Consider the following 54,302-nt stretch of genomic DNA (forward strand, 5'->3'; position numbering starts at 1 on the left):
TGAACCAGAGGATGGGACGGACCGAGCGTCTGCTCCGTCTGCAGAGGGACCCCACCCCCACCCGACGGCCAAACCGATAAACTTTAGGAGTTTCCAAACCTGCACCTCATTATTTATAAAAGATAAAAACAGAAAAAATTTGGTTTAAAAACTGAGAGTTATAAATGATTTGGAGCTGCTTCAGTTTCTTCAGACTCGCTGCAGAACAGGCTGTAACCAAATCGACGTTTAAAGAGTGAGTGGTCATGACGCGCTGCCACTTTAAGACAGGAAATCATGCCAGGTGTTGTCTCTGAGATGCAGCTGTGACGAAGCGTTTTGGTTTTAAAAGGAGGGTTTTACTTGAACAACAGTCTGAAATAAACAGCAGCTCTACACCGCAAAAAAACTTAAATCTTATCAAGTGTTTTTGTCTGATTTTCAGTAGAAAATGTCTTTTTAGACTCAATCTGAGCCACATTCACCTGAGCAGTCCAGGAAAATGTCTTGTTTCAAGAAATTCAAGACATTTTTCTAGTTTCAGCAAAATTTCAAATTCTTTTTTTTGTTCCACTAGCAGATTTTTTTTACATGTTACAAACAATTCAGACCTCATTTTAGTCTTTAAATCACCTGAATTCAGACATTTTTCTTCTTAAAAACACTTCATAAGATTTCATTTTTTGCAGTGTAGTTATAAATGCAAGTTACTCCTGCTTGTGTTAGAGGATGTAAACACAGTTTATCTGCTCCAGGAAGATTTAAAACAAATACCTGACGGGCTTGTATCCAGGGTGTGCACTGCAAAAATTGAAATCTTATCAAGTGTTTTCGTTTTAAGTAAAAATTGACGTATTAAACTCGATATTATACACACTTAAATAATCAGGACAGCCCAGTCTTAAAATAAAAATAATAATAATGACTTTTAAAAAATTAAAAAAAAACTTGAAACAAAAAAATCAAACATTTAAATATTTTTTGAAAATTTTCAAATTTTTAAAAATTTGCCATGTTCAAAAAAAATGAAAAAAAATGAAAAATGAATAATTTGCAAAATTTCAAATAATTTTCAAAAGTTTGCAAAAGTAAAAAAAAAACATAAATTTGCAAGAATCTTTAACTTGTTACAAACAACTCACACCTCATTTAAGTCTTTAAACAAAACTTTTTTTTTTTTTTAACACTTCATAAGATTTCATTTTTTGCAGTGTAGCTATAAATGTTAGTTACTCCTTCTTGTGTTAAAGGATATAAACACAGTTTATCTGCTCCAGGTGGATTTAAAACAAATACTTGACGCTCTTATATCACAAGTCTGCACTGCAGAAAATTAAAATCTTATCAACTGTTTTTTTCTTATTTTTAGTAAAAACTGACGTATTAAACTTGATTTGATACACACTCAACTAATAAACTAAAATCTATCATTTAAAAAAAATTGCAAAAACTTGACAGAAAAAAAAACAAACATTCAAATTTTTTTTGATAAGTTTCAAATTTTAAAAACTTGCAATGTTCAAAAAAATGGAAAAAAATGAAAATTAAATAATTTGCAAAATTTCTAATAATTTCGAAAGTTTGCAAAAGTGAAAAAATAAATTTCATAAATTTGCAAAAATCTTTAACTTGTTACAAACAATTCACACCTCATTTTAGTCGTTAAACAAAACATTATTTTTAAAAACGCTGTATAAGATTTCATTTTTTGCAGTGTAGCTATAGGTGTAAGTAACTCCTGCTTGTGTTAGAGGATATAAACAGTTTATCTGCTCCAGGAAGATTCTTTTTTTTAAATTGATGCGCTTATATCACGAGTCTGCACTGCAAAAATTTAAATGTTATCAAGAGTTTTGTCTATTTTTAGTAAAAATTGACATATTACTCTTGATATGATACACACTCAACTAATCAGTCCAGAAAAATGTCTTATTTCAAGTTTTTTAATACAAAAATGAGGTCTGAAATTGCCTGAAATTAGAATAATGTCTTAATACAAGAAACTTTTGTATTTAAAAAACTTTAAATCAGACATTTTTCTGGACTGCTCAGGTCAATGTGGCTCAGATTGAGTACGAAAAGACAATTTTCTACTGAAAATCAGACAAAAAAACTTGATAAGATTTCAGTGTTGTGCAAAGAAATCCTGGAGTTTCTGGTTGTATTTCTTACTGAGAGCATCTTTTCTATCTGAAATCACGACAGCCCTTAATTACAGGACGCTCGTTACAGCCTGTTCTGCAGCAGCCAATCAGACGTCAGATCTAAGAATAGCTTTCCTCTCAGAGCGCGCGTCCTGCTCCTTTGCTCCTTTGTTTCAGGCAGCTCACACAGTTAACCCTTGCTTTCTTTCAGCTCCTTCACTGAGGTCAAATGTTCAACACTCCCTGACAGAGTGACTCTTCATCCACTCTTCATCCTCACCTCCTCAGAAATATAACCTAGCTCCTCTTCGTGCTGACTCCAGTAACCCTGCAGGTACCGTTACAGCTGATAAACCAAGTTTCTGTGGCTTCAAACTGACGTCAGATCTTGCCTTGACATCTAATGTAAGCAATAGCTGTTCCTGTCCTCTCTAAGTTACGTTTTTTATTTGTGTGTGATATGATCCTATTTAACGCCACAGCTGGTCTTGACACGGTGCACCGGTAGAGTTTTGGGTTGAATGTAGTGTTTTCTGTCACAGAAGCGTTTACTGAACTTATTTATAAGCCTGAACTTTGATACGAGGCCGTGGGGAGAGGAGATCCAGACTTTTTACGCCAGATTCTGCCTCCGTTTTGTGGAGCTCGTGGCACGCAGGATCGGTGGATTGCACTCGTTTGCTGCCTCACTACACGTTTTTATTGGAAGCGCATTAACCTGCTGTTTCTGAGTAGACTGAGTATTAACCTCACTGCAAACAAACTGTCTTGTGAAACTATTTAAACACCTAATGGGTCCTGTTTGTCCGGTGTGCGTGAGACTGTGCACCTTTAATCTGCAGCCTTCAGTAACAATGTGAAACGTAGTGAAATATTCAACTAAACACTGACACTCGTCCTGTAATTATTAAGGAACCGTTGTTTGATTTCATCTTTATTCATTGCTATGTAATGTTAACTATTTGTATCTATGTATAAAAGTAAAAAAAGACATGCACGTGTGGAAAAGCCTTTACACATCGTTTGTGAAACGTTTCCATTTGTTTCTTTGAAACTTTGAAGCACAAAGCGCAATGAAACCTTTGTTACCAGTCGACTTGATGATGGCTTTTGTAAATTATTCATAATGTGATGCTATGAAATAAAACTTACTCAACTTATTTGTCCAACTTGGTGGCTTTTGCTTCGAGAAGGAATGAAACCCTCCAGGACTTCCACAAAATCTTCTGTTTCTTCACAAGAAAGGTTAAAAGTGTATGAAAATGTTCACATCATTAAAATATGAAATAGAATTATAATCTAAACAAAAAGCTTTTTGCATTTATGTAATCAAACATGTAGTCTGTTTTTTTTATTTTCAAGTATCTACAAAAATTAAAAAAAAAAAAAATCAAAATTTTGCACAAAAAATATAAATTCAAAAATTTAAAAATGAAATAAAAAAGAAATTTCAAAAATCTGCAAATATTTTTGAAAAACAAAGTTTTATTAATTTGTCAAATTTTTCAAATTTCACATTTTGTTATAAAATTCAAAAAACTTGAAAAAATACTTTAAAATATTAACATTTGCAAAAATTAAAAAAATTTAAAAAAATCTGCAAAGATTCTTCAAAAAGAAAGTTTTATTAATTTGTGAAGTTTTTCAAATGTCATTTATAAAATTCAAAAACTTGAGGAAATATTTTCAAAAATTAAAAAAAAATGCAAAAATATATTTTTTAAATTTTAAAAACTTCCAAATATTTCAAAAATTTCCAAAGTTAACTAAATTAAGAGAAATTCAACAAACTTGGCAAAAAAATGTAAAAACATTTTCCAAGTTTCTTTTTTTCATTAAATTGAAAAGCTTGAAAACATATTTAAAAAAATTAAATTTGCAAAAAATAAAAAAATTGCAAAAATGTATTTTTTTTATTTCAAAAATTGGCAAATTTTTCAAACATTTTTGAAGTTAAATAAATTTACAAAAATTCAGCTATCTTAGAAAAAAAAAATCAAAATTTTTGCAAGAATACTTAGCCCAGCTAATCATTTTAGTTGTTTACAAGTGTCTTCCCACATATCAGTCATGTATATTAATCCGTCATGTTGTCAGTTAAATGAATCCATCCACACAGAATTAAAATCAGTATTTTCTTCCAGATGAGTCTTTCTGTAGATGTAGTTTTCTTCCCAGGGCTGTAAAACTTGAGGTTAGCCACAGGTGCATGGAAAGTTGGTGGGCTGTTGATGTTGTAGGAGGTGAAGTAGAGCGGTGGCAGGCTTTATTGACAGATGGGATGAAGATTTAGTTCAACTAAATGTTAACGCAGGATTTTGTTTAGTGTCTTTAATCATTAACACCCTCTGGAAGAAAAATGGGATTTCTCAGTGTGACAGGCGTAAACGTATGAAAATATATGTGGTTTGTCAGGTCCCTGACTACGTGTGGACATGGTCTCAAACAAATCAGCTCTTCTGTCTTGGTTTGTTCCCACTCATCATTCTTTATTGACACATTCAGATATAAAAAAGACACGATGCTGTACAGGGCAGGGTAAAAAGAGCGGTCACTTTATGGTGATGTTGATGATGCTGATGTCCTCGTACGGTTTGTCAGTTTTGGGGTTGACTTTGACGTTGGAGATCCTTTGGACGGCCTCCATGCCCTTCGCACATCTTCCAAACACCGTGTGCTTGTTATCGAGCCAGGGCTGGAGGAAAGAAAGGACGTGTTGGAAGATTAAAACACAGATTAACAGAGGGTGAAGACCTCAGGAGAGAGTAAACACTGTGAGGCTTCTCTTACAGTGGGAACGACGGTGATGAAGAACTGGGAGCCGTTGGTCCCCGGGCCGCCGTTCGCCATACTGAGGGTGTACGGGCGGTCGTGTCTCAGCGTGGCGTGGAACTCGTCCTCAAACTCTCCTCCCCAGATGCTTTCTCCTCCCATCCCTGTGCCCGTGGGGTCTCCTGTCTGGATCATAAAACCCTGAACACAAGAAACGTGAAACATTAGACGGTTTTAGCTCTGAAGGAGGAATCTGGACCCAGGTTTCAGACTTCCTGCGTGTTGAGTCTCGAAGGCCCACCTTGATGACTCTGTGGAAGATGTGGTTGTTGTAGTATCCGTTCCTGCTGTGCACGCAGAAGTTCTCCACCGTTTTGGGGCACCTGCAGAGCAGCACAGGTTTTTAACGCTGCTCTCGTGAAGAGGTCAGGGGACATTTGATCAGACGCGTTAAAGACTTACTCCACGGGGAACAGCTTGATGTGGATGTCTCCCATGGTGGTGTGGATGATGGCGCTGTCGGACACTCTCTTGGGTCCCTCGGCCTGCGTTGCGGCCATCACTTCCTCTTTGGATGGTTTCTCGTTGAAGATGTCTCTGTCTGAGTCCGCGCTCTTCGTGTCCTCTGGTTCTCTCTTGGAGAACTGGATTCAGAAACAGAAGGAGAAGAAAGACGATGATGGTTTGATATCTGAGCCGTCTCTTTGGATTTTAGAGGACAGGTGTGAATCTCTCACCATGTAGAAGCGGTTCTTCTTGAAGGCGGTGCAGAATATGGTCGGGTCAGGCTCCACGTTCTCCAACGCGGGGTTGTCCGAGGCCTTCATCTCCACCGTCGGCGCCACCTGCATCGCCTTGGCAACTCCCTGGAAGAGACTGAGCTGGACCACGCGGATATTCTCCAGCTTTCCAAGGATACGAACACACCTGGGGAGAGAAATCCAGAAACGTGTCAAACTCAAGTTTAAAAATTTGTCTTCTTAAGATAAAATGTTTGTTTTTAGCAAAACTTCATGTTTACAAAATCTCACAGGATGTTAGAGGTTAAAACCTAATCCAAAGTTTTCTCTTTATGTCCCCTTTTTCGTCTTCTTTGTATTTGGAGTGGATCATTTCTTTGTATGGCTCATTTGTTGGTCGTAGACACCAACATTTTTGTGTCTTCAGTGATATTTTTACTACTTTTCTCCTGTGTTTGTCTGGAGATCCTACATGTAACCATGGCTGCATTGTTTACATGTGGAATCAGCTGTTAGCAGCCTGTAGCATGTCAATGCTAACTGGTGCTAGGCCGGATGTTTCCCCGCAAGGTGAGGAGAAGGAGGTGAGGACGACGTGCTGGTTCGACCTGTCCTTCCATCCATCGTTATTGGGAACGTAAGATCTATCTCCAATAAGATGGACGAGCTAGCTGTGCTAACCCAGCAACAGAGGGAATACCAGAAGGTGAGGTAGCATCATGCTATTCACAGACATGGCTAACAGAGCCAACAGCAGACACCACGTTGGAGTCAAAGTATTTTCTATTCTACATTCAAACACAGGAGCTCATTCTCTTCCTTTAAGCTTCTGTTAACTTTTTAAAATCAGGTTTAAGACTTTTTGAGACCTGCTCAGGATCCTACTGGACTCGGTTGAGACGCGAACTGGTCTACCTGTTTGTTTCCACGTTGATGACCTTGATGCCTAGCATGGTGCCGTACAGCACAAAGTGTCCGGTCTCGTCAAAGATGATATTCGTGAGTCGGATCCCGTCCACCTTCTCCAGCTCGCGCTCCACCGCCATCCGTCTCCCGAACTCCATGTCAGGCAGCTGCTGCCTCATCTGCTGCAGCTCTGTGAACATCTGACAGGGACAGGAAGTCAAACACACACGTCTGAGTCCACATCATCAGCGGGGATGACATCCGAACAGCGTGTGGTAACTCACAGTTAAAGATTCATCAAACACTCTCATCAGCTTTCCCGTGAGGAAGCGGAAGATCCGGACTTTCCTGTCCGAGGCGATGGTGGCCATTTTCTTCCCGTCAGGAGAAAACGCCAGACTGGTGGGGTAGGTTTTGTGTTTAGCAAACTCATACAGGTCCGTGTCTGTTTTGTACTCCCAGCCCACATGTTTGGGGAACTTGAATTCATTAGGAAGGCCCGTCCAGTACTCCAACATCCCAGCTTTGTCAGCAGAGACGATGACTCTGAATTTGGGATTGAGGCGGATTTGGGAGAGCGGAGAGGAGTGCATCTTGTCGAAGATGTGGAGCGGCTGGTTGCTTCCTCTCCCGTCGTAGACAAAGATCTTCCCTGTGGACTTTTCTGAGCACGCCACGGTGGAGATGGCGTCGCCCGGGTTGTAGATCCACTCGCTCTGGCCTGGATGGAAGCTGCAGAGGATGGAGAAGGTTAAAAACCACAGATCACTGCAAACACTCTCCGTCCCTCACATGTTTATACACATGCAGACTCACCCCAGCTTCAGCATGTTGATCATGTCAAAGTTGACGACATCGAACACTTTCATGGCCTGATCGTCCCCCACAGAGCAGAGGAGAGCTCCTTCTGAGCTGACTGCTATGCTTTCAATCACACCTACAGAGACAGTCAGCGTCACTTCCTCTCGCTGTGTTTTATCATTTCATGCATCAAAAGCATAATTCACCAATACACAAATGTAATCAACAGATGAAATTAAATAAAATGAAAACAGGAGAAATTAAACACACACCGAGGTGACTTCGAAAGTGTTTGACGAACTCGATTCCCTCATCTTCTTTCTTCTTCCAGAACTTAACGTGGCCGTCCTGGCTAGCTGTGAGGATGAAGTCGGTCCTGAAAAAGGATGAGGATTTACTTTTATAAGGAAAACTCGGAGGGAAAAAACCTGAGATCTGTTGGTTGGTTCAGGGTCCAGAAGGAAGACAGCCTTTTTCTGTTAGACCACACTTTGTAACAGCTTGCCAGAAGAGACCAGACTTGAAAAGTTAAAGTGGACATATCATGCTTGTTTCTTCTTTTCACTAAGCCAGACTAGGATGCCTGTAAAGCATTTCTGCCCTCAGTACAAGTCATTTAGTTCCTTCATTGCCCCACAATAGCATTCTCAATATCCTCATTTTAGGTCATTCTCCATTTGGAGAATGACCTTCAGTAACCTCGCAACGTCACAGCCCTTTGTGCTCTGATTGGTCAGTTCTATCAGAGGGGCGGTTTTTGCAGCATGGCAGTATTTACAAAATCACCACATTGGATGGAGCAGACTGGGCGAGTTTGCTGTTTGCCAAAACTTCACCGTAAGGCATTGATAGCACTAATAAAATGGCAGAGTGTAGGATACGTCCTTTTGTATTGGACCCCGAGTCAGACCCGGACGGTTCTGCAGCTCAGGAGGAAGAAAATCCACCTGGACACAGATCATCTCAGGACGCTTCAGTGTGGTGAGTCAAAGAGGTACTGTAACATGTAGAGTTTATACGTTTATACTCGGCTCTTGGTGGGTGTATCCCTCGGTGGTGGTTTTGTGACTAACTGACATCACAGAGAAGGAGCTGCTTTATCAGATTACTCCAATAAAAAGAAAGGATCCTCGTGTCGTCACGAAGGTCAAAATCTCGCGGCCAAATGTCAATGACCTATTTTCAGAGGCATCAAATCTCATTCTAGGATATCAGAAAAAATGCAATATCTCATTTTTTTAAAATTCAGGGGGTGAAAGGTCTTGTTTTCAAATTTATTATATTATATGTAAGTATTAAATCAGGGATCAGCATGATATGTCCCCTTTAATTTTACCACTATCTCTTCCTCTGTTATTGCTGATCAATTGTTGATCAATAAAAGAATATTCTATGATTTTCTACATTTTCAGATATATAGTCTCTCTAAACTGCTTCTGATGACCTTTTATTTTAATCTACTTTAAACACTCTTTTACATATCTTAAAAAAATGCTATATCGTGATTACCATTAATATATTATTTACTTCACCATGTCACACACAGTTACTGGATCAGAGTAACTGACCCTGGTTAGCATTAATCGTCTCTTACTTGGAGCAGGCTATGTGTGTGATCACGTCTCTGTGCATGTAGCTCCGCTCATACATGGCAGCTGAAGGCAGGTTGTCCAGATAAACTCGTTCAAACTCGAGAACTGAGAGATCCAAAACAAAAACACACAGGAGTTAGCGGGAGTTAGGTTAGCATCGTTAGCACTCTGTAGCTGAAGCCATGACTCTGTGGAAATACCGCCAAGTGCACCAACAAATAACAAACCTTTCCTTTTCTTTGACTTTGTAGCTTCACTCGGCATGGGTCCGACCCACTCATCATCTTCCCCGGCTCCCTCTGCTTCTTCAGCATCTTCAGCTTTTCGTTTCAGGTCCACATTGTTTTCAGAGTCCGCCATAGCTGCTGATCGTCTGGTCCTTTCTCAACTACGGTACTTCCGTTCCCCGGCGGAAGCTCTGCTGACTCTTACCCGCCTCAAATGCTTTGGAGCTTACATTAATGTCCGCTGTTCTTAAATTAAATAAAACAAATGATTTTTGAAATATAAAAGTCTGTTTTAAACGTATGAATTGGCTTTTGAGCCGTTTATTTAAAATATTTCCGTCCTGTCCTTTTTGGCGCTCTAGTTTGTTTCCACGGATCCTCCATCCTGAAGCACTTGGGTTAAACCAAAAGAAGTTAAAATGGGGGAGTCCGTAATATTAGTTTGGCTCATTCTGCCCTCAGCACTCCTACTGGTTGTATATTAAAATTTAATTAACACTATCTGAATTCTTTAAACAGCTGAGAGAATCATTTAGCAGTTAATATAAGTAATTATATCAAAGAGTTGAGGACTAGTGCGAAGACCTCCCCCCCAGGCCCTGGGACGTAAACAACAAGCTCACATGTATGGTGTAGATGGCTGTTGACAGAAATCTGTATTAGTTTTCGTTAAAATCAAGCTGATTCGGGAAATATCATAAACTGTTTTGTGCCATTAGGTGCAAAACTGTGATAAGAGAAGTAAAATATTCTTACTGACGCTACAAACTCAGACTCAGCGACAGAATGAGCAATATTTACATCCAGGAGCCGCCATCAAATGGGAAGGTTAGCGCTACTTTTCGCCTTTTTACTTAATATACTTTATTTTTCAAAGAGATTAACATTTGGGACGAGCTGTTAAACGGTTTTAAATACCTGAAATTTGACACTTTATGTTTACTTTTACTTTCAGTCATAATAGTCGATGTTACTAACCTGCATTGTGTTAGTATAACTTATATTTTGTGTCAGCTGAGCATTAATACAGCATGTTAATGCCCTCAAAACTTTTCTGATCTCTTAGGTCCTGTTGAAAACCACAGCAGGTGAAATTGACATTGAGTTGTGGTCCAAGGAAGCTCCCAAAGCATGCAGGAACTTTGTGCAGCTGTGCATGGAAGGTAAACACTGTGTTTATTATCCTGCAGAATCTGCAGATATAACTGATTATTTTCAACAAATTTTAATACTGTTAAAGAATAATTGTGCATCAGTGTGGAAATTTGGAAATAAATGGTCAGTGTGGTAATACTCAAACAGCACTTATAACGGTCTTTAAATCATGAAGACGATTTTAAAATTATCGACTAAAAGAGTGTGACTCAGAGCCTATCGATGTTGCATAATAAAATAATATTTCTCCATCCTTCAGGCTACTACGATGGCACCGTGTTCCACCGAGTGGTGCGTGAATTCATCGTCCAGGGTGGAGATCCCACTGGAACAGGGACAGGTGGAGAGTCCATCTACGGTCGACCGTTCAAGGTCTGAATGCGTCTCCATCTTTTTATTCATCATCCTTTCCTTGACTAACGTGGGTATAGACTTAATATTTAAGCTTCTACAGGAAAAATCATCATCTACCTGTAAAGAAAAATGACTACAGAAGCTGATATTCATTGAACTTCTTGAAAACAGGTTTTCTCTTTTCTCTCACCATCAGGATGAGTTTCACTCTCGGCTGCGCTTTAACCGGAGAGGTTTGGTTGCCATGGCAAACGCTGGCCCACATGATAACGGCAGTCAGTTTTTCTTCACCCTGGGTCGAGCAGATGAGCTCAACAACAAACACACCATATTCGGAAAGGTGAATCTGAAGACCTTTGTAAAAGTCTCCAGCTCACATTTCTGCCTGTTTGTTGTTTTGTGGATGAATCAGATCTTAAAGTGAACATTTCTTCTTGTTTTCCAGGTGACAGGAGACACGGTTTATAACATGCTCAGATTAGCAGAAGTGGAATGCGACAGCGATGAACGACCGTTGAATCCACACAAGATTAAAACGGCTGAGGTCATTTTTCTTCTTCTACCTTTTTTAACTTCAGGGTCACTGCCTGAATCTTTCATCCCAGTGATGTCAATCCTGACTTTTTTGTTTCTTTCAGGTTCTTCATTCACCTTTTGATGACATCATTCCACGTGAGACGAAGAAATCCAAAAAGGACAAAGAGAAAGAGGAGGGGAAGAAGTCTCAGTCCAAGGCCACAAAGTGAGTCATCGCGTGTCCTTGTTTCTGTCAGACTGTAACGATGTCAGATATTTGAGCTGCAGCTCACACCTCCCTGTTGATTCAAACTTTAACAAGACTTTTCCTCTTTTGGCGGCTTAAGTTATTTTTTCATGCTTTTTCTATGCCTTTAATTTAAGAGGACAGGACAGTGGATAGAGCAGGAAACAAGGTGAGATGCAAATAACAGACTGGACTCGAACCAGAGCCATCTTTTTGGTATTAAATCATTGATTACGATAAACTGTAAATTTTCATAGATGTAGTTAGGGAACTTTTAAAGCTTTTTTAATAAATGTAAAGGACAAAGATTGAATTAAATGTACAGAAAAAAACATAAATAAATTAGACAACCAAAGAGAAGAGTTACATTTCTAAAAAGCCTAACCCTATCATTCGCGGAACAAAACAAACAAAAACAAGTTACACCACATACACAACGTCAACAGCTGATGGTGCTTGGTGGAAACAACACGTGTAAAAAACAACATCAATAACGTACATTTATACATTGCTGCCAGAGAAGGAAATGAGTGCGTTAAGTGTCCACAGCTGCGACGATCCGGGACGATTTGAGTACATCATCCTGGTACTTGTGCATACTCATTTTTTGCATACTTTGCATACTGTTTTTCATTTTGACGCAGTATACTCAAAATTTTGAGTATTCAAGTATGGAAGTATGCGATTTGGGACGCACTATTAGTCTGTCTTCTTCTGAGATGGGAAGCTTGAGCATGGAACTATGTGGCTGTTTACAGCCAAAAACAGAGCAGAGATGGCTCTTCAACTTTGGCATTGGAGAAATTTCCCTCCAGCAGCAGGGAGGGGGGTGCGGGGGTATGTGCTCCGGTGGACCAATCAGGTCAGACTTGCTCCTGATTGGTCAAAAAAGGGAATCGCTGACGTCGGCAAATCCCCAAAATCCAAACAGCTGGTTTTAGGTCAGGATTTTACATTAACAAGCTCTACTAAGAACAGGTTTGGTCATTAAATATCACATTTTGTGGGCAGGGAGGAAAGACACAGACCCACACATTTCACTAAAAGACTTAATAAAGTGATTTTTGCATCATATGGGACCTTTAAACGCTGTGGTGACTTTTTCAGGAACTTCAGTCTGTTGTCGTTTGGAGAGGAAGCTGAAGAAGAAGAGGAGATGGCAAATCAAGTCAGCCAGGTACTAAAACATTTCTTATTCTCAGTAAAACTGGACTCAGAGACTCAATATGGGCCACATTCACTTTAAAATAGCAAACTGAGGCTTGAGTTCTGTCATAACAGAGTAAAAAAACTGCTGATATAAAAAGAAGAATATGAAGATTCTTCAAATTATGATGCTGAAAGACTTCCTCACTGCTGTTTGTTTGTTTTCTGTCAGACGCTGAAGGGAAAAAGCAAAAGCAGCCACGACCTCCTGAAAGATGATCCCAGACTGAGCTCAGTTCCTGCAGTCGATAAGTACGTACAAAGATTAAATCATTCATGCTTATTAGAAATTCAAACCTTTCTATCTGTAAATTTTTCACCATGTTGTTTTGTCCTCACAAAGGAAAAAGAAGAAGGGAGCATCAGGAGGAGCTGCAGAGGTGAATAAACTGTGGAGATGAAAAAAAGAAATGTTTTTGCTCCTGAAGACAAACTTTCTCTCACTTAGTTTTTCTTTACAGATGAACGATGAGGACGATGATGATGATGAAGATGACAGTGAGAGTGATGTAGACAACGAGGAGAAAGAGAAGATGAGGGAAGCTATCAGAAAGAAGCTGCAGAAAGAAAAAGCTGCAGAGACGACGGAGCCGTCTGAAGACGACCGAGGGAAGAAAACGAGCCGGAGGTGAGACGCAGGTTTCACTTTCTTCTCTTTCGCTCTGTGAGGATGTAAACACCGCTCAGCAGGGGGCAGGTTCGTTACAAACAGAGTTTTTATTCTTGATTTTAGTCAGCAGACGGCTTCTGATGTGTACTACAGTGTAACAGCCTGCGGGGGGCGCTGTTGAACTGTGTTTCACAGAGAAACTCAGTTAAATCAAAGAGGGAACTTTTCCTTTAAATGATGTCAACAGATGGGACCTGGACTCAAAAAGTTACATTTCCTTTCTTATTGGGCTGATATTGACCCTGAAAGATTAATAATCTATTTTATAACGACAAAAAATTACATCTTAATTTGTTTTAATTTACTTTCACCTCTTTAAAGTTTTAAACTTTTATTAAAGTGTTGATTAAAGCAGGTCTCAGAGATTAAACAGAGTCACTCTCTGTGTGCAGAAACATCACAAACAGTTATGATCCTGTATCAGTCACAGCAGCTCAGATTATGACATTTATGAAGTCATTTGAGGTTTATTTTAATGAATGATGCCGTTAACTAACCCACTCATTAAGACTCAGTTAACTCTTAATGAAACAATCAGATCCAGAGGTAGAAAAGAGAGTTTCCTCACATTGTAGCAGCTGATCCTGTCGGAGCAGTTAAAGCTTAATCTTATGAGAAATAAAATAAGATCTGTCACATTAAATGATCTCCAGTGATCCAGAAGAGGAGAGATTTTCTCTTTATTTCTGCAGCACCTTAAAAACTAAGAGATCTCAAAGCGCTCTGACAAACCCTGACAGAAAACCCAGAACAAAGTGAAACCTGAACACGTCCTGACACCGTGAGACCGTGTGAGGGCCGAGCTTCAAGGAAATAAACCCTAAAGAAATAAAAGGTTGGAAAAAACATTGGAGAGTTAGAAGTTTGAGTTCAGTCTGCGTCTTCTTTGCTTCACGCCGCTTCACACTCTTACCCATTTCCTACGACTTGCTACGAATAAAAACGTCATTTTCAGTCATTTCTCTGAGCCTTTCGTTCTTCGCTAAGTGACAGACGAGAAACCAGCATCTGTGTTTATGAACTTGTGTTTCAGCTGTTGTTTATTTATCTATAATTTATCCTCAAAGTGTTGTTTTTATTGTTCTTTTGATGACCCTTATTGTACTTCTTTATTCATTTTGACGTGCGCTGCTGACCTCTTGGCCGGGTCAAACCTTACAAAACAGATCGAGGTCTCAATGGGTTTTATCTGGTTAAATAAAAGTTTAATAAATAAAAAATTACAAAAGTGAAAGAGATAACTTCAAAAAACAAAACTTTATTTATGTACCACCTTTAAAAAAATAATTATTTTCAAAACCTGGCAGAAAATCTGAGGATAACATATTAGGCTGAGGGAGGTTAAAGGTGAGTGAGAAACTAAACAGACAATAAATTAATATTAAAAAATAAATAAATAGATGAATAAATAAATAATGAATAATAGAGAAAAAAGAAAAACAATACCACCCAAAAAATTACAAATAATTTAATAAAAATAGATTTAAGAGTTAAAACTAAATATTAAAGAAAAAAATAAAAATATAAAAAAAATATAAAAGGAAAAAATAAGATAAAAAATGAGTTGACATAAAACTGATAAAAATCATCAAGAAACATTAAAATTAGATAAAGCTGGGAAAAAAAAAGAAAAAATCAGAGATAAAATACAACAAACAGAGTAACAAAAAGATCCGAAATTAGAAATACGGATGGAAAAAAAATTAAATAACTAAAATTAATTAAAAGCAATAAATTAAATGAAAGTGTTAAAAGTCATTTAAAAAAATAAAAGAAAAAAGACACATCAGATAAATTAAAAGAAATTAAAATAAACCAGAGAAAAAAGTGTTGAATAGCAACAAAATTTATTTCAAGGTAAAAATAAAATATTTAAAAAATGAAAAAAAAGCAATAAAAATCAGTTAAATGTTTTAAAATTAAATTAAAATGTGAGATAAAAACTTTTCCTCTTCTACATCTGTTTCTGTAATGAAACCTCGCTTTTGAACGAAACCCTGCGCGCTCATTTCGATCTGAACCCTTTGCTGTTTCCACACACACTCTGCTTTTATCTGCGTTCACACACACACACACACACACACACACACACACACACACACACACACACACACACACACCAACCTCGGCTGGAGCAGCTTCAGTGGACTTACTATTTGAGAAGAGGAATGTTGGCACTCACACCAAATTACTTACTGTGCTAGAAGCAAACAGTGCGTGTGTGTGAGCCAACAGTGTGTGTGAAACGAAGGTGAGAGTGTGAGAGTGTGTGTGTGAGAGTGTGTGAGAGCGCAGAGGAAGGAGGGAGGGTTTATCTTTCATCTCTCCCTGATGCTCATTGGTTATCTCTGCTAACAGGTAATCATCAACGTACCCTGCTCTCATTAGCGCTAATGGGATAAAGAGCGGCCGCTTCGCTTCGTGTGTGTGTGTGTGTGTGTGTGTGTGTGTGTGTGTGTGTGTGTGTGTGTGTCCTGACTGACAGCCAGCCCAATGCAGGCAGACTGTAGTATATTAAACACAAGCGCAGATTGTTTTGCTACAAGAACTGTAACCCAACACAGCGGTTTGTCTTGGCAGCCAATCAAAGAGCAGCCGGTAGGTACAGTGTGAGTCCGGGACAAAGGGGGCATTGTTGCAGGGCGAGCTCTGCTCTCCCACTGTTGCTTTTCTCTGAGCTCTCAGCTGCTCTGACAGCAGAGAGGGAACACCAACTGCTGTCTGGTCACCTGGGAAAAGAGGAGAGAGGATGTTGAAAGCAGTTTTCATTTCTGTCTGATTGACTTTACTGACGCGGGACCTTTGTTTCCTTTACAGGAAACCCCGTTTTTTACTCCAGGGGCTCCAGCTCATGTGTTTTCTTGTAGTTTCAGATAATTTCAGACATTTTACTTTTAGGTCATTAGCATCCTTCACAGGCGCTGACGTGTGGCTGCAAAGCTGGTCGACCAGGAAGTCTGACGTCACTAGGGATGAATTGATAAAATTTTGTCAATATCGATGCCCTTATCAATTTCTGTTGTGAATTATTTTGGTACAAAAAGTAGCTTTACAGGTTTTCTGTGTCAACAACATTTAATTGAGTTTATACTGTAAGTGAATAAAATGTAATTGGTCCCTGAGTCTGGATATTTCTGGGCATAATTAAACAGAAACAGGTCAAAATTTCACACAATGTGACGTTGATGTTCTGTGTTGTGATATATGAATAATTCAAGTAGGCCATCTAGTGTCTCAAAGTGGTTACAGCAATGGTTTAAGTTGTTTGGAACCTTTCCGTCAGCCATTAGCCTTTCATTAGCCTGTTAGCTTTTAGCATTTGAAATTCTCAGTATTTTTTACAAAGAGTTGATGTGATATGTTTCTGTGATGAAAGCTGAAATTTGATGTATGCTAACTGCTAGCATATCAATGCAGTTTCCCATATACGTTAGCATCAAGCTAGCTCTATTTTGTTATTTTGGTAAATAAGGTGATTTATACCATGTTGAATGTACTGAATATGAATCTCCTGAGAGAGAGTGATGAACATTTCTTTATGAAGTCAGTTCTTCAGGAAAACTTCAAGCTGAAAATCCTGAATCAGAGTTTTCTTGGGAAACGTTAGCTAACTGCTAAGCTAAGCTAGCTGCAGCAGACTAGTCGACGTAAGGCCCGGCGGCTCTGGCACAATGTGAAGAATTGATAAGGGAATCGTTGAGCACAAAGGCTAACGATATCGATAGGTTGAAACATTTCTTATTGATTCTCAACAGGAACTGGTTTTCGATTCGTCTTTGCACGCAAACAGCGGCACGAATTAACGGCACGAAATTGCAAAAAACTTTGAGGCGTCATATTCAATCTCCAGAGATGTCATTGTAGTCGTCGTCTTTGTAGTTTTTATATCTTCTGTCCTAAGGAACCAGGTGCTTGGACACAAACACAATCAAAGTTGAATGTTTTGGTACGTGACTTCTCAACAGCGAGTGTTTTGATTGGCCGGATGTGGACTCATCCCAAGGAAAACTTTGGAAAAATTAAAGCCCCAATTTCACTCTTTCTTGTTTTCTGTTGTAACAGTTTGACCCATTCCCTGTCTGTTAAATAACAAAGGAAGCAGGTTTAGGACCTATACTTAGGTCTGCCACCAGGGGGAGCTCTAAAACGTTTGGCCTCACTCTAAACAAACACATGGAGAACAGTTTGACAATCTGTCTGTGGTAAAAACTTGTGTCAGACTTTTTTTGATGGTTTTAAGAGGTGAAAGATAGAAGTTGGGTGCGTGCTACGTTGATTAGCGAGCTAGCTAACAGCAAAGGTGATGAAGAGATGAGATTGTGCTGACATAGAGAGACGTAACAGACATCCAGAGGTTTTAAAGTGACTCAGATTCATCCTGAGGATTCCCACAGACCCAGACTCTCCTGACACAGAGGCTAACCTCTTTCTCTGTCTTAAAACCTCTTCCTCTGACAGATTCAGTCAGTTTCACCTCCTAAAACTGGAGAATTGCTCTTCCACCGCCGCCTTTCGGTTTCCTTTTGTGCTGTTGTGGGTCTTACAGCTATCACTCTGATCCGGATCAGGCAATGCAAACAGCGAGCACAAACAAACGAGCCGACAGAGGCCGCAGTGGGCTGCTCTGGGAGATAACATCGTGTTTGTACGGGCTGCTGGTTTAGCTCAGTGGGTTGAGACAGATCCCCGTGTAGAGACAAAGTCCTGGGTCCTGGGTGCTCTGCTCGTCCTGCTCGTCGGCTCCTGAGACCGTTTGATGTGTGTCATCCCCGCTCTGCCCCACACTTCCTGTTTCCTGTCAGCTGTCACATCAGAAAACGGTTAAATTATGGTATGGTAATGTCCTCTGAACCAACAACTGTAGCTCCAGATGAACCTGACCCACTGAGCCGACACATTTAACCACCACAGTTTGGCCGTTCTCCAACATTTCACACCTCAAATTATGATAGTAAGAATTTTATGAACTCCTTATCTGATTGACTTCCCGCACAGAGGAAATAAAGGTCTCATTCCCACCCAAAGATCTGCATTTATCAGCCCTGAGTCTTAAATCTTAAACCTTTCCCTTCATGTTGGAAAGAATATTCAGTGCACTGTAAAAACTGAGCTATAACCAAGAGTTAATGTCTTATTTCCTATAAAAATGTCTAATTAGACTCAATATGAGCCACATTCTCCTGTCAAGTCCAGAAAAATGTCTCATTTTCAAGATACTTAGAGACAAAAAGGCGCTCGGTTTTTAGTGCTTAAAGAAATCTGGCAAAGGAAAAGTTTTTGACTCTGAAAAAGAAGCAGTTGCGTTTCTTTTTCTTAAATATCAGGAATTAAGACATTTTTCTGGACTGTCAGGGGAACGTGGCTCAAATTAAGCCGTAAAACTAAGATGTACACTAGGGCTGAACAATTTATCGTTTTCAGATCGAAATCGCAATTTTAGACGATGCAATTTTGAGATCGCCAAAGCAGCAATTTTTTGCAGCGCTCCTGACTGACTCAGTATCTGTTGTGTCAAGTATTATACACATTCTGTTTTACAAATTTGTAGACAATCTATATGTTAAAAGTGCTGGTAAGCAGGTCAACAACACAAAGCCTCCATTTAGGAGTAGAAGCTGATGAAAACAGATTATTTATCATCACTACTGATGATTAAAAGATCATGAATTGCAATATCTGCCAGAAAAATTAGATGTTTTCCTAAAATCGTTCAGCCCTAATGTACACCATGTCCCAAAAGTTCATGCACCCCAATGGGCAACGTTTTTGTCTGTTTTTCTCCAAAATGGGTTGCACCTGGTCAGCCAGGTGTTGTGAGGTTGTTTAATTAGTTCATCTGTCTGTGATAGGCCTATAAATTTCTTGGTGGACCATGAAGCATGTCACTGAGAGAACCTTCTTTGTAGTGTTGCCATGATGGCCAAACAAAAATCTAGAAAAGCTGCACTTTCAGAATCTCAAGCCATTGCCCTGCGCAGGGAAAACTTGCAGGGAGGTAGCTCAGGTCCTTGGCAGAAGCATACGATGGGTGAAGAAGTGGTGGCAGAGATACCAGAGCTGTGACTCCCTTGAAGACATGCCCCGCGCAGGTCAAGTTCTGAGTTCGAGGGCCAAGGACCTCATCTGCAAGGCCAAGGGAAAGAGACACCAGTCCTGCTGCAGACTCAGTCGAAGACTGAAAAATCTTGGGGAAGCAGTTTCTAAGAGTACCATCCATCGTTTTCTGACTGAGAAACTGGGTCTGAGAGCATACAATAGACAGCGAATTCCTCGCCTTACCAAACTGCAAAAGGAGAAGCGGCTTGCTTTTGCAAAGAAGTGTGCTAAAATGACCCCAAGAGACTGGGAAAACTGGCTTTTCTCTGATGAGTGCCCTCTCTACTTATTTCCAACTCCCAACAGCCAGAACGACCGCATTTACACTGACAATCGAATGGAAGTACCACCTTCTGAACAGGTCACGTTTAGTTCCCGCTGCATGGTCTGGGGGGTGATATCTTCTTCAGGGCTGTCTGAGTTACATGTTGTACCTCAGGGCACCACCATCCACACTGAGTATTATGTTAAAAACATTCTCTGTGTTTCTCTGAGTTGACTTTTTCTGTGGTGCATGAACTTTTGGGACACGGTGAAAACACTTTCTTAGTTATCAGGGTTTTTTTGTTTTGTTTTTTATACTTCACTGTGTCAGTTGGTGTCATTAACAGGCCACAATCTGGTCACACTTACCCTTCGATGCCATACTCGACAATCATTAGGAGTAAACAAATGAACTCAGGTTCATCAAAAGCTGTTTTTTAAGAGAAACTATCCAAAATTTTGAGTTTCTAGGACAAAATCTAAGCAAACAATATAGAGATATACGATAGGTAAATCTTTCTGGCCCACCCTGTATTGGTAATTTAATTTTTTTAACCTTTTTAAAAGCTAAAAACACTTTCGGAAACAGCTAAAAATGATTCTTTTAAAAAACATCAACTCAGTAAATGACATGCCTGTGCTGGTTCAGCGTTGCTGCAGTGGAGTATCTATCAGTTTATCATAAAGTCGAAATGTAACTGTAACATCATTATTCGGATCATTAAACAAAAAAATACTTGGCCGTAACATGAGAAGCGGCCTCTCATCTGTGCTTGTTTACATCCAGGTGGTAGAGGGTTGAAGCAGGAGCTGGTGGCAGGAGCTCAGACATATAAGGGTCATTCTACAGAAAGTGTCCAAAATGGGGCTGGCAATATCTTAAAATGTTGTGTGCTTTAGTCCCCTAAACTTTCCCTTATATATATTGTGCCATATCTAAAGGTCACAGATCTATATGAAGAACAGTTAATCTTTATTTTTTATTTCTAGAATTTTTTGCAATGTTTTACCTCTCCCAAAATTTGTCACAACCGAAACATATATTAAACTATGCAAAAAAATATTACATTATTATATTATTATATAATATCATTACAACCTTTTAAGTTTTTTTTATTCTGTTGTCCATATATTTACATTTTTTAAAAATTTTCAGGACAGTTTTCACAACTCAATCACTAAAAATAAATATTTTAACAAATTTCAAAGTTAATATATTACAATTCTTCAAAAATAGAATGCACTATGTCTTTGTAAAATGTCTAATTTTTATCCAATTTTGTCCAAAGTTGATATTTCACAAGACAGAACATAAAGTTAACAAATGAGTGTGTTATTATATTAGTTTAAAACTTAATATACTTTGTTTTTTACAAAACACCCACTGTTTCGGTTGTGACCAGTAACCAGTTCTTAAATGTAGGCTATGCCTGTATTGAGATAATCATGTTTTAGTTGCAACATTTTTAGCTTATTCTTTGCACAACTACAGTATGCTAGCAAGCACATGGCTAGTAAGCATATTTGAAGATTAGTTCTTACAGAAAAACACAATATTTTGATAAAAATCCCAAGATTTTTACCTAAATTCAAGCAAACAAATGTACGGTCGTGACATGTTTTAATGTAACACACTAATTTCCAGACATAAGAAGCCATTTATTTCAGAAAATGATTGTAGCAATCAGCAACTTACCATGCAATCATGAGGTGCAGGACTTCAGAGTGCTCCCCCCGCTCAAAGATTTAGGGGTGTGGCTATAATCCAGATTTTACCAATGAATTCAAACTGTTGTGTTTCGGCTGTGACATAAAATCTGGGGACACTATTTTTCTGCATATTTAGAGTAATTTAAATTTTATTCCCAGAATAGATCTAAATCTTTCAACTCATTTTTAGACTTAATCACAAGTATCTGTTCAACCACACTTTATAAAAAAATCTAAAAAATGTTGGTGTTGTTGTTTACATGGATTAGATTTTGGAGGTCTGGGCAGGGGACAGTTTCTTCCCAATAGAAAGTCGGCCTATCCTAAAGATAAAAGATGATTTTTTATATTTTTAGCTTATCTCTTTCTCATTTTAACGTTTTTGTTTAAATAGTTTATAAAAAGACCTTTGCAACCGTATATGACTGAACACATTTTCGCCTGCTTTTTTGTTTTTTTTTATGTCAGGGGACAGCAGTTTGGACGCTTTCATTTCAAACGTCATAACCGCCCTGGAAGAAAGTAAAAAAGTGCACGTCCCCGCTCCTGGAGAAAGCATCTGTGCAGCCCTGTGGATGGTGTAACCTACATCAGACACTAATTATCCTGCCCCAGTGGCCTTACCCCCGTCACACTCTATTAATTGGCTGCACCTGTCTCTTGTCATCGGTCATAACCCAACGCGTTTGCAGGGAAAGGTTGCAGGGATCAGAAAAAGCATCGGGCTCTGCTTTTGTGCAGAAAACTGCTTGAGATAATCCAGTTCTTGGCAGCGGGGCTGTGTATGTTTTGGAACTGCCAGGTTTACACGTCTCTGACCCACTGTAGCATGCCTGCCCCATACGGGGCACTTGCTGGCTGGAAACACTTCCAGACAGCGACGCACGTCTCGGACCAGGAGGGTTAAGATTTTTGGGAAGGGAATAAAAACCAGCGCAATTCCTCTTGGAGCGGGATCAACATCAACTCCTGACAGTGTGCACATTTTCTGTCTCTTAGAAGACGAGGAAAACCACAACCTGGTGTTTAACTGATATAAACGTCAAGAAAAAACACCCTTCACTCGCAGGATTCATAACTTTTCCCCTGCATAACGAACTCACAGGCAGTCAGAGGATATTGTCAGTGATCGAGCGCGTCTAAAAGAGGAACCTTGGTCCACTGCGTGGGTAATGTGTTGGCCGGCTCACTCTGCTAAGTCATGCAAATTCCTGTGTTGAGGTTGGATTCCTCCACTCCAGCTCACAGTCCTCGTTGGCCCCGGCCCAAACCGTGGAGTGCCCCCTGAGGGGAGTTCACCCAGCCATCTTGTTATTCTAGCACATTCATCCACATCACTTGCTCGGTCATTAGACCTGCTGCCTGTTTGCTACTTACACATAATAAAACAAAGGTATTAACTCTAACGTTTGAGCAGGAGTGTGACTTTTCACCTCTGGATGTTTTGATTCCTTTGGAAATGACGTTTCCTGAAGTCACTTGAAGGCCGTAAAACGAGAATCCAAAGAAACCCAAAAAAGGAAAGTACGCCTGCTTGTGCATTTTGGAAAGCGATTGAATTTTTGATGAACCATACAGTCATCACAGGACTATTTTTAAGGCTGTTGAATTCCTGCGCCGGCCTCAGACTCCTGTCAGACAGCGGAGTATTAAATGCGAGGCTCTGAATCATGAGAGAGCTCTTGGTCTCCTGCCAATCACTTCATATGCTTTCTTTATGAAAAGTTAATCATCCACAGCTCTCTTGGTTTCTCTGTTTTTGAGTTTTCTGAAAGAATGACAGTAGCTGGCAGACCCGCGTAGACCCAGACCACAGGGAGTAGCAGGGATCCACAGAAAGGCTTCACCCAGCTACTTCTGTTTATCTGGCAACAAACGGCAGCTTTTCTTTCTCTGCTCGGCCTTCTGCTTTTCAAATGACCGTCAGGACCTCCTCTCCTGCTGGTACACGGAGATCCTGATGATAGATTGATGGATGGAGGGATTGATGGATACGTCTCCATCATTGGCATCAGATGTACTGCTACAGACGGACTCAGACTGTTTTTCAGACTCACTGTTTTCATTGTTGTCGGCTCCTCTCTGTGGAGTCTATAGGCGCTTACTCCCTGCCATCTCCACAAAGGAGATAATCACTCCTGTTACTACGCCTCCTCTGCAACGGGTCACTAATGGAGGTGCAGTGGTGGGGCTAACCTCTCATTTATTAGTTTTCCTCTTTGGCAACTTAATTTTAAAGCTGCTGTGCTAAAAACAGTGATCTATAGAGCAATAAAATAGTTGAATTCACTCCTAATATACACAACACAGCTAACTCACATCACAAACTTAAAAAAGAAACTAAAAAATTATAATCAAAAGAAGAATTTCATAAACTAACTTTTCCCTTTTCCAATGTCATAAGTGTCATTGCTAGATAAATTAAGGAGATACACGCAGATCCAATAATGGCATTAAAATAATAATAATAATAATAATAATAATCATTATTTTTATTGAAATAATTGTTATTTTTATTGTTAAAATGATGTTTTTAATTGTATTAATTTTATTAATATAAAAACATATTGAGTTAATATAGATATATATATTTAAATATATATATTTAAATAAATAAAAAAATACATATATATATGTGTGTATATATATATATATATATATATATTTATATATACACATACATTTTTTTTGTTTTTAATTTTGTTGATGTAAAAATGGAATTATGACTGGAATTATTATCATTATTAGTATTATTGTTATAATGAGGATTTCAATTCAATTGAATGAATTGAAATTAAAAACAAAATAATTTATATATTTTAAAATACATAAATTATTTTATATATTTTTATTATATAGATATTTATACACCTACAATATTTTTTTTTGTTTTATTTTGTGGATTTAATAAAATAAAATAAATAATAATAATAATAAAAATAATAATGTATGTTATTATTATTATTCTATTGTGTCAATTGAATATAAAAACTATATATATATATATATATATATATATATATATATATATATATATATATATATATATATATAAAAATTTATTTTATTTTTTATTTTATTTTTCCCCATGGTTTCATGTCCCTGTTGTACCCACTTGTTTGTCTACCGTTGCTATGCAGATGACATTTTGATTTATGTCATCCTAGAAGATAAGACACATAGCGGCTTTACAATATGTTTTTGTCTGATGGAAATCAAACGCTGGGTGCAGCAGGCCTTTCTCAAGCAGAATAAAACCAATCTGACACCATACTGTTTTTTTGAATATACGACTGAATCTTTTCTGTCTTGTCAGCTTGTTGCAGCTGGGCTTGTCTATTACTGCCTGTCACAATGTTTGTACTTTACCACCTCCTCTGTCTGAATGTCCCTACAGATAACTCAAACCTGAGACTCTTTCAGATCAAACTCAATGAATTGTGATATTTTCTGCCTCATCAGAAACGTGGTCCACACATTATCTCACGTGTGCAGAAAGAAAATAATTTGTGGCGCTGTGATGTGAGGGTCCTGAGGAATTTGCTGAGCCCTAAGGTGTGTCTGAACAGATGTTGTTGGGGCTTTTCCTGTCCTCTCTGGCCCTCTTCTCTCTGCTGGCACCGTGGCTGTGGAGCCGATTGTTTGGCTGTTGCCGCGGTTACGTCTCTTGTTGTCTGAATAGCAGCATGTTATGGCAGGTAGGAAATGATCACACCGCTCAGAGAGTCCCTCACGGTGTAATATACGACTTGGAGAACTCACCTCCAACTTCCTGAGAGGAGGATGGTCTGCTTTCAGAGCCTGAGCCTTACGACCAGGCAGTCGTCTTCCTCACACTGAGAAGATGCAGAGAAGCCAACAAGAAAGAGACGTGACATCAAGTCAGACAACTTCAAGTGAGAGTTAGTCTAATGCATCAGAGCTTCAATAAAGCTTCAATATGAGTGTTTAAAAGTTAAAACGGAAGAGTGAAGCTTCCAGATCAGGGGTCTGCAGCCTTTACTTTCACAGGAGCCATTTTTCCGCAGTTCACCTGGATTAAAGTCAGTCCAGAGCTACAAAATCTACTTTATCTTCACAATAAAGGTTATATGGTGTATAAAATAATAATATATGATAATAATAAAACATGAAGTGTTTTGAACGCAGAAATTGTACGTGTACCTTTGGTTTTTATTTTAAATATATTTGCCCCCCCAAAAAATTTAAAAACTTAAAAAATGGCACATCTTTAAAAAAATTAAATTTAAAACATTTGCAGAAACAAATGCAAAAATTTTAAAACAAATTTTAAAAAATGTCAAAGGAATTGAAATAATTTACAGGTTTAAAAAAATTGCAACATTAACATAAAAAAAATTACAAATATCTTTTGAATTTAAAAAAAAAGTTTTTTTTATTTGAACTTTCAAAATCTTAGAGAAAGTCAAAAAATAAAAAATAATATTTTAGTTTGACAGTTTTATTTTTAATTTATATAAATTTGCAAAAACTTGAAACCAATTTAAAAAAAATATTTCCAAAAAAAATTGAACGAATTTTAAATTTTAAAAACGTGCAACGTTAAAGAAAAGAATTTCAAAAAGTTTTGGAATTTTGTAAAGAGAAATTGAAATAAATTTTTATTTTTTTTTAATTAATTTGCATTTTAAAAAATGTGGACAAAGTCTAAAACTAAAAAAATAATGATTTACTTTGATAATTTAATTTTTACTTTATAAAAATTTGCAAAATTTCAAAACCAAATAAAAAACAAATATTTACAAAATAAAATCAAACATTTTTAGATTTTAAAAACTTGCAACATTCAAAAACATGAAATATAAAAAAACTACAGAAATTCTAAAATTGTCAAAAGTTTGCAAAAATAAAAAATTTCAGTTTCTTTAATCATCAATACCCTCTGTAAGAAAAAAAAACGATTTTTTAAAAAATAATATTATTAAAGCTACAAGGAGCCACTGCAGAGGAGTCAAAGGGCCACATGAGGCTCCAGAGCCACAGGTTGAACACCGTTGTTCCAGATAAACAGAAAATAAGAGGATATAAATGTGTGTCAGTGCAGAGGAGAAGCAGATGTAAGAAACAAAGGCAGCCATTGTTTGGTCTGGAGATGCCTCACATGTTTCTGGGCCAGGGGCCCAGACGGAGCAGCTTACCTGTGCTTTGTGGCTCTGCAGCAGAATGGGACAAAAACAGAGCTGTCAGGCAGTACCAAAATATTATCATTTCCTAACATAACATCTCTGCTCTCAAACTGGCAACACACTCAAACGTATGAGGGGAACAGTAACGAGCACGGCTGGCGTGGGTTCAGACCAGCGTTCAGCCTCGCATGAGACGGGCTGAGGCCACCTGCCAGAGGGGACGCTGCTCTGAGTCAGGGAGGCCAGGATGGGCCTCGGCCTGCCTCTGTCATCCAGATAAAGGTTTGATAAGGGTGGCCGGACATGGAGAGAGCCTGTAATATTAAAGGATGGATGAAGTTTTTCATTACGTCTGCTCCTCTCTGAGCCTGACGGTCGTGTGTTTAAGGTGTCAGAGGCTGTTTTCATCATTATTACACACTACTTTAAAAAACGTCCACAGCTTTCATCCAGAGGTCTTTCTGTGTGATTTAGGATCTGGTTTGGGACTTTCTGGTCTTGATGTAGATCTTGCCTGTATTGACTCGGGGCTTGATTCTGGATTTGCTGGTCATCATATGGGACTAATGTACTCAACACTTTGGACTATAAACTCGGACAGAGACTTGAGTCTTCACTAGAAACTTAGTTTTGCTCCTGTACCTGTAAACAGCTACACAGTGAGCTATCCGTTACAAACTCTTTAAGGAAACACACGGCGCTCGCTTTTTGTGTGTACTTGGAGTGTGTGGTTGAACCAACACTGTGAAAATGATCCATGAATTGCTTTAAAGACAGCACACTTATTAATCTTGACTTTAATCTTGTTTTTTCGGTCACTACACACAGCTCGTTGCCACAGGTGAGGAACGTGGTTTGACCAGTAAATCAAGAGCTTCACTTCATTTTTAACCACACTGTGTTTGCTTTGATTTTTTTTTTTTGTTTTTTTTTTTGTTAAATGCCAACATTTTTTCAAATTTATTACATTTCTTTTTTTTGCAAATTTATCTTTTTTTTTTTTTTTTTTTTGCAAACTAAAAAACGTTTCTTTTTTTGGCACAATTATAGCATTTTTTTTTTTTTTTTGCTAATTTTTTAAATTTAAATTTTTTTTTTGCTAATTTTTTAATTTAAATTGTTTTTAGTTTTTGCTTTTTTGTACTTTCTTTCTAAATTTCTTGCAACTTTCCATTTTGCAACTCTTCGCTTTATAAAGCCCAAATTTTGTAAATTTATAGCATTTTAAGCTTTTTGAAATGCCCAAATTTATTAATCTTGTTTACATTTTTTTCATTTCAATTGTTTTAAGTTTTTGCATTTTAAATTTTTTTTTAATTTTGCATCTATTTGGAAAAGCAAAATTTTTGCAAATTTATAAAATTTCAAATTTATTTTTTTGCAATTTTTTTAAATTTCTTTTTTTAAATTCTTTGCTTATTTTTTAAATTTCAAATTTTTTGCTAATTTTTTTTTTTCATTTTGGTTGTTTTTAATTTTTGCCTTTTTTGCATATTTTTCTTAATTATGCAACTTTTTTAAATGCCAACACTTTTTTAAACTTATTACATTTCAAGTTTATTAAAATGCCCCAATTTTGTTTTTGTTTTTTTTGCTTATGTTTCATTTCATTTCATCAGTTTTTGCATTTTTTTTTGTTTAATTTTGCAACTTTTGGAAAGCCAAAATTTTTGCAAATTTATTGAATTTCCTTTTATTGCAAATTTTGTTAAATTCCTTTTTTTTTTTTGCAAATTTCTGAAAAATGAAGAACTTAGACATCACTTGTACAATTTCATCAATTAAAAAAAATCTTGTTTGGGTAATTAATTTCAAGAATGAACTTTTAATAGAATTTCCAACACTTTACAATCTTTATTGTTTAGATTTAGCAGATTTTGTGTCTCCTGAATGACTTTAATCCAGGTGAGCTGTGACAGGAAAGGTTGCAGATCTTTGTTTTAAAGTTTCAGCTTTAATGAATCTTGCTTAAAAGCGTCTTCAGAGAAGAAAAATGAACGTTTTCTCTCCTCACTCCTCTCTTCAGGTGCTCTCCTGGAGCCTGCAGGGGAACGATTACTTTACTGAGGCTCCATTAAGTTTATTGGAGAAACAAACTTTTAATGAACATTCTTCACCCTGACACTTTCACGTCGTGTTTACACCTTCATGATAAGCAGAGTCAACACGGCTGAGCGGTTGTTGTTTGTTTCTTGTTTGGGCTGAGGCCTTTTATCGTACGGTTACACTAACTTGATCCTCTCTCTCAGCGTCTTTGTTCTCTGAAAACTGATGTTTCTTTGGTCTCTTTTCGCTCTTTGTCTCCCTCACAGTGACGAGCTGCGGAAAGAAGCTCGGCAGCTGAAGAAGGAGCTACAGGCCATAAAGCAGAGGAAAGAGGAGAGTTTAAAACCTGCCGTGGACGAAGTGAAGGAGGGTATGTGAGCCCGTTTCATGAGCCCGTTTCATCCCCTTTCATTTGCTGATGGATGTTTATCGCTGTTAGCCATTACACTGTAAATTTATGGCTGCTTGATAACACAGTGTACATGAATCTTAGCAGGAACTCTTTCACCGCAGAGCTCTAAGTGTGAACAAAGTCTCCAGGAGGGTGGTCCGAGCTGCATTCTCTGCTAATGGACAGGCAACCCTCTGATTTTGTCAATTAGTTGCAGACGCGTATTCCTCCCCCTGAAGGCTCTGCATTTTTGTGTTGGAGAGTTTAGCGTGGGTGAAAACAGTGGAGCTGCACATCAAGCCCTGTTGTGTTTGCTGGTTTGCAGCTTTTGGCCGATGTGAGTCTGTAAAAAGTAAATAAATCTGCCTCGGCCCTCACCGCACTGCACTCTGTCATAACGCCGTCAATCTCTGGATTTTTGTGCTGATTCTGAAACACATTTTGAAGAAGTATCCAGCCCTCTGAGGCCGGAGGTTAGCATTATGTCGTTGTGCAACAAAATGAAATCATTCACAGGGTCCTGCAGTGGATCTGCGGGATTACCACCAGCCGGTATTTACCCAGAATATAAAGAGCAGGATTTCTTTTTCTGTTGCTCCAACATTGTTTCTGTCTGCACAAACACTGCTGCTTTGACGTTTTTAAACCCAGACGCTGATTGATTCAAGATTTGAAGCCACAGAGCCAAAACAGTCACTTAATTGTCCTGAAGGATTGAGCGAATGTGTTGCTCTTAGTGATATCTGCGTGGAGCTGAGCTGTTTCTATAAACACGCTGAGCAGAAGAAAGCCTCCTCCTGATAGATCCCGTTAGAGGCTGAGTGTGACTCACTGACCGTCCTGTAACGTTCAACCTGAAGCCTCCATTATGGCTCAGAGTATTTACGCTCTGCCAGGGCGCGTTTGTTTCCTGCTCCTGCTCCTCCAGAGACACAGTCTGTTTTAGAGACCGTCTCGTTGGGTTTCTGTGTTGGAGCTGGAGTTCAGTCCAGTAGATGGGATCTTACGTGTCATGGGCCAGTGGTCTCTGCAGGGGGGGCAGCTGTAAATCCTCAGACCTGGCTGTGAACGCTGCAGCGAGGCCTCGTTTTATCCCGTCCACACACACACATTTGGTGACACCATCATCCCTTCATCTTAAATCATTCTGCTGTTTCTGACCTCTGTGAAGGTGTGAAGGTCGACCTCTGTGAAGGTGTGAAGGTCGACCTCTGTGAAGGTGTGAAGGTCGACCTCTGGGCTCCTCTCAGAGCGGTCAGCCTGGGCTCCGTGGGGGGCGGATATCAACAAGTTGTGGGTGTGATGGTTACCTGTTATGTAATCAGAGTGAGTTTAAAGTTGATATATTTCTCTGTGGTTCTGGTCGGTCAGTGTCAGAGATCAGGTTCAAGTTGAGCCGTATGCCCTCTGTTCATGGAGCACAGGATTTTATTATTATTATTATTGTTATTGCATAAAAAGATGATCCTGACAAAAACCTGAGCCATAACCAGTCAGGTTATGTAGTTATATAACATACAGACAGACTACCTTTTCCCTCTTTCCTTCTTTCTTTTTCTCTTTTTATGTCATTTTTCCATTTTTTCTGTTTTTCTTCTTCCTTTTCTTTTTACTTTTTTCCTCTTTCCTTTATTTTTTTTCTCTTTTTTGTCATTTTTCTTTTTTTTCTTCATTTTCTTCTTTTCTTTTTCTTCTTTTGCTTTTCCCTCTTTCCTTCTTTTTTCCCTTTGTCTCTTTTTGTCATTTTTCATTTTCCTTTTTTCTTCATTTTCTTCTATTTTCGCTTTCTCTTCTTTTAGTTTTTTCCCTTCTTTTTTCCTTTTTTTCTCCTTTTTCATTTTCCCTTTTTTTCTTCATTTTCTTCTTTTCTTTCTTTTCTTTTACTTTTCCCTCTTCTTTCTTTTTTCCTTTTTCTCTTTTTGTCATTTTAATTTTTCCTTTTATCTTCTTTCTTTTTCTTTCTTTTTTCTTTCTCTTCTTTTACTTTCCCCCTTTCCTTCTTTCTTTTTCCTTTTTTCTCTTTTTATAAATTTTCCTTTTTTTCTTCTTCCTTTTCCTCTATTTTTGCTTTCTCTTCTTTTATTTTTCCCTCTTTCTTTCTTTCTTTCCTTTTTTTATCCTTTTTCATTTCTTCTTTTTCATTTGTCTTTCTTCCTTTACTTTTCCCTCTTTCCTTCTTTGTTCCCTTTTCTTTTTTTTCTTCTTTTTTCATTTCTTCTTCCTTTTTCTTCTTTTTTTTCTCCTTTTACTTTTTTGCCTCTTTCCTTCTGTTTTCATTTTTCCCTTTTTCTATTTTTTTCTTTTCATTTTTCTTCTTTCCTTTGTATTATTAGCTTAATCATTGCCTCCGCCCACACCCCGTAGCTCTACGACAGTGGGGCACAAGATTTAACCACAAGGCCACACCAGCATCAACAAGTTATTACATGTTTTTTTTTTGTTGTTTTTTTTTGTTTGTGTGTGTGTGTGTGTGTGTGTGTGTGTGTGTGTGTGTGTGTGTGTGTGTGTGTGTGTATACAGTAGTATCTCAGGTCAGATGTAAACATGTGTTGACTCCTAAAGGTTTGTTTTTCTCTGTAACCTGAGTCGTTCTCAAAGCGCTGAATCCTCGTCAGGTTAACGAGGCTCATATTTAATCTAAAAAGATAATTTTGTTTAAATAAGACAAACATCTGCTGAAATTTCATTTGTAGCTGCATAAAAATCCTGTTAAAGCATCAACAGATGTTAAGCTCAGACCTCTGACAAACAGGTAAATCAGCTCATACTGAGTGAGGAAGTGTGATTCTTTTAATCGATCAAAATAAACTCAGGCCGTTGCTACGTTTATTTCCTGTGAACGCTGATGACACAGTCACCTTGAAATGGTGCATTACTCCTTTAAACATCCAGCGCCAACCTGTTTTTTTGGTCTCCTCAGCGCGCCGTTTGACAGTTGTTGAGAGAGTTGGTAATTTATGATGCGACACGTCTGAAACAGTCGTGGTTATTGCATAATCTGAGATGGATCTGTGGAGCTGACCTCAAAGCGCCAACTGACAGAGTCATTTCTGATGCGTCTCTGATTGATGCTCTGGAGGTGAACCCTCGACACTCACCTGTTGATTGTTTAACAGAGAAGAGGAGCCTTTATTCCATCAAAGAGGGCGTTCATCGCCCACAACAACGCGCCGTTGCTACAACATCAGCGCCTTGATTTGTAGCTGTGAGCCCCGGTGACAGGCGAGGGGAGGAATGTAGTTAGAAAGGCCATCACGCTCAAAGATAGTAGTTAGGGACAACAGCTGGAGAAGGTGATGTGCGCTCCTCGTGGAGCGCCCGGGGGCATCATCAGTCAGCGTCCGGCGTGACACAGACTGCAGCGGGAGGCAGAGCAGGAGAGGTGGCTGTGGGGGAGATGGCTCGTTGGAGCCATAAATCAGGAGGGGAAGAGGTTTGGCCCTGCAGCAGTGCAGCAGGTTTTCATGTTGACACTGGAGGAAGTGAGGAGAGCGGCATTCAGAAGTCCAGGAGTGTGTTTGTTCAGGATTCACCACCTGAAACCTCAGAGGAGAGGGAATCATACACCAAACCTTTAAAAACCTTTAAACCAAAAAATGTTTCTGTCTTCTTCCTCAAAGAAACAAGCCTCAGACATTTTCACTTCCTTTTGAGACTTATAGAGAAACTCATGCTCAGACATCTGCAACCTTTACCTTCACTGGAGCCATTGAGCCTCAGCTCACCTGGGTTAAAGTCATTTCAGAGACACAAAATCAAGTTTATCTTCTCTATGCAGACTGTTTAAAATTCTATACGTAGGTAAAATGTAGGAAATTATTATCTGAACAAGATTTAAGATGTGAAACTAGAAATGTAATGCCTATGTTTTTTTTATTTTTGAAAAAAATAAATAAATAAAATAAAACAAAAAAAAACAAGTAAAATTTCAAAAATGTGCAAGAATTAAAAAAAAGAAAAATTCAAAATGTTTGATTGTTTATTTATTTCTTTAATTGTTTTATTTTTATATTGTCATAATTTTTTCAAATTGAATAAATTTGCAATTTTTCTTAAATTCAAAAGAATAAAAAAAATTCAACAAATTATATTTTCAAAATTTTGAAAATTGAATAAATTTGCTATTTTTCTTTAACTTAAAAGAATTTAGAAAAGATTTTTCAAAAAATGTAATGTTTATTTATTTTTTTAATTGTTTCATTTATTTATTGTCACAATTTTTTAAATGAATAAATTTGCAATTTTTCTTAAATTCTGAGAAATTGAAAAAAAATCAACAAATTGAATTGTTTATTTAATTTTTTTAATTTTTATTATTTTCAAAAAAAAATTAAATCAAATAATTTGCTATTTTTCTTTAATTCAAAAGAATTTTAAAAATAATTTCCAAAAAATTTAAGTATTTATTTTTTGATTGTTTCATTTTTATATTTTCATCTTTTTTATTGAATAAATTTTATTTAATTTTTTAAATTATTTTGTTATAAATTGAATTTAGCAAAATAAATAAATAAAAAATGATGAATTTAAATTAAATATATGTTGAGTAAATTGAGGATAACTGCCAGCATTCACCTAGCTAGACAATATCTTAAAGAGGGGGTTTGTTTTTTTGTTTTTTTTTTAGTAGGGAAAAGAAGGGAAAAATAGAATCTGATTATCATTATCATTTTAATTTTATTTTATAATTGTTTTTTTTATTTTAAATTACCAATTTGTCCCTAACGTTTGACACATAAAATGTTGTAATCATCGGATTCTCAAGTTTCTGATTGTACCTAACCACACCTTCAGCATGAGGGTTAGGGTTAGGTTTTTATAAATGCTTATTTTAGCCTCTTTTTGAAATGCTTTGTTTTAGCTGCTGTCTCTTTAAGCCTCCCCGCCCCACAAACCCCCTTCCTTTGATTGGACATTCCTTTGGAAGCCTATCGGGGGCGGAGCCATGGTCAGACCTTTGTGTTTGTCACTTTAGCAAGTCTTAGTTTGAAAATCTGCACATTTAATACGAACATCATTACTCCTTTTTATCCATGTTTAGAAACAGAAAGCAGGATACCCCCTCTTTAAATCCAGAGAAAAAAACTCTGCTGTGTTTTTCTCATTTAGTCTGCAGTGAGCGCAGACTGTATGACTTCAGATTAGCTCAGGAAGCTTAATTCATTCTGACGTGTTTTCCTGGTTTAACACTGTTTTATTTCCTCTCTGATTTAATGTTTATTGGCCGATCTCAGTCACAAAGTCAACAGTTAATCCTTTAATTTACAGATCCTCTGAGACGCTGCTCATGATAAAGAGGAGGAGAAATAAAAAGTTAACAGACCTTTTTACGGTTACTTCATGTCAGACAGTAAACCGCTGCTCTGTTTTCTTTCTTACATCATTTTTTAATGCACCTGAATGTGTCACAGCATCCAGACTGAGGTGGCACGGCTCACGCTGAGGCCATGGCGGGGGACGCTGGACGTGTCACAGTCAGCTCATGTTGTTGTGGAAAAAACTGCTCTCCAGACTGTGCTCAGTGTCTGCCGCGCTGTGACTTCACCGCCTGAAGCCCGGAGATTTACAGAGGCACAATAACCACTTCAGACAACAACATCACACACAGCGGAGGAGGACGGTTTGGTGGAAAATCAGCCCAGAGCTTTAGCTGAGTTTTGACCATAGGTACTAAAACCTGGAACGACATTTTGACCGTCATAATGAAGCTAGAAATTTATTTTTCCCCAGTAGAAAAGTCTGTTTTTATGGCTGGGTGTGTACGTGACTTTGGTCTTTCTGCAGCAACTTTTATTACTTCCACTTCGGCCTCATTTTTACTAACTGTATGTTGCCCCTTGATATAGATGCAGGAGAGAAAAGAAACTGAAACTTAAGTATCCATCTCATCACACAAGTATTGATCAATACTGATTCCAACATTGGTTTCAGTATATGTAAATATATATGAATAGTATAGATCAGTTAAGGAGGGGAAGCTCATTTTTTTCAGCGTACATCATAAATTTGTTTATTTATTTAAACGTTAATTCTACCCTCTGTTTCAGCTTGTTAGCAGCTGTAGCTGTAGCTGCTTTTTGGTGGAAAGAGAGAGAATCTTTAAACACAACGCTTGTCGTTTTTAAGAAAAGTAAACTCTCTGGGGATCGATAAAACCTCTGGATCAGTCCAGAACAACTGACTGTTAAACTCAGAAGATGCGCCGGTGGAGGGTTATACTTCAAGATCTCTGACTGGCTCATTTCACTGTCAATCAAAAAGGGATTCAGCCTCAGACAGATCATCCAATCATCATGCAGAAGCCCAGCGTCCAGGCCAGCCCACTGCCTCATAGACCCCCAGAGACGCTGAGCGTCCGATGGGCGGGACAAAGCCCAGCGTTTATCCAATGACCGTCCCCACAGTGGAACAACCCACTCTACGCTTCCCCGCTGAAGTCAGAAGACGCTCAGCGTCCGACTGTGTTAAAGCTCTGAGACGCTGCGGGGATGAATGAGAAGGAGGTGGAGCCAGTTACCTGTGATAGGAGCTGATTCTGAACTAAAGATGAAGGAATTCTAGCTCAGATTTTATCAATGAAATGTTCACACAGCAGAACAGATCAACACTTTTTATGGGGACATTCTAGGGGAAGCTGAGCTTCCCTTGCAGTCTTTGAGCAATCACCGCTGGTATAGATCGATCTGCACACCTCCACCCATGATGATAAAATGATTTTTTATGAATGTATTGAAGAGCCCTGTGTTGGCCTCCCCTGCTTTAGAGGAGTGGTGCAGCTGGTTCCTCAGTTGAGCTGTTTGGAGGCTCTTAGAAACCACTTTGACCGGCTTTAGATGGATTTGTCTTTAGGGCTGTGTCTAGGGATGGGTGCTTTTCACATTTAAAACGATTTGGTGCTGTTAATGAGTCTCAAAGTGTTTTAATTTAACATATCTATTTCTCAGTGTTTAAACTTGTAATGCTGTGTTCATGTCCAGCATGGAAAATCTCCTACTCCTCCACTTCCTCACAGTGGGACTGTTTGATTTTACCTGAACCAGTACGTGTTACCACAGATGGAATTTTGATGGTACCTAATTAAGTACCTATTTCAGTACTCATCCCTAGCTTTGTCTCTGTAGAGTCTTCCTATAAAACTATATTTATTCTGGTGTGAAGGGAAGAACTTCTCAGACGCACGTTTAAGTAGTAACGGAAATCAAAACATGAAAAAACCAAAACCATTGTCCTTTGAGCTTTGGATGCAGGGACCCGTTTATTATTCACCCAAAAAGAAAACTAATAATCCACGATAAAACAAATAACCAAAACGTTCCCCGCCCGTTACAACAAGCGTGGTTGAAAAACTGTTTACCTCCCACCACACACACCTGGCTCATTAACTCAGGCTTCTTAAACCCCTCTCAAACACCACCTAATGGCAGAACAAAAAACTGCGTTCTTGAACGTTCTTGAACATACAACAAACTAAAGAAACCAAGAAGAAAGCAAAACTAAATTATGGCTCCAACAGTCTCCTTTCAAGTGTCAACAAATCGATCTGTAGTGAAACAAAGAACAGTCAGTAATAGCATGGGATGAACAGCCTTCATGCTAACAGGCTAACTGCAGCGCTACATGGCTTGTCCGTCTTCTTCTGTGGTTTGATTGGAATGAAGATCAACAGTGGGCCACAGGAACAATTTAACTGTTTCAACAGCAACCAAAACTGGCTTTTTGGCAACTGTATTCTGTCAAAAGTACTGGGTACCGATTCACATAAAATCGAAAGGTACCATGTTTTGTTACCTAAATGCATCCTTGTGACTGTGAGGGAGTGGAAGAGTAGGTGGTTTTCCATGCTGGACATGAAAACAGCATTACAAGTTTATAAGAATGAATATGATAAATTAAAAAAAATGTCGTTTTATTGTGAAACAAATTTATATTTTTACCACATAAACACAAAAAAGTATCAAAAATTGGTAACGTATTGTTTCGAATATGAAAGGTAGGCTACTCATCCATAGCTACAGGCGCTAATATTTTCTGATAGTGACGCTTTTTAGAAGTAAAACATGAAAGAAGGGATGTGATTGGTGGAGCTGCAGGATTAGCATCACTTAATGACTCTTCAGTAAAACTAAAACCAACGTTTAACTTATGGATCAAACATCCAGTAACTCTCAGGTTGGTCCAGTTCAAAGCAGAACAAATGGTCATGTTGGTTTAAAACACACATTTACTGAATATGTAAATAAATGAATATAAGTAAACAGAGGGTAACTGGTGTAAAAAAGTGTAAAAGCATGGTGTGTGTTTGTGAAAGAGGCCTGGTGGCCATGTTACATCAGGTCAAAGCTGTTTTGTTTTGGCCCTCTCTGCCTCCGGCTTCTGTCCCTGCCGAGGATTAAAGAGGTCTTTCCCGCCCGGGAGCGATCAATTACATAAGGTTTGGGTATAAGGTAGCCGGGGAAAGTAGGTCATCTTTGAGAGAGATAAAGTGAAAGGTTAGTAGGTTGGGGCTCTCCTCCACTACATCTTAGTGAGAGTTGGCAGAAGTATGGATTCCCGCCGAGCGTGTCGGCGTGAGATGAGAGGGCCGCCCCGCGCTGCCTCATCCCCTCACCTCTCTTATTATCATGTCCTCTGATCATGTACGGCAGCAACTGTCACAGCTTGACAGGCCTCACCCGCTTTTATCTTTTCCCTCTGATCACGTTCTGCTTATTTGGTCTGTCAGATGCCCCCAAAGCATGATGGGAGGTGGCCTTATTTCTTCACTCCACACGTTGTTGTGACATCAGGAACGTTTTAACCCTCATAATCTGTTTTTGTTCTTGGAGAGTGGATCGTTCCTGGAGTTCAGGTTCAGAGTCTTGTTTTTCTGATTCAGGAAATAAAAAATAAGAAAGGGTTAAGAGATCAGCCAAAGTGGGACCAAACCAGCTCCTGGACTCAGTAATCTCTGGCCCCAGCTGCTCCTGTCCACAGAGTTTCACAAAAAACTGGCTCAGAGTTTTTCCATCATTCTTCTAGAAAAAACAAACAAACTGCACCGAAAACAGACGCCGAGGTCCCCGAGGTCATGAAATTCCTGGAAAGTTTCACAATTAGAAAAACTGTCCTGGAAATTTAGAGAATGAAACAATTCGCCTAAAAAGGTTATATAAAGACAGTTTGTTACAGTGTGTTTCTGGTTTATCTTTTTCATTCAGTCTCTTTTCTAATCTCTAGAAAAAAAGCCGTCCAGCGAGGCCGTCGCTGAGTATCTGGAGGGACGGAAGAAGTACGAGGATCTGAGGAAGCAGAAGAAGACGAAGGGCTCGAACAGAGAACAACAGGTGAAAAACACGCTAACATCTCTTCCTGTTTGTTTTCAGCTTAAACCTCACACTAATTACATCTTGTCTGTGGTTTCTGGTAGACTCTGGACCTCCTGAACCGCTTCAAGTCCAAACTGTCCTCGGCCATCACTGAAGCCCCAGAGGAGGAAGAGGAGGAGCTGGCAGAGGATGACGACAAAGGATGGTGAGTGTCATTCATTTACTGATTTTAACCTCACAGTTACTGAAACAGAAACAGGAAGTAGAGTTTACGATCACATCCAGTCAATCTATGACTTTCTATTATCGTTTTTTTTTTTTTTTTACTTTATAAAAAAACATATTGTTTGTATCATGTAGTGTATCCTACACTATCGTACGCATACTATCATTTCCTATCTTACCCTATCACACCACATTTCATTTTAACATTATGTATCTGATTATGACATTAAGTTTAGTATCTTATTTTATTGCAGTGTACCGTACTGTTCACAAGATATATTATTGTATTTTTCTGTTTCTAATCATACAGTTAAGAAAATTTTGTATCCAATCAAATCGTGCCATTCCATTCCGTTGCGCACCTTTTCGTATCATACTGTGTTATACTGAACTGTATCATAAAGTACCATACTGTACCGTACCGTACCGTACCGTACTGTATCAGACTGTAGCGTATCGTACCATATTGTACCTTTTCGTACCGTACCGTATCTTACCGTACCGTACTTTTTCGTACCGTACCTTTTTGTACCATACCTTTTTGTACCGTACCTTTTCGTACCATACTGTACAGTACCATACTGTATCACACTTCATTCCATTGCATAACTTTTCGTTTTCTACCGTATCGTACTAAAATGTATTATACCATACAATACCGTATCGTAACGTACCGTACCGTATTGTATCATACTGTACCATATCGTACCATATTGTACTTTTTCAAACCTTTTTCAAACTGTATCGTACCATACTTTACCTTTCTGTACCGTACCTTTTCATACCACATCGTACTGCACTTAACTTTATCACACTGTACCGTATCGCACCATATCATACCAAATTGTACCATTTTGTACTGTACCTTACCGTACCGTACCATACCATACTGTATCACACTGTACCGTATGGTACCCTATCCTACCATACGATACCGTACCATACTATATCATACCATATCGTACCTTTTTGCACTGTAATGTGTCGTACCATATAATGTAATGTACCATGCCGTACCGTTTTGTATGGTACCATATCTTACCGTATCGTTGTATTGTACTATATCATACTATACCGTATCATACCGTCCCATACCACACCGTACTGTATCTTTTGTACTGTATCGTACCGTGCCGTATTGTACCATATTGTACCGTGTCAGTCTATATTCTTTGGTTTGGTATTGTATTTACCTCTACATTACATATTATTTTGTCTGAATTTTCTTGTGGTAATGCAGAGTAAAGTTGTAACAGCGGTATCCCGTCCTCTCCCATCGTGTCGTATGGTGTATGTTGTCTTCCTAACTGAAATACTTTGAATTTTAGACGTGCCAAACTCAGAGGTCATTTGGTCAGTAGTTCAGATAAATAAACCCTGAATGAGACGGACGCTTCTCTCTGCTGTCTAAGGAGTCTTGTTAAGCTTTAATTACTGAAACATTGGTAGCAGCTCCGAGCAGCATGTGAGCACCACCATCCTGAGCTCTCCTGGAGAGTTCAAGGAGCACTTTGGCAAACAACTGTGTTTTGTGGACGGTGAAGATCAAGCATGACAAGCTGGCACGGAAAGACCTTTTTCATTAGCGTCTGCTGAGTCTGAGCTCATGTTATTCTCATTGATACCCTCGTGGTGAACACCGGATTGTAAAAGAAACCATTAATTATAACAGTCAGAGCTGACTAAATGAGACACGAGAATGCAGAAAATCCTTCTTGGTAGCAGGAGGGATGAAACCGACCTTCGTCGGATGCACAGCTCGTTTCAGGTTCTGATAAATGTGTGTGAAAGTTCAGCTCCAATGTGTGTGTGTGTTGGGATTTCGACCACCAGATTGGCCATCAGGAAATCAGGCCTGACGCTGTGTTTTCCTCTCATATTCTGTTTTTCACCAAAGATCTCAAAGAGCAACGACGCAGAGTACAGGCTCTGAAATGAATACCATGTGTGTGAATCTGAGCAAAGTGTCTGTGTGCGAGAGGTTTACAATAACAAAATCTGTACTTGCTATTAGTCTCCACAAGCCCCCTTGAAGTGTAGCCTGTCTCAGTGTGTGTGTGTGTGTGTGTGTGTGTGTGTGTGAGTGTGTGTGCGGGGGGCTCTAATGAATTTGAGAGAGGCCTGCCTCGGCTGCAGACACCTCACTGTGCCGCCCCCGCCAGGTAGACGAGGAGGAGGGAGAGACAGCGTCAGTAGCATAGCAGTCCTAGAAAAACACCAGTGGGAAGTCTGTGCCACTCGAGGAGCGCTGCGAACAGAATGTGGGTTACAACAGGTCAGACTTTGGAAGTCAAGTCTGGGCCAGAGGAGGTAAACTATTCCATCTGTGTCTGTGTCTACAAACTCCTCAGCCCCCTCCTCCTCCTCCTCCTCCTCCTTATTCCCACCCCCTTTACTCCAGCAGAGGAAAAATAAATGGAGGAAAAGCTTCTGTAGCAGCACAGAGTGGTTTAGATAAGCCCCCAACGCCGGCTTTCCACATCAGGTACGACTGCGAGGCCGAACGGCCGGCGGGCTGTCATCGCCCAGACTGCTAGACAAATTATCAGAGGCGGCCCGCTCGCCCCGCAGGAGTCCTCAGGGTCTGCCAGAGTCTGGCCATGACATCCTAGATGAGCTGTCACAACTCCGACCCATTTCAGACCAACACGGGGAGAGGCAGACACACAGCGCCATCAGAGTGTTCGTCTGTGTTTGGGACACAGGAGCACACACTCACACACACACAATGAGAGGTCGAGTAAATGTTTTGTTCTGGAGCCGATAAGAAAGACCTGCTGATCGTCAACGTAAAGCTGTTCCCAGAATGGACTCAGACTTTTCCTGACTTTACTCTGCAAAAAACGAATCTGGTCAAGTGTTTGTGTCTGATTTTCAGTAGGAAATGTCTTTAGACTCAATCTGAGCCACATTCACCTGACCAGTCCAGAAAAATGTCTTGTTTCAAGTTATTTAAAGAAAAAATGAGGTCTGGATTGTCGTAACAAGTGCCGTGTTGAGGATCTGTCCCAGGATTAGTCAGTAAAAACGCCACAAAATGCGTGCTGTACAGACACGAGTCGAACTGTATCATACCACATTTCATTTTAACATTATGTATCTGATTAAGCCATCACATTAAGTTTTGTATATTTTATTGCAGTGTACCGTACTGAACATAAAATAAATTATTGTATCAAACCACTTAAAAACCTTCTGTTTTGAATCATACAATTAAGAAAATTTGGTATCCAATCATATTGTACCGTTTCACACCGTTGCCTACCTTTTCGTATCATACTGTTTCATACTGAACTGTATCGTACAGTACCATACTGTATCGTACCGTACCGTACCACACTGTATCACACTGTAGTGTATCGTATCATATTGTACCTTTTCGAACCATACTGTATCGTACCGTATCTTACCATATTGTACTTTTTCGTACCGTACCTTTACATACCATACTGTACCGTACCATACTGTATCACACTTCATTCCATTGCCTACCTTTTTGCATTCTATTGTATCATACTAAACTGTATTATAGCGTACAATATCATATCGTACCGTACCGTACCGTACCGTACCGTACCGTACCGTACCGTATCACACTGTACTATATCATATCATATTGTACCTTTTCAAACCATACTGTATCGTACTGCATCGTACCATATTTTATGGTTTTGTACCGTACCTTTTTACATCATATCGTACCGTACCATACTGTATCACACTGTACAGTATCACACCATATCCAAATTGTACCTTTTTGTACTGTACCTTTTTTACCATACCGTACTATACTGTATTACTCTGTACCGTATCATACCATATCCTACCATACCGTATTGTACCACACCATATCGTACCATATCAAACAAAATCCTTATACAATATATCAGAATATCAAAATCGGGATTCGTTGTCAAAAAAAAGAAATTGTTTGTTTTTTCAAATTCCAAATCTTCATTTCAGTTTATAAACTAGGTCGGAAAAAAAGTTCCCACTTTTCTCCAGCAGAGGGCGAAATGTTTCTCTCTGACTCACAGGATGTGCTTTTTATGGGTAAATATCGCTCCTTATATACTCTGTAGACATTATCATCATCATTTAACTTTTCCCTTGGTCTGGTGTTAGAAAAGCAAAATAAAAATGGCAAAAATCGTGAATATCAAAAAATCGCAATTTAAATGAAATCGGCGCCCCAAAAAATCGTCATAGAATCGAATCAGGAGAAGAGCGTATCACCCCAGCTGTAATTTGACATATATAGGTCTTTGGCTCAAGGTCAAAAACTCAAACAATGACCCATTGGATCAGTTTAGTTCAGGACAGGAAGTAAAAACTTCTGGATCCTCTCCTTGAAATGCCGTTCATGCCCACCAAAGTTTCCTCACAGGAGCTTTAACGTCGGGGTTTGAGGATGACCGTTTACGACCTTGAACGCCTCTTTCTGAAACGTACCGTCACGTTCATCCCACAGTGACTCAGAAATATTCATCTTCCAGGTTTTAACTGATCCACCGTTTCCCCTGCTGACATCAGACCCTCATCTCTTCCTGTTGCTCCTCTAACTCAGGACTTTTACAGGAAGTAGCGCTTACTCCCTGAGCCCGTAGCATGGCTGGGAGTGGGTGCTTGTAATTGATTAGTCACCGCTGCTTGGATGTTTAGATTTACTGATAGCGTGGACACAGCAGCTGGAGGACTGGGCTTTATCCGTGAGTGCCTGACACCGATACGTCCGCTGAGGAATGCTCTGGATCTTTAATCTGTCTTTGGGGGGAAATGAAAGACACATGAGTGTCTGTCCTCTGGGGACCGGGGTTTTCTGGATACTGTACCTGAACTACTAACCTCCTTTTATACTGAGAGGATCTGAACATACGCTCTGGTTTTCAGTGAGTTCTGGTCCAGATTATAAACGTAGTTCCCACATTTTGTGTCTTTAAATTCCAGCCAGGCTTAAAGGTGTGTTCACAACACGCCGTAGGATCCAGGCTCAGCGTGTCTGCTGTGTACCAGCTTCCCACACACAGTGAAACTGGATGTTTGGTAAATATTTAAGGTTTAATCTGAGCATTAAAGGTCAGATCTCCATCATAAAGCTCTGATCTGTTCGTCCAACATTCGACTTAAAGCTGCCTCCGTCTTCACAGCGCTGTGAGTCATTCAGGGATGTTTCCTCCTATTAGTCTTTAATCTTTCAGAGTTTTGTTTGATTTAATCGCCTCTAACTGTATGATTCAGTTCCTGGCTTTTTCTTTCTCACTCTTGTTTTGTGTTTCCTGAGTTTAATTTGTGATTATTTAATTCATATCTTTTGTTGAATCTGTGTTTGGATCCTCCACCTTCTTTTGTTTCCTGTTCCTCCAGAGCTATGACAGAATGTTCATTACATTATTAAAAATCCAGTTTTAACCAGGCCTGGTTGTAATATGGTCTTCCTGCCAGACAGGGGCAGTAGTGGGCTTAAAGCTTTTTGCTAATAGCGTCACGTATCAGGAGAAGAAGGTCGGTGACTGGATCAAATATTAATGGACGTCATCTTGCTCAGCTCCAAGTGAGGTCTCCACAAAACTGCTCCCCCTGGTGGCTGGCTGCAGTATAGGTTAAAAAATCCATCTCCCCAGTCATTCCAGATGGGCTGTGGTCAAACTTTAAAAAATTAATCCACCTGGTAGAAATGTTTCTCACGTCTGATTGTTGTGGTGATTTGAAGATATCAAGTCTTTTATCCAAGTCCTCTTTTTTTCTGAAAAGTTTTGTTTTCATTGGTTATACGAGGTTAAAATCGAGGTTTTACGTAACCTTCAACGATGATTGACAGCTGACGTTCTTGTGTGTTTTTTTCGGGGATTGTGAAATACGTCAGGAGGTAGAGTCAGGAAGTGATTAGACTCTCGAAAGAGACAGGGGAATTTTGGCTTCAAAACCGTACGATGATAAATGACCGAGCCACGCTGTCCACTCCATAAACAGTCTATGTGCTCAACAGTCTCTAAAGACACAGACGCAAGTACCAATGTGGTGCTGTGAGATTTAGAAACAGAGAACAGTGATCGACCAATCACAGAATAGAAATCAGTATTCTGGCTCAAAATGCCCATTTCTGGTAACTATAAGTTTTCGGCCTGTCAGCACCCATAACTTTAATTTCAGAGCGTGTCCTGCTGCCAGGTTAGAGGAGTCCAGCTTGGTTTAACAGGAATCTAAACTCTGGGGCTAGGACGATACACTTCTCTCCTGATTCAATTCTTTTTAGGGCTGAACGATTTTGGAATTTTTTTTTTTTTTTTTTGGCCTAATATTGCGATTGGGATTTAGCATGCAATTTTTATTTTATTTATTTTTTATTTTATTTATTTTATTTTGTTTTATTTTATTTTATTTTATTTTATTTTATTTTATCTTATTTTATTTTATTTATTCATTTTTTTATTTGGAGGGGGATCTTTTGCATTATTTACTAAAAACAACAATAATAATAGTAATAATAATAATATGATATTATAATTATTATTATTATTGTAATATTATAATTCTTATTTTATGATGATGATAATACTTATTATTATTATTTTTATTGTTATTTTTTTTAAACAATTAATAAATCATTCCATATCTTTCTTTAGTATAGAGGCCAGGCCTACATGTTATGATGAATTTAAATAGATTGAAGCATGAATTGAGACAGATAATAAATCTTTATTTAGCTATCACGATCACAGAAGAATATTTACTGATTGGTTTAACTTCAAGTCTTGTAGATGTTGAATGTTTTTGCCAGAAAAACATTTTTTTGACTTTTCCTGGTTTTAATGGAGAGGGAGAACAAGTCACTATATCACCTCCAGGTCTGTGTACATGAAACTTTTAAAATTTTTTATTTAATAACAATTTTGGGGAGCTGATTTGATTAAAATTGTAATTCCTCAATATTTCAGAATTTTGTGATTTTTAGTTAGTTTGTTTTTTTAACACTGGACCAAGTGAAAAAGTATTTAAAAAAAATGTACACCATCTCAGCTTTTTTCCAACCCAGCTTTAAAAAAAAAAGGTTTAAATGAAGGATTTAAATTTGGAAAAAAATTGAACAAAAAAATCAAGATTTAAAATCATAAAAAAAATATAACAGTACTACAATTCAGCAATGTTTTCCTCCCAACCTTAGTAAATTAAGACTCACCATAGAAAGTCAGTCAAATTGAGCTCTTAATACGGTTTGAATTAAGCATAAAACTTCTTCAGTATCAAAATGACAGAGCTGAACGAGCACGACCAACCTGTTTTAAAAAATCTGCTTTAAGCATCAAAATCTGATCACAGCTGTAGATTTCATCCACTTTAGAGAAAACGGGATCAGAAAATGAGGTTAAAATTGATTTTAAGTCATTAAAAGAGGGAAAATGTTCAACATTTCTCTGTTGCTTCAAACCCTGGAGGTGATTACTCCAGGATACGACTCAGATTAATGTGAGGAAAACAGAAATATGTGCACAGAGGTAGTTTCATTTCTACCAATCAGCTGTTTGTTGTTGTTTCTGTCTGTTCATGGATCAGTCTGATAGTTTGTTCCCACAGCAGGGGGTCACCGCTCACAGATCAGGTAGTTTAGGGGTCGTAAGTTAGTGATCCTCTGATCCAAAATGATAAAACATGAAACTTCAGCTTGAGTCAAATATCTTAAACTCCCATTTAAAGGAACAGAGATAGTAAAAAGTTAACAGCTTTTAAGGTTTTTTCTCTTTTATCTCCATAAAGCACGTGAGGACGTTGATGTTGTGACAGTGATCTTTACGAGCAGCTTACGAGCAGCTCAAACTGAAGCATTTCCTGCGTCTTAATCCTGAGGCCGTGATCAAACCGCGGCGCAGACTAAACGCTTCCAGCCGCTCGCTGGACGTCCAGCTGATCTGTGATTTAGAGCATCGTCTGGCCGTGCGTCTTTGAACTCTCTCCGCCTCTCTCTGTCTGATTTAGGATGGCCCACGTTCTGCAGTTTGATGAGCAAACCAGAAAAGTCAAGGATGCCAACATGCAGGACGAGGACACCTTCGAGATCTACGACCCACGCAACCCCGTCAACAAGCGCAGGAGAGAGGAGAGCAAGAAGCTCATGAAGGAGAAGAAGGCCAAGAGGTGAGGTCACGGGGTCGAAGGTCGGGCCCCGCCGAAGCCGTGTGACTGAGGAAAAGCTGGTCATCCAGCGCCGGCCGTTTGCTTTTCCACCACTTCAAACCGAGCGGGCTCGGGGCTGAACATCTGGACGCGCTCGCTGACCTCTCTGTAATCCACGATGGAAACGCTTTGAACAGCAGACGGCGCTCAGTTACTCATCAGGGCGCCTCAAACTCTGCTCGCTGAACGATCAGGTCAGGATTTGATGTCATGTCCTTTTATATCCCACTCTGCTGTAAATGTTGAAGCTGTAGACTGAAATAAAACACATTTATAATCAGTCTGTGGTGACTCACTTTGTGCTGTTTGACCTGAAACTTCATCAGATCCATCTGCAGGGTCTAGATGGTAGGGTCTAAAACCTGTGGCTCTTTAACTCCCCTGCAGTGGCTCCTTGTAGCTTTAAAGAAATATTTTGATATTGAAGAGTTTCTGTTTAAAATGATAAATCTGGAAAAAAATACAGATTTTAATTCTGTGTGGATTCATGGATCCATTTAAATGACAACGTGCCAGATTAATATTCATGCTTGATATGTGGTGAGACAAACGCAAACAACAAAAAAATGATGAGTTAAGAGAAATAATTGATATATTAAACAAAAGTATAATTTTGAAATTTTGAATTTTTGGGGGGAGAACTTTTGCTTTTTTTTCCCAGTTCAAAATAAGTGAAAATTTTGCAAAATCTTGATTTTCAAAATTTTATAGATTTAAAAAAAAAATTGCAAATTTGAAATAAAAATTATTGGCAAATTTAATTTATTTCATCATTTTTTTGAAATTTCAAAAAAATAATTTTTGCAAAACTTAAATAAAAGTAATTTTTGCAAAATTTTGAAATTTTTGCACATTTTTATATTTTGTTTTTCTAGAATTTCAAAATTGTTGAAATTTGTGCAAATATCTTAATTTTTCGAATTTTACAGATTTCAAAAAGAAATGGAAAAAGTGGAAAATTTTGAAAAAAAATGTACAAATTTACTTTATTTCATTTTTTTCTAATTTCAAAATAAGACATTCTGAATTTTTTGCTTTTTTTAATTTTTGTTTTTTTCTAGAATTTCAAAATTTGGTGAAATTTTTGCAAATATCTTAATTTTCAAAATTTTACAGATTTTAAAAAGAAATAGAAAAATTTGCAAATTTTGAATTAAAAAATCATATATGACAATGTACATAATTTTATTTTTTCTAATTTTAAAATAAATGTTTGCAATTTTTTTTTTTAAGTTCTAATTTTTTTTTTTTTTTTTTATTTTTGACATGAAAAATATGATATCAAGTGGACAAATATAAATTTTAAAAAAAATCTCGTTTAGATAATTATTCACTTGATTTTACCATATTTAGAATTTATACACGTTATTAGCCCTATTGTGAAGATAAAGTAGATTTTGTGGCTCTGAATGACTTGAATCCAGGTGAGCTGAGGAAAAATAGCTCCAATGAAAGTAAAGGTTGCAGACCCCAGCATCAGATCGTCTGGAAAGCCCGGATGCTCCCGACTTGGCCGTTATGAATTTAAACTCAACATGTTCATGATTTTCAGGAAGTTTTCCTTTTCATCAGAGACTTTATCCAAACTCTCGCTCATGTTGACCAGAAATCCCAAAACCTGACCTGGAATCTCAGACCAGATGTGGATCTGAGCGGAGCTGGACCCGCTCACGGTGAAAAACGCAGAGTAGGTGTTTTTTTCCACCCTGATGTCATGAGGTTGAACATCTGCTTCCAGAAAGTTCTCTGTCCTCTCACCTCTGACACTGCAGCTGCACGCACATCTGAGCTGGCTGCTCCTGCACCAGAGCAGGTGGATTTTGTTACGCTGCAAAACACTGAAATCTCATCAGGTGTTTTTCTCTTATTTTAAGTAAAAAGTGTCTTATTATCGTGCGGCTGGTCGGAGGAGGTACGTCTTGAATTGTTATTGGAGCTGGAGGAGCGCTGGACTCTCCACACCCCAGTGATTCATTCGTCCTGCTTCACCTGAACGCCTCCTGTCCCATTATTTATCCTCCATAAACTCCATTAACACGACACATTCATCAGCTGAGTCATCATAAACACTCTGAGTCACAAACAGATTACAGTGGTGTTAGACTAAGCAACGAAAACAAGAGCTTCACAAACTGCTGAATCATCCTCTGCTCCCACAAACTGCTGAATCATCCTCTGCTCTAACAGAAAAGCAGATTTCATCAGGTTCTGGTCAATTGACTCCCTTATTTCTGAGGACTATTTAAAGAGTTTAATACTAATTTAGTTTCTGTTTGCTAAATATAAAGTATGACAGTTGGTGTGACTGAGCATAGAGACGGGATGAAGGAGACTTAAAAATTCCCCTCACATGTTCCCACCTGTATTTATTTAATGTTTTTGTGAATTAGTCCCATAATTATTCACTTATATGAGCCTTTTAAATTAATGTGTCCCTGCTGTCTTTATGCTAACTAAGCTAGGCTACGTTGTGTCTTTGTAGCTTTTTTTTAATGTACAAACAGGAATAAACAAAATATTTATTAACAGACAGCAAAACACAAGTTATTTACAAGTGTTACAATGCATTCATGTTGACATTTTACGGTAGCCCTGTAGTGCAAAACAGAACAAAAGAAAAAAACAGCAACTGGAAATAAAAAAAAGGACAACAACAAAAAGCAAACACAAAGACAAAAAGAAATGCACGAACAGAAAAGAAAAAATAAAAACAAGGGAGAAAATGTGTTTCCATATGTTTTATTATATTTTGAACATACTACAGTGGCCCTGAGGTTTAAAACACAAAACAATGAAAAATAGGACAGTAAATGCAAAAACAAAAAAGCAAATGCAAAAAAGAAAGTGTTAACAAGAGAAAGAACAACTAAAAAGCAAATGCAAAAAAAAATTCAAAAAAAATAAAATAAAATAAAAAAACTTGATGTTGAAAACATGATTTTTGGCTTTTTTTTGCATTTACTTTAAGACAATAATACAATAACAAAAAAAATGCAAAAGGAAAATGCAAGAACTAGAAATAAAAAGCAGATACATAAGAGAAAACTGAAACACAATAGTGGAAATGCCAAAATAAAGGAAATACAATAACAAAATAGAACACACTAAAAAAAAAAAAAACAGGTAAAAGACACTGCAACAAAGAAAAAAGAAGACTTAAAACAGAAAGAAAATGCTTTTAAAAAAAAAGTAAAAAAGAAAACTCAAACAGTGACAAAAAGAAAACTAAAACAAGTTAAAAAATTTAAACGTTTTTATTTCCTGTTTGTTGTTTTCCTTGTGTTTTTTCACTTCAGGGCCACCGTAACTTAAAGCTCTTACTTTATAAGAAAAAAAAACTCATTTGGCCTCTGTCTGAACACTGGCTCTCAGGATCCAGGTCCTGATCCAAAACCACTGCACCAAGACTTGTCCGATCTGGACCTGATTATCCCAGAGAGGCTTCAGACTTTAACATGGCAGTTAGCGATTTGTTAAACCTTTATTCTATTTGTGAAAATGGAAAAACAAACTGAGAGCAGTCCAGGTCCTGATCCAGAATCACTAAAAGCTGTCAGAGCTGGACCCGGCGCTGTCAGAGAGTCTGCAGGTGATCATGTGTCCGGCCTCGCTCCAGACCCCGTAATTTATTCCAGCTTCGCTAAAAACTGAATCGTCCTGATGAGCACGCTGCTCCGAGCCTGAGTCTGAGTCTGAGTCTGGACGCAGTCGAGTCAGAACCAGGGTTCCTGGCTCAGGCTCCACTTCTGTAAATCTGGACCAGGTGAGACCAGGATCTGAGTCTGTGTGCTGCAGGGTGCAGGTCAGGTAAAAACCAGACACTTCCTGTTTTAAGGGTGCAGTTCCTCCTCAGCACCACATGAGCAGCTCTGAGCTAAAACCACGCTGCGGCGCTGCTCATGTGACCCCCCGGGATGAGCTGGGGCGGTGACGGCGTTATCATGAAACTCTCCAACCACTATCTCCCCCGCCCTCGTGGTCTGGAGCTATTTTTATCCAGGTGGTCCCTGTCCTCTCCTCTAGCAAGCGCTTCTCCGTCTCCACGCTGGGCTGCGTCAGAGCATCAGAGTCTCTGCAGGTCTACTCGCTCCATGCTCGCTCACATGTTTGGGGTCGGAGGTGGTCCGTATCCTGACCTGTGGGCTCATGAGTCCTCCTCCCTGCGGGGTGATGGACTGGGTGTGCAGGAGGAGGAGAGCTGGGTGAGTTGGCGTGTGGCGTGTGAGGTTTGCGTGAGGAGGGATATTGATGGGTGTTGGGATCAAAGAGAGGACGCTCTGGACCGTCACAGCGGGTTTTCAGGGTTAATGGACGGTCACTTAGAGACGTCCAAGGACGGAGGAGGAGTTCAGGATCTCTGCTGCAGGTGTTTCCTCAGCCTGAGCGCTTCTCCTCTCTGTTTCTGTCCTCAGACACAGGTTTTTATCGTTTCATCCATCCTAGAAACAAGACTTTCAGTAGGTCTTTACCAAAGCTGATCTCTGAAGAACCAAACTAACTGGTCTGTTCCTCAGATGCTCATTTTTAAAGGGTCTGCAGGAAGTTCGGTTACTTGACAGTAAAAACAGCATCCAAACTAGGCTCCTCCTCCTTGGCTCAGGGCCAGCTGCAGCACACACCCACAGCCTCTGACTGTGACCCTGACTATGTGAACACACTCTCTAGCCCAGCAACCATCTGCAGCATTACGTTGTTATGTGGGAGAGACTTGAGGGCCGTACACCTGACTTAACATGTTAGTACAAGCAAACCACAGGTATTTGACTGGAGGTGGAAATTGGCAAGAACCTCACAATACGATGTATAACAAAATCACGTCATTGTGATAAATTTAGATATTTGATTTGAAATAACTTTTTTACTTTTCTTTTTTATTGTATTGAATAAAATATTTTGAAAAAACTTTGAGATTATATTTGTTATACAATCTATGGGCAGGACAATCTATTTTAGTCTTTGTTGATAAGCTGTGTTGGAAAAGTAAAGATGTCAGATCACCTGTATTTTTTTTTTTTCACTTTTTCACTTTTTCACAACCCCCCCCCCCCCCCCCCCCCCCCCCCCCCAAAAAAAAAAAAAAATCAGCATCCCCAAAAATCCCCCTGATTAAATCTTATAAAAAAAACGTTTTTTATTTTATTATATTTTTATTTATATAATTATATTTTTTATTTTATTAAATTATTATTTATATTATTATTTATGTTATTATGTTATTTATATTTTTATATTATTATTTATATTTTTGGGGAAATGTGGCTCTTGATTTAGTCTGTAGACATCATCATCATTCAACTTTATTACTTGGTCTGAAGTTAAACTGACTTTCAAAATTTAAAAAAAAAAGTGTCAAAATCAGTTTGTATTTATCTCGACTACAACTACAAACGGACATAATTTTTTAAAAAAAAGAACAAAAAAAACCCTGACATAATAATAAAAAAATCTAAAAAAAATTAAATTAAATTAAAAAATTGAATTAACAACATAATGGGCTGAGCCAGGAGTCAACAGGTCACCTGATTTTGGATCTGTTTATTAAAAAGTTAAGACTCAGGACGTCAGCTTTCATGTCAGAAACACTGGTCCAGGAATGAGTGTGTGTATTTCTTGCAGTGGCAGCTGCAGCGTCTCTCAGGATGAGCCGGCTCTGCTGAAGGAGTTCGGCTCTGAAGGAGTTCATCTCTGAAGGAGTTCAGCTCTGAAGGAGTTCAGCTCTGTGCTGTTTCTTGGCTGGACAACCTGTGCTTTGTGCTGGAGCGCTGATCCTCAGCCAGCTGGCAGGGCCCCCCCTCACTGACAGCAGACTCTCAGCTTCATTATGTTGTGATGAATATGTACGCGGACAGGTCGGCTCGCAGGTAAAACCATCAGTCCCTGAGTTTGACTGAAAGCTGGCTTCATGTGGACACTTTTTAAAGCTGGTCTTCCTCCTCACACAGCAGCCTTCCTGCTGCGCTGAGCTAATATCAGCATGAACCTGCTCAGACACACGCAGATGACAGGGTGATACAACGTGCTCTTTGTCTGGCAGCTCTCTGCTCCTCTGGCGGTGGATTACAGCTCAGGCTGCTCAGACACACCTCGAAAATGACACGCCGCTGCAGAGGAGTGTGTGTGTGTCAGAGGGAGACAGACAGGAGTGTGTGATGCAGAGGACTTCCTCAGGTAACAATGATGGAGTCAGTCCTCAACAAGGAGCCAGGTGTGAGGCTCAGAGGAGGCCTGAGCATGAAATCACCAACACCACAGCCGGATCTGGATCCTATCTGTGGGCGGTTGATTCTCCTTTCACCCTGACTTTTGGTAAAAGCCCAAATGTTGGTCAAAGACTCAGAGATGTTTTAAATCTGCTGAAGCTGTGCACACGCTCATGGTGTCGAGGGGATAATTCCTTTTAACTCCATAAGTTTAGGAAAAATACACTTCTGATAGTTTGTGAAATTATTCTCTGATTTTTAGTTTAAAGCCCTAGAAATCAAAATTCCCCATAACCTAGAAATATGTATGTAGACTGGTTCCAAAGTCACGGTGATCCTGCACAGCAAAAACTGAAATCTTATCAAGTGTTTTTGTCTTATTTCAGCAGAAAATGTCTTTTAAGACTGAACATGATCCACCGTCATCTGACCAGTCCAGAGAAAAGTCTGATTTCAAATTATTCAAAGACAAAAATGAGGTCTGAATTGTTGTAACAAGTAAAAAAAAAATCTGCCATGAAACAAAAAATTTGCTGAAAAATTTTCTTGAAACTTAAATAATCTCTTAAAGCAAGAAACTTTTCTCATGTGCACTGGGCACACTCTGATTGGCTGGTAAACACAACATTCAATCTGGGCTCAGTGCCAGCTGCAGCCCACACCCACAGCCTCCAACCATGACTACATGAACACTCTCTCTATCCCAGCAACCACCTGTAGCATCATGTTTCTACGCAGGGGAGACTCGAGAGCCATGCACCTGACTTGGCATGTTAGCACAGGCTAATCACAGGTATTCAACACATACCTGGTTAGCAGAAAGCTAACTAGTGACGCTCTTCTAGTTCCTGAAAGTTGAGCCGAGCTTCCCCCTCGTTTATCTGTTTGGAGTTTCGTTTCTCTTTGGTTGTTTTTCTTGGGCGCGCTGTGATTGGCTGATGTAGGCATGTTTATTTTCCACCCAGAAACACCCCAGAACAAATAAAACATCAACATCCAGGTAGAGGAGGGGGTCGAGGCGGACACAGACACTGACACACATGTATAAAGTCACAGAGGAGACGACTGAGCGGGATTGTTCCTGTAAAAGTTCATATTTTATACTAATTGATTTATAAAACTTTGTTTATTTTTGTATACATATGTAAATATATTGTTTTTATTATAACTTTTTTTAAATTATTTTTTCTAAGTATTTTTTAAATATTTTTTTTAAAAAATTCACATTTTGCTGTCTCTTTTCCTTCTAAGTTTTTTTTTTCAATATTTTAAAACTTTTTTTTCCCACATTTTGCTGTCTCTTTTCTTTCTAAGTTAATGTTTTTTTGTTTGTTTTTTTTTCATATTTTTAAACTTTTTTCACATTTTGTTGTCTTTTTTTCCTTAAGTTTATGGGGTTTTTTGTTTTTTTCTTTAATATTTAAAAAAAAAAAATCACAT

General features: G+C 38.6%; 3 protein-coding genes across 5 annotated transcripts in view; 2 read left to right on the forward strand and 1 right to left on the reverse strand.

The window, feature by feature from the left end:
* Positions 1-1,120, forward strand: part of trim23 (tripartite motif containing 23) — a 10,840-nt gene extending 9,720 nt beyond the window's left edge. The window contains exon 10 of one of the 3 annotated variants that reach the window (XM_074690648.1): positions 1-1,114. This exon is cut by the window's left edge and continues 301 nt beyond it. The gene's annotated coding sequence lies outside the window, so the exon portion shown is untranslated. The other 2 variants (XM_074690647.1, XM_074690649.1) reach the window with 2 other exon arrangements.
* A 3,449-nt stretch (positions 1,121-4,569) lies between these two features.
* Positions 4,570-9,512, reverse strand: ppwd1 (peptidylprolyl isomerase domain and WD repeat containing 1). The gene is made up of 11 exons (XM_074690584.1): positions 9,162-9,512; positions 8,937-9,039; positions 7,615-7,718; positions 7,358-7,478; positions 6,826-7,273; positions 6,551-6,741; positions 5,633-5,822; positions 5,358-5,539; positions 5,197-5,278; positions 4,914-5,096; positions 4,570-4,818 (listed from the first exon to the last, which is right to left on the reverse strand). The coding sequence occupies exons 1-11, from the start codon at positions 9,292-9,294 to the stop codon at positions 4,675-4,677; spliced, it is 1,881 nt and encodes a 626-aa protein (XP_074546685.1). The 5' UTR covers positions 9,295-9,512; the 3' UTR covers positions 4,570-4,674.
* A 243-nt stretch (positions 9,513-9,755) lies between these two features.
* On the forward strand, positions 9,756-46,917 carry cwc27 (CWC27 spliceosome associated cyclophilin). The gene is made up of 14 exons (XM_074690585.1): positions 9,756-9,989; positions 10,228-10,324; positions 10,576-10,688; positions 10,867-11,010; positions 11,116-11,214; positions 11,309-11,412; positions 12,541-12,610; positions 12,812-12,891; positions 12,983-13,019; positions 13,101-13,267; positions 28,839-28,942; positions 38,180-38,286; positions 38,370-38,473; positions 46,465-46,917. Exons 1-14 carry the CDS (start codon positions 9,948-9,950, stop codon positions 46,625-46,627), a joined length of 1,431 nt encoding a protein of 476 aa, XP_074546686.1. The 5' UTR covers positions 9,756-9,947; the 3' UTR covers positions 46,628-46,917.
* Positions 46,918-54,302: the final 7,385 nt, after the last annotated feature.

The sequence above is a fragment of the Halichoeres trimaculatus genome, unplaced genomic scaffold (assembly GCF_033239565.1).
Source record: "Halichoeres trimaculatus isolate MK-OKI-2021-1 unplaced genomic scaffold, fHalTri1.1 fHalTri1_scaffold_16, whole genome shotgun sequence".
NCBI classification, from domain to species: domain Eukaryota; kingdom Metazoa; phylum Chordata; class Actinopteri; order Labriformes; family Labridae; genus Halichoeres; species Halichoeres trimaculatus.

Bases quoted from the DNA above. Each gene is read 5' to 3' on its own strand.
- ppwd1 (XM_074690584.1), bottom strand. From the start codon at position 9,294: ATGGCGGACTCTGAAAACAATGTGGACCTGAAACGAAAAGCTGAAGAT. The intron at 7,719-8,936 runs GTAAGAGACGAT...ATCCTTTTTCAG, and splicing joins ACACACATAGCCTGCTCCAA to GACCGACTTCATCCTCACAG. The intron at 4,819-4,913 runs GTAAGAGAAGCC...TCTTTCCTCCAG, and splicing joins TCATCACCGTCGTTCCCACT to CCCTGGCTCGATAACAAGCA.
- cwc27 (XM_074690585.1), top strand. From the start codon at position 9,948: ATGAGCAATATTTACATCCAGGAGCCGCCATCAAATGGGAAG. The intron at 10,689-10,866 runs GTCTGAATGCGT...TCTCACCATCAG, and splicing joins TCTACGGTCGACCGTTCAAG to GATGAGTTTCACTCTCGGCT. The intron at 38,287-38,369 runs GTGAAAAACACG...GGTTTCTGGTAG, and splicing joins GCTCGAACAGAGAACAACAG to ACTCTGGACCTCCTGAACCG.